Source organism: Lolium perenne, chromosome 3, assembly GCF_019359855.2.
Source record: "Lolium perenne isolate Kyuss_39 chromosome 3, Kyuss_2.0, whole genome shotgun sequence".
Classification (NCBI taxonomy): Eukaryota; Viridiplantae; Streptophyta; class Magnoliopsida; order Poales; family Poaceae; genus Lolium; species Lolium perenne.
The window spans coordinates 212,023,681-212,095,442 of NC_067246.2; the positions used below are offsets into that span (position 1 = coordinate 212,023,681).

Consider the following 71,762-nt stretch of genomic DNA (forward strand, 5'->3'; position numbering starts at 1 on the left):
ACTCCATCTTCTGAGGACAAGCCCCCCGATCTTTGCCAGAAAGCCCCCTCAGAGAAGTCAATTCCAGGCTATCCGGAGGAGTTCCCCATGGTGGTGATACAAAAGGAGTAGATTCGCGTCCAGGAACGCATAGTGTTTGTCCGGGCATAGCAGATGCCAGCTTCTGATCGTATATCTGAGACGGCGGAGTAGGTCCTTGACACCTGGCCATCTTAGCTCCTGGAAACACATTTCGTTACGAACTAACCATAAAGTCCACAAAGTAGCCGAAGAAAAAATATTAAGCACTGAATTTTTATTATCACTTAACCACCAGCGAGCAACAGATTCAAAAGATTTGCCAATGGAAAGTTTAAGGATATCTGAAACGACCTCCCAAAGGCTCGTTGCCACAACACATTCGAAGAACAATTGTTTGGCAGATTCATGTTCATTGCAAAATAAACATGAATCATCATCCAAAGTTCTTCTCTTACTCAAATTATCTCTGGTTAGGAGCCTATCATTGGATAACAGCCACAGGAAAATATGAATACGATGAGGAACATGAAGTTTCCAAACTGCTGGAGTATGAATAAGAATAACTCCACCATTATTAACAATACCATAAAAAGAGCTAACAGAATAGGTTCCCGAGGAGTGGAAAAGCCAGATCGGGGAGTCCTCCTCATCAGAGAACCCAACTGTCTTAATGAGCTCAACCAACTCGATCCACATGTTGAACAAAACGGGAGAAACCGATCGCCTTAAGGAGAATTTTAACTCAACCCCATCCCAGACCTTAGCGATTGTTTTTAAATGCTCATTCACAATAACATAGAGATCCCAGAATAAAATCACAAGTGAACATTGGCCAAGCCAAATATCTTCCCAAAAAAACACTTTACGCCCATTACCCACTTTCCGTTTATAACCCACACGAGCAGCAGATGTTGTCCACATCACTCCCTTCCAAAAGGGAGAACAATGTGTAGGGTTAGCACGAAGAATATTTGGAGACAGATTATATTTATAATCTACATTATTTTTCCAAATCTTATTATTATCAAGATGGTAACTTTTGATCCAAGATGCAAGCAAGCACAAGTTGAACTCTCTAATATTTTGGATACCTAAGCCACCAAAGTCTTTTTTTGGGGAAACCAAGTCCCAGGAAGCCAGATGGTATTTATGAGAGTCACCCATGTTATTCCAAAAGAAATGAGCCATCTGGGAATTAATGATTTTGATAGCCCATTTAGGGAATTTTAAAAAAGAGAGTAAGTACATAGGGATACTAGCAATACAAGATTGGAGAAGGATGAGTCTACCTTTATAAGATAGTAACTTACCCATCCAACCTGCAATACGCTTCATAATCTTATCTAAGATAGGCTGCAAGTCCTCCCTTGGCAACTTAGAAAAGTGAAGGGGGACCCCTAGGTAAGTAAAAGGGAAGTCTGAAATTTTGCAACCAAAGATCTGTGCAAACAGATTGGCCTCCTCCTCAACTACATTAATAGTGAGAAGGTCACTTTTATGATAATCAATATGCATGCCAGACATCTATTCGAAACAAGTCAAAAGACATTTCAACTGCCTAGCCATATCTACATTCTTCTCGAGGAAGAGGATAGTATTATCAGCATATTGAAGACTAATAACCCCCAGGAATAGCATTCGACATAAGCCCACAAATCATGTTTTTAGAAGCACTTTTATATAAAAAAATTGTGAACACATCGGGAATAAAGTTGAAAAGGATGGGGGACAGGGGATCACCCTATTTTAAACCCTTCCCAGCAACAAAGTACTTACCATTGACATCATTGATACGAACGCAGAAAGAACCTTTAACAAGGATAGACTTGATCAGGTTACGGAATTTTAAACGAAAGAGCCTAGATTTCAACATATCATCGAGGAAACCCCAATCAACGCGATCGTATGCTTTTTCATAATCTAGTTTTAAAACTAGACAAGATTTTTTTTTTGAATGCACGTCATGGATAACCTCATGAGCGGCAACAACACTCTCTAAAATGTAACGGCTTTTGATAAAAGCAATTTGATTCTTTGCAATAATTCTATTACCAATAGAACAAAATCTATTCGTAATAGCTTTAGTTATGATCTTTAAACTACAATTACCAAGACTAATAGGACGGAATTTCTTCATGTCACGAGCATCCTGCTCTTTAGGGATTAAAGTAATAATAGCAAAATTGAGACGTGAAACATCAAGTGTTCCTTTTTCAAAATCTCTAACTAAAGCCATGAAATCAGATTTTATAAGGGCCCAAAAATTCTGATAGAGCAAGAATGAGAATCCGTCAGGTCCGAGGGCACCTGCAACATAAGATCTCATCACAGGGGCATAGATTCCTCTTCATAAAAGGGGGAATCAAGGAGGGCAATTTCCTCATCATTGAGTAAATCAGCCTCATCCCAAAAATCATCACCCAGGGAGAAATCAGAACGAGTTTCTTTAGCAAAGAGATTTTTGTAAAAAGTAGAAGCAATCTAAAGCATCTCCCCAGTAGATTCAACCGTTCCATCTGAACCATCCAGGATAGCAAGAGTTTTCTTACGTTTTCTTTGATTAGCTAAAGCGTGGAAATAGGTCGTATTACGATCTCCTTCGACTAATTTCCTATCCCTAGAGCGCTGCCAAGTCTTAGTGTCCTCCTGAACCCACAGGTTATCCAACTCCACTTAATCTCTTTCATACGAACACTATCAGCATCGTTCAAACAATTTTTCTTAGAAAAAACATCTAAGATATCAAACTCTTGCGTAAGAGCTTTTTTTCTGAGCAGCCTCAATATTAATACCCCACCCTTTAGCCGCTTTACGTAGCGACCGCAATTTAAATTGCCAAATGCCAATAGCTGATGAAAAGCCGCACGGTGAATTCCACACTTTATGAACTAAAGTAGAGAATTCATCATGCTGGAGCCACCATTTTTGAAAGCGAAAAAGCTTAGGAGGGGGAGGGAGATTAAGACCAGCATCAAGCACCAGAGGAGTGTGATCACTCACAACTCGTGGTAAGGCCCTAACAGTGATAAGCGGGAAATGTTGTTCCCATTCAGTAGATGCAAAAAATCTGTCGAGAGTCGCTAAAACGGGATTATCCTGATTATTAGACTACATGGAAAACGGTTATAAACTTTAAACTCAATGAAATTCCACTTATTTAACCAATCATTAAACATAAAATCCCTCAGAGCATTAAAGTTATCACTGTTTTTCTCTTGCGGGTTACGAATTAAATTGAAGTCCCCACCAATAAGGATGGGGAGAGAATTATCTTCCATAAGATCATGAAGCTCAGAAAAGAAATCCAACTTATGATCAGCATAAGCCGTACCATAAACACCCACAAAACGCCATTTGAATTTATCAAACTTATTAATAATAACATCAGAGACATAAGATGGGCCGGAAGAAAAAGAAACTACATTGAATTTTTCCTCCTTAAACCCCATCAAAATCCCTCCCGCAGATTTCTTAGCTGGTAAAAAATCCCATTTAAATGTGTTATGACCAGTGATAACACTAAGGAATTTTTCACTAATTTTTACTGTTTAGTCTCTAGCAAAGTAATAAAATCAAGCTTATTATCTGAAATTAAGTCAGATAAAGCCTGCACATGACCAGCTCTACTAATACTCCTAATGTTCCATGTAGCACCAATCATGATATAGCTATTGTATATATATTATTAACTAGATGAGTCCTAGCACCTGATCTAATATGATTAGGCCCACCAGGTAGCTGGTTTCTCACATCATTACCGGAACTAGGTAGAACGTTAATAGAAGATTTAGAACGATGGTCAAGCAATTGACCATGATCAATATCTATACCTATAGATCCAGGTAAAACCATAGTAGGATTATTTCTAGCATATTCAAGACTATTGAACAATTCATTTTTAACTAAATCATGAACAATAACATTACCCAAAGCAGCATCTCTACCAATAGAAATATCTACTCCATTAGCTAAAGCAAGAAGATTATCAGTAGGCAAGATAGCAAATGAATTACCTTTAAAACTTGGAGGAATCTCCAAATTTTTCCGCTTCAGATATTCTTTTGCCTTCTCAATGCCATTTAACTCACCATGGAAACGAGTATTCATTCTCGCAGTTTTTAGAATAGGTCCCATTTAGCTTTAGATTGAATAAGAGTACTTTCCTTTACCACAGATTTTCCAGCGCCTTTAGCCAACTCTTCAAGAACAGGGAAGAGATTTTTGCGAATAGAGCCAAATTTATCAACAACAACATCTTCATCCACTGAGTCCTCATCTTCTGAATGTGTGGCATTGAAATACTCCATAACTTGAGAGCAGTACCTAGAACCGAGACTGTTCCACCTGTAATATGGCCTCTGCTTCAATGCAGCCATAATCAATCGGCTCGAAGTCCCAAACTGCATCATCCACATTAGAATAGTTCAACCTATCAGGAAGAGAGTTAGGACTCTTCAAAGAGCACTCCCAATCATCCTCTATCTCAGGTTCACCACAGCTTTTTATTTCAGAGTCCAGCACACGCAAGTGTATGATCCAATTTAATATCTTCCCAAGATTCAGGGATATTCGCATACGATCTGTGGTTAATAGTAATATCACCCATAGTAGTTGAACCACCAGCGCCAAGACCATCATCATTCAGATTATTTTGCGGCATTTCATTAGGGTCTTCGAGCTCGCCAAAACCTTCTTCTTCCACACCATCATCAGTTGGATCATTAAAGTCTTCCTCTTCATCATTTTGTTCCACTCCTTCAACACTGAATCGCGGTAGATAAAACTTCTGATCAATTTCGGCAATCCTTTCCTTAGGAACTCTGACAGGGTCACGACAAGCAACTTGTAATCAAACTTCTACATAAAAGGACTTAAAGAAAATATTCCAGTCCACATCCATAAGCACCCCCACGCTAGTAACAGCTTGGGCGAACGTCTTCCATGCAGCTTTTTTAGGATGAATACCACGCACAAACATCCAAACCACTGGTAGTTCGTCCAGGGAAGGACAATCTCCATCACAGAGCCCAATTTTAACTGTTACACCTTCTGTTTCCAAATCAAAAGCTGGGAACTCCACCAATTCCGCAATGCTCTTCCAAGGAGGAAAATGGACCAGGAACTCCTTATCAGCAAGCTGACGAATCTGCAACGGCCACTTCTTGTGTTTGCAGAAAATGATGGGTTTGTTGCATGGAAAACAAAAAAATCTACCGCAAAGACGAATGAATCCAAGATCTAATCTATGTAAAAGCCAAGATCTAATCTACCAAGATCGAAGCAACGAGATGTATGCGAGACTAACCCTCGAAGATTTCCAAAGCCTACGAGATTAGATCTCGTTGTTGATGTAGTAGATCATCCTGTGCTGCAATCCGACAGCACTTCCTTACTCGGTCGTGCGTACGGTGTCGATGAAGCCCGTCCTCTCCCCGTTCCAGCGGGGCAGCGGAGGTGTGGTAGATCCCCTCGGAATCCCAGCAGCACGACGGCGTGGTGGTGGAGGTGGAGGAGAAATTCCTGCAGGGCTTCGCCAAGCCTGCGCAGGAAGAAGGAGGAGGGAGAGAGGGGCGGCTAGGGCTTGGGGGATGATTTGCTGCGCCCCAGCCCTCCCCTCCCTCTTATATAGGCGTGGGGGGCTGCCTTGGCCCCTCCTCCAAGCCCTTGGGTCGGCCAAAACAAGGGGGGCAACTTCCCCCCAAGTTAAGTCCCTATTTTCAAGGGATTTGATCTTATCCACTTTATCCAGCCACATGGGCCTTGGGGGGCTGGTGTGCCTGGCCCATGTGGGCCTATGTGACCCCTCCGGTCCATGTTGGTCGTCCGGGATAGGTGGGCCCCACTATGGTACCCTCCGGAACCTTCTAGAACCTCCGGTACAATACAGAAAAATCCTGAACTTTTCCGGTAACCCTGAAAATGACTTCCCATATATGAATCTTATTCTCCGGACCATTCCGGACCTCCTCGTGATGTCCTGGATCCCATTCGAGACTCCGAGCAAACTTCGTCTCCATCTCATATTCCGAATCTACTTATGCGACATCGAACCTTAAGCGCGTCACCCTACGGTTCGTGAACTATGCAGACATGGTCGAGACTCCTCTCCGACCAATAACCAATAGCGGGACCTGGAGATCCATAATGGCTCCCACACATTCAACGATAACTTATTGATCGATTGAACCATTTACATACGATACCGATTCCCTTTGTCACGCGATACTTTACTTGTCCGAGATTCGATCATTGGTATCTCCATACCTAGTTCAACCTCGTTACCGACAAGTACTCTTTACTTGTTACCGTGGTATGTCATCTCTTGTGACCTTGTCACATGCTTGCAAGCTAATTAGATGTCATTCCACCGAGAGGCCCCAGAGTATATCTATCCGTCATCGGGATGGACAAATCCCACTCTTGATCCATATGCCTCAACTCATACTTTCCGAATACTTAATCCCATCTTTATAACCACCCATTTATGCAGTGGCGTTTGATGTAATCAAAGTACCCTTCCGGTATAAGTGATTTACATGATCTCATGGTCAAAGGACTAGGTTACTATGTATCTAAAAGCTTATAGCAAATTGAACTTGATGACTTGATCTCATGCTATGCTTACTATGGGTGTGTCCATCACATCATTCACCGAATGATATGATCTTGTTATTAATAACATTCGATGTTCATGATCAGGAAACCATGATCATCTATTAATCAACAAGCTAGTTAAATGAGAGGCTTACTAGGGACTCTGGTTGTTTACACAACACACATGTATTAATGTTTCCGGTTAATACAATTATAGCATGGGGTGTAAACATTTATCATGAACACTATGAACACTAAGATATAACAATAACTAATTTATTATTGCCTCTCGGGCATATCTCCAACAGAAAATAGAGTTGAAATTCTTCTCAAGGTTGGCTGCTGTAATGTCACCTTTCCGAATATGCACTACTGCACAATTCTCAAAATTAATCCAGCTTGTTTCTTCTTCACTTTGTGCATCAATATGATAGAATCCCAACCCATGGTTAGCATTACCAAAATATTTTGCACATGGATGTTCACTTAACCAAACTGGGCATTGATGGGCAGGGTGGGCAGGAGAATTGCATATGAAACACTTTTTAGGCTTGATGCAGTTGCCAATAAAATGACCTGGATCTCCACAATTGAAACAAATCATCTTGAAATCCCTGGCTTCCATCGGTTGCTCAACAATCAAGGTGAGGCTGGAGGAGGAAGAACTTCAGAGTTCCCTACATCAACAGCTTGACCACCTTGGCCGACAGATGAGGCAAGAAGTTGGTTTTGATTGACAAAATTCTAACGCTGAATAGCTTGAGTCAGAATCTGAGTATTTCCCCCAATGACATGCTGATTCTGGAAGTTGTTTGACCTCTGAGCTTGGAACTGCTGTTGTATGGAAGGTACTTGAAACTGAGAAAATTGGAGAGGTTGAGACTTGGATTGGAACTGTTGCTGCAAGCCTTGATACTGCTGAGGTTGAAACTGATTTTGGAATTGTGTCCTATATTGAGGATTCACCCTCCTCGGCGGAGGGTGCATAGCTGCAGGGCGCTGAGGCTGCGGAGCCGCAGGGCGCTGAGGCTACAGGGCAGGAGGGGGCACGGCCTATTGAGGTTGTGGAGGAGGTCGCACCAACGCGAATCCGCGACCCCGACCGCGCGACGGAGCACCACGCGCCATCGGAGCCCGCACAACTTCAGCAAAGGAAGGACAGAAAATCTTCCCCAGCTGAGGAGCCCGGATTACCTTGGGGTTGCGGCGGATCAAATCCGATGGAGCGGCCACATAACAATCAGAAATCGAGAAGCAATTCGCCTCCACCAACTCCTTCCGCACCCAACACACCAGCGAACCCGCAACTCCCGGGAGATAGCGGCAAGGAGGGGGAGGAACCAACCAGAGCTGCCCGAAGAATTCCTCAACTGCTTCGTCCTGGAGCTGTAGATGGCTGCGCGTGAACCCTAGGTCACCACCAACCTCGGATCCATCGGCCGCAAATCCGCCAGGTGGAGCAAATCCAACCGCTGGGCCATCAAAGGAAGCCACCCTGACATGTAGGGACCTCACACTCAAATCCGATTTCCCCGCCATGGAAATAGCATCAGGGAGGGGAGGAAAAGCAGAGCAATCCCCAGGCCATGGTGGAGATGGCAGACGCGGAGAAGACGATCGTCGCTCAGGAGAGGTTCTCGTGGCTTCCAAGGTCGTACAACCACAGTTGGACAAGCCACTATGCGAGATCCATCCACCGCTGCCGCTTCCCCATGAAATCCGCCGCGAGGGACGCAGCAGCCACCCACCCGAGGTAAAGGAACTCTCGATCGGGGGTGGGGTGGCGAGGTCGCGCCCATGGCGGACGGGGAGAGGGGCGAAGAGGAGAGACGCATCGAACTGGAATTGTATGTATCCAGTGCGGGCTCATTCAGTGGTTCATATCCATTTCGTGACCAGTATTATTAGTATTATTATCTACTCCCTCCGTTCCGTAACAATAATGATCATAACTCAGGATAGCTACATACTGCTTTGAGCATCTGCTCGTGCGAAGGGTCACCGAGAATCTGCACTATACGGCTTTTGACTTGTGATCTTGGCTGCCTCCTCAGGTCATTAAGAGATAAACAGGGTGATCAACTGCTCATTCCGTGTAAGTTCCCTCCAGCTTTTCCATTTTTTTCTTAGGCATGAAACTAGCAGAAGTGCCCGTGCGTTGCTACGGTGCGTCATGACGTTAATAAAAAAATCTAAACTTTACAAAGAGATTTAAAAACTCTACTAAAAAACTGATAATTTACGAAAAACCTAAACATAAAGGATGTGTGTGTACCTTCGTGCGTCTTGCCTACCGGTGCGACTCATACATGGTTTATAGGGGTTTTGGTGGCGAGACCTGACAACTTGCCAACATGACAATTATTTTATATAAAAAATGCCAATTCTCACATAATTTTTAGTAAAAAAAATAGCTTGCAAAACAATCTCTAATAAAATAGCACATACATCCAATTAAAAAATTGAAATTTGCATCCACACTGTTGTTTTATTTAACTGTAAATTAAGTTGTCTTCAAAATAGAAAATGAACTGACTCCCAATCTTGTCCGAAGACCATGAAATGAAAGATCCAACGTCAAATTGTTTTTCTTTTTTCTTAACCATATCCTTGCATGGGACACTGAACAAAAGGATTGCCATTTTCCACTGGTAAGTTCAGAAAAAGTTCACAATACCACATCGAGGCATTATCGATTTGTTTCACAGCTCTGTAGTCGATTTGAAAACAACACCAGTCAACACTGTACCTCTCCACAAAAATAAAATACATGAATTGCTGCTACTTTATTGTCAACTTAGTTAAGTCTGATTTTCCATCGTCAAATAGCTGTAAGCTAATCAGGATCTTCTAGATAAGAAGGCAGTCCTTGCTCAACCTCAGTACTCTAATAAACATGGCACATTCAGTTAGCACATTACAGTTAGATATCAGAGCATTGAGTGCTTTAGTGCTTCCTCCCTATACACATGATCGATTTACGCAAATAATAAGAAGTATAAGCTGCCAAGCTCCATGTTATCTAGAACGTTTGTCAAGCAAATACATTGATCTTGAGCGTTGAGGTTTGCCAATTACCACAAGATTTCCAGGCCACTGCTTGTTTTCATCAACGGCAAGAGTGGGAGCCGAAATTGGCCTTCTCTAAGAAGAAGACTGACTCCGCTCATCTCCTCTAGTCATACCTATTTTTTTGGTTCAAGTCCAAGATTTCGGAAAGATCACAACAATAGTAAAATTTATAGTGGAATGCACTCTCCTGAATTCAAGCATAGTTAGCATAGTTCTGCATCAAATAAAAATATTAACTTTTGAGTTTCCCCTCCTAGAAACACATCAAGATGGAAGTATTCAACACTGTACCTCCCAGCAAAAATAAAAACCATGAAGTGCTGCTCCTTTGTTATCAACTTTAGTTATCTGCAAGTGTGGTTTTCCATTGTCAAATAGCTGTAAGCTAATCAGGATCATAATCATGCAGTCCTTACTCAACCTCAGTATACTAATCAACGTTGCATATTCAGTCAGCAAATTAAGCATTCAAATCTTGCAGTCTGCGCACCAATATAGCAAACTACAACAAGAGCTTCAAGCATTGATAAAATTCAGCAATGGACACCAGGTACGGTAAACTATGAGGTTTTATCTGATGAATGATGATAGAAGATGGAGGGCCTCTAGGTTTATGCCTTGCAGGTATTTTGCAGATTCAAGCTTGTTATATGATATCAAATTCCTTCCAAAACTTGTTATGCTGCATCAAAAGTTTCCAGGTCAATTATAATGATACCTGGATTGGAATAAAATAGTATAGATCGTGTCAGACTCCAGGTCACTTTCAATAATGCCTGGATTTGAAATAAGTCTTCAAACTCTGAAAATCCAGAAAGAAATCAAGTATAATAATTTCCTCTCCGTCAGTAGTCTGATAGCTTCATATTTACACTGCAGCATCTGTTTTCGCGGTTCTAATTGTTCATAGATAAATCATATGAAAGAAGCCAATATATCCATCATAATAATGATGAATTCACGGACAAAGAGTCAGCAATGATAATCTGACAAAAACAAGTTGTAGGGGGCAAATATTAGATCTATATTTGCTGCCCAGATGCCAAAAGCAGGACCACAAGACCTGTACTAATATATGCCTGCAAAAAGGTCAAGGAAATAATCCAGTCCTTCATTTAATTCAGAAAGAAATTGGTCACCCCAAGAAAAGCAGGCAAACGAAGAGATCCTCAATTGTCCAGAACCTCAAACACTACCTTCCTGTGAATTTCCGGCATTGCCTAGACTGGCAAATTTGGTGCATAGAGAGAGGCGCGGTTAGCCCTGGTCCTGGACGAATAGCATTGCACAACATCCAGCAGGCATGGCCAGAGCACCGGACTCCAATTCCTTGCGCGTCGTATGTTACTGACCAATTCGACTGGCAAATTTGGTGCAGAGAGAGAGAGGCGCAATTAGTCCTTTCAAGCAGAGCTCCTTGGCCTCATGAATCGAGTTGACTTCTCGTCGTTACCTGCAGAGGACACCGGGTTGTGGACCAACTCCAGTCTCCAGGATGGCCTTGTCAGAGGGAGGTGAGGACGACGGGCAATAGCCTCGGTCGCGAGGCGCTCTGGCTTCAGACGACGAAATCCACGGCGCGCCGAGTCTCCTTCACCAGCCGACGGTGCAGCGCGTCTCCAGCCTTCGGCGCCATCTCAGCCGGGTGTGCCAGCACCACCTGCCTGAAGCCGAAGAAGGCCCCGAAAGACAGATGCCGTCGCCCATCGATCTGGACGGACACCGCGGCCATCGATCTGCCCCCAAACAGGGCGGTGACGCAAGACGGCGGGAGGCCAGAGACGGAAGATCAGGGGATGGCCCCAAAGACCAGATCAGAGTTTGAAAGAAATCGGGAAGGATTTGATTTGATCTGCTCGAGTGCTCGTTTGATTGGACGCGTCTTGATCGCGACGTGCTCTTGTGATCTTCCGCCGTGGCCGAGCTTCCACAGCTCGCCGCCCCGATTTCAGGAGCCGATTCCAATCGAATCGACAACAAGAAAGGGAGGGATAAATTGACGGGACTGTGTATAAGTAGAGGAGAGGTAGGGTGTGGCACGAGAGGAGATTGGGTCGAATCAGGGCTGGATCGAATTAGGGTTGAGCATGAACACGGGGTGGTTTGGAAGGGCGGAAATAAACGAACCGGTAGGATGGCAATTACAGTATTATGTATTTTGGTGGGAGGGCAAAACGGTCCAAAAAATTGTTGGACGAAAATTTTGGCAGAAACCTTAGCTCCTTATTAGGTATAGATTACCATTGGTCTCACACATTTGACTTCGCTAAGCAGCCGGCTAGCCGGCGTCGACTCCGTTCCCCCGTGTGAAACGGAACCAACCGGCTATGGAAAGAGGCCCAGTGGCCCGTACCCAGCCCAATGCCCACTTTCCTCGCTCCGGCACATGAATCAACACCGCAGAGGTCGCCGCCGCCTTTCCGCTTCCGAACTCCGGGCCCTCCTCCGCGGTTGCCGCTGGCGGCGCCCTCATGAGCCATTCCCGCTCTGCCAGATTCACCTTCGGCCAACGTTGGCTGTTGCCATTATGGCACAATCCCGTCAATTTTCGCAGTGTCTCCCAGTGTATGTAATATTCCCGTCATTTTTTTATTGTCCAGTTAAATTTATCTCCTGTTTGCTATGAATAAATCTGGAACAAGCAAGCCATTTCTTGAAGAATCTAGCGTGACTAAAGCCAAGTAACAAACAAGCTCTGCATCAGGATTGCTTGTGCAGACTAATTTCCATCAGAAGGTGCTGGCTTATGGCTACTTTTATTACATCAATCTCCACCACATATATTCTTTTGCTTTGCGTATCGAGTGGTTCTTTGATGGGGAGACAAAGCACATTACATTGTTGCTGGATCATCATCCCCGATTCCATTGATAAACATAACGAAACCTTACCCGCAAAAAAAAACATAACGAAACCTGACGGTAGGCAAGTCTATAACATTGCTGCTATGAGAACACTTGATGCTGGTATGTAAGGAAATACCAGTGAGAAATCCATCATACTGTTTATTTGTTGCATTTAAAACACAAAATCTGGCACATTTTACAATAAGTACTAGCAAATTCGCACAACAATTTGCTCTTTCGCACTTGTTACCTTATGCATATTAGCATATAACATCAACATAGTTTACAAATTTCAAGCTACATGCACTAGCCAATGCAACCAAAAGTATGAACTAATGGAAAGCCTGTGTACATGGACAGAGCGGCACCAACAATTTTAGGATAAATTACACCACAGGACTCAAACTCGACGCCTTGGCTCGGATACCTTGTCAAGCCAACTGATAAAAGGGCTGGTGCAATCCACTTATATACATCAACAACAAACAGTGTGCATATCCCAGTCTTTGCATCCCTTCATGTCAATACTCAATACAAATAGGCAGGATGGTCGTCTTCATCATCATATGCCATAAGAGCCTTCATGATTTTGTCCATTGTTGGCCTCTTGCTTCTGTCTCCAAGGCACGAAATAGCTATTCTCACCATTGCAATAGCCTGCTCTGGATCAAAACACCCCTTCAGTTTGCCGTCCACTAGATCAGTGATACGCTCGGTAGCCAGGATCTGTTTAGCCTTCTCGATAAAGTCTGGAAACTCAACTTGTGTTTCATCGACAATTATGCCACTTGAAACCCTAGTTCCAGTCACAATCTCTAGAAGCACAACGCCATAGCTGTAAACATCGACCTTCGCATTGATCGGCATATTCAGCGCCCATTCTGGTGCCATGTAGCCCATTGTGCCTCTCATGTGGGTGAAATTGAAGCTAGAACCATCTCGCTTTGCAAGCTTGGCTAATCCAAAGTCTGCTATTTTGGCATCGGAATTTCGAGTTAGGAGTATGTTCTCTGGCTTCACGTCACAATGGACAATCCACTCAAGGCATTCGTGATGAAGATAAGCAAGACCCCTTGCTGTGCCCAAGGCAATCTTGTATCTTTGCCTCCAGCCGAGCATACTTTCAGTAATTGTCTCACCAAAGAGGTACTTGTCTAGTGACCCATTCTCCACATACTCGTATACTAATAGCCTGTTTTTCCCTTCTGAGCAAAATCCCATCATCCTGACCAAATTCATGTGATTGATCCTTCCAATTAGAGTCACTTCTGCCCAGAATTCCTCCTCTCCCTGCTGAACATCTGAAAGTTTCTTTACTGCCACTAATCTCTTATCTTCAAGTACTCCTCTATAAACAATTCCAGTGCCTCCTCTCCCAATCTCTTCTTTGAACTTTCCAGTTGCTTCCCTCAATTCTCTGTATGTAAACCGCCTGAAATGGCTTGTTATCATCTTGTATCCATCCTCCATTGACTTGGGCATGTTACTATTTCTGAAAAAAAGACACCACCCTGTCACAATAACAAGAATCTCTAGAGCTCCCAATATTGCAGTAAAGACATAGAAGTATATCCACTTTATGTTGTCCCTCTTTATGCCATACATATTTTCTGATCCTAGCATGATCTCAGAACCGTTGGGTCTGCAGGTCAGGCTTTCTTGTTTGGAGATTGAGAATGCTGAACTGTTAAAATTCTTCGGTACTTTCATGTAGTTGTCTCCAAGGAAATATGGGTATACTTGACCATTGTAGAGTATGTCTTTAGTGTAACACCAACCATCCCCGCCAATGTATGTGAAAGATATGCATGAGTTGATGTTCAGACAAATGTTCCAACATGCTTCAAACGAGATGGATTTGTTAGAGCCTAGATCAAAGCCATAGAAGTCTGCATGAGGTTGCTTAACAAATGTGAAGTCCTCAGGTGGTTGCTTGCTACTAATTGTGAATGTCGGTTTGCATCCCTTGTTCCAATCTGTTGGATCAACCATTACATGTTCTGGAGGACATCTACATTTAAGGCCTTCTGAGTAGTCACAAAGACCATTCTTACCGCATAATCCGTGCACATAGCACATCTGTATTACAGCCTGCCCCGTGATCACCCAACTCCATGTCGATGCATCCAAGCTGTACATTCTGAAATTTCCATCTTTATCAATTGTAATCCTCCTCTTGACGCCGGGGCCTGAATCTGAAGCCACTATCTTAAACCCATCACTTGACACAAAATTACCCTCGTCATCGAGAAATGCTACCCTGGTGCTGTTATATCTATTGCGTCCGTTTGCCAGTGCATTGTAATCTAACCTTGGCCAGTAGATGCTTGTGATCTCTTGGCCATCATACAATAGGCGCAAGACATTGTCGTTGTCAAAATAGAGGTAATGGTAACCAGAGACTAACCTTGTGTCTTTCTTCAAGTTCTGCCTAGGGAGCAGGGTGTCTGTTGGTGAGTCAAAGCTCTGCCACACAGTTTTGTTGCCAGAATCAATGATCACAAGGTTGCCAGTGTTGAGGAGGGAAACAATTGTGTGCTTGCCTGAAGATGTCTTGCTTTCCCATACTGTCGAGCCATTGGTATCTGTCAGGACCAGGTTTCCATCCTTGTTCAGTGATATCCTGGAGCCGTAAAGGTTCACTGGGGAACTGTAGCCATTCACAGTGGAGTAGGGATTTGCCGTCCAGACAACCGTTTTCACGGTGGTGTACCAGATGGCGAAATTGAAAGCATTAGTTCCAACTCGATGGAAGCCACAAGAGAAGGTGCTATCTGGTGAGAGAAGGAAGATTCTTTCATGATCTTCTGGTGTCATGTATGATCCAGTGGTCATAGTCTGCCATCCGGAATCGCAAGAGCAAAACTGGAAGGGGAGTGATGAAAGAAGGCTTAGAAAGAGCAGCACAGCCATTTCCCCCTGTCCAGCAAACTCTACTTGGCTATGGAGGCGTAGAGACTAGATAGCTTTGGGTTATGCTTCAACGCCGTGCTGCATAATTATACGACGATGTGCATTACGACATAGACGCCCTCTTTAACTATTGAAATTTTGGGTGTACACATTGTATTGCGGTAATTAAGTATGATGTCAACTGATGGGTTTTTTCTTTGTCGGTGTGCAGAGGGGGATTGCACGGTACTATAACTATATCTGTTCTACTTTTTGTTCTGTGCAAACCAGTTGGTTATTATTTGTATTTCTCTTGCATGTAAAAACTATATAAAAAAATACATAAAAGAAGTCTATGCCGTGTTTAGATTGAATGCATAGGGTATACATCATCCAGAATGAGTTTTTTTTAAGCATCCAGAATCAGTATTTTTGTTTAAATAAGCATCCAGAATCAGTATTGAACTACTAGTGGAATGCGAGTCAATTCTAAGAAAGATGCTAGATGCTTCTAATTTAGTATTGACTTCTCATCAAATAAACACTACTAACTCCTTACCGGTTTACAGGGCAATTACGTATTTCGAGAAAAAGTTTGACTACAAATTTGGTCAACAAAACATGAGATATATGCCACAAAAATTATACCGTTAGATTCATATTCAAAAGAAGTTTCCAATAGTATAATTTTTGTGATATATATTTTATAATTTATTGACCAAATTAGTAGTTGAAGTTTTTTCTCGAAATACGTAATAGCCCCGGTATGGAGGGAGTACCTACTCATAGGACCTCATTAAGAATGCGGGTCAATTCTAAGAAAGATGCTAGATACTTCTAATTTAATACTGACTTCTCATCAAATAAATACTACCTACTCATAGGACCTCATTAAGTTCTATTTTTTCGACGATCTTATCTGGTTCATGTGATCATAAGATCTTTGTTCTTTCCAGGTTATTTTCTTCATTGTAGTGCTGGGTATCTTGGAGATAAACCAGCATTTTTTCTTGCATGAAACTGCTCTTGCTGATGGCGTTGCAGAAGTTTTTGGACCCAGATCACATGTGCAGCTGGATAAAATGACAGAAGTATACCCAGTTCATGCAAATGTGCTACAGTGTCAGATTGCCCGACTTATGTATCCAGTATATTCAACTTATGTTTATATATCTACGCACAATATAATTGTGTACCCTGTTTTAGTTATTTAAACGTATGGCAATTTTTTTTTCTTTTGATCGATTAGCTTTCCTTAATAAAACCAGCCACATATTTTGTTTCTGTTGAACCTTTCCTGCGGTTTTCCTATGAAGTTGGTTGTTTCAATTCTTCCTTTGGCAGCTGAATAAAAGACTAGAGATCAGTCCTGCTAGAGATAGTAGTTATTGACAACTCTGTGCATGACTTGGCCTATTAGCTACTACGTACTAGTTTGATCTTTTCTGAAGTACTCAACCACACCCTTTCCATATCCCTCATTACCTTTACACTAGTGGGTTATCAAAACAAGAACCAGCGGCTCTGGTTTTGACCTGGTCTGTTTCTGCAGGAGCAACCAAGCAACTGAAATACTGGATGATCTACATATATTTGTCAAAGCTGCTGAAGATCACCGTCAGGCAAGGCAATGCATATTTCCCAATGTTACTCCTTCAGAAACATACAGTGAGTAATCTGCAATAAGTGATGTTGTATGCATTTTGTAGTACCCCGGATCTTTGCATGCGGAAATAGTAATAACATGTGAAATAATTCAGCACCTCTTTTCTGCGAATGGAGGAAATCAAGTGGATTCGCTCACAGTTGTATTTCTCCGCGCCATTCTTGCACAGGGGTTCATTCTCCTCTCTGGCGGCGAGCACTGAGCAAGGCGCACTCGGATCACCGAAATTATATGCTTCTCCTTTTATATTTACACATAACGGCTGGTCCAATACAGGGTCCGCACGCGTGACCTCCTGCTGCAAAAGACGATCATCACTATTGAGGAAGTTAGCTGCCCTGTTGACTAGTGGGCATCTTATCAAAACAAGAACCAGCAGCTCTGGTTTTGACCTGGTCTGTTTCTGCAGGAGCAACCAAGCAACTGAAACACTGGATTCAATCCATGCATTGAGAACAAGCAAGTGCGTGGGTGTTTGCCCTATGCCTGGGCGCTCCACGATAGTCACCTGGCGCGCGTCGACTGGGCCTCGCTTGGTCTCCACCGTCTGGCGAAAGGTGGGCCCCGTCTGGCGGAAAACGTGTAGCTCTTGTTTCTCTCACACAGCCCCCGCATCCTCCGAAACCCTACCCTCTCGCGTCACATTTTTTGGCGGCGGCGGCGGCGGCTCCCCAGGCGCTCCTCTTCCCCGCGTTCTCACCAAGCCTCTCCAGGCCACAAGCGGATCGGAGTCTCTCCAATACATGGCGTCTCTCCCCGCGAAGAAACCCTAGATGTGGCGGCGGTCTGATGCGGGAGGTGCTACGCCCGCCATGGTCATTGGCGGACGGAGCTCTAGAGGCAGCGGTAGCTCGACATCAACGGCGACGGCGGCCGGACATGTAGGCACTCTCTCCTCTCCCTCTCTCCAGCTACTCAAACCCTAGCGTCGCCCCTCTTGGTCGTCTCCTCCGGCGCCGGTGACCGGGAATCGGTCAACGCCGTCCGTCTCCTCCCACTGGTGACCTCTCCCTGCTCCTTCTCCCCTCATAGATTTTTCTTGAACAGGGAAGAAGGACGCGACCGAACTTAGAGAACGACCGGCGGAGAGAACATGCTCCATCCCATGACCCGCGCCGCTGCTCTAACCACTGCTTCGGCAGCTGCTGCTGGTTCATCTACTTGACCGGGCCGCTGCAGCTCCAACCCATGAAAACAAGGTACATTTCTGCCCTCCTTTCCGTTCTTTGCTGTTTTTTCCTCATTAGCTATCGAATACAGCTAACTGAAGTTAATTTCTAGAAAAGGTTAAGATGGTCTACATGACAATCAGGCCTTCCAGTTCAACTTATTTTGTTATGCACTTTTTTTTGTCTTCTCTCACTGTTTTAGTTCCAGTTTAATTTGGTTCAGACCAAAGTAATAGTGACTCTTCTACATATATAGGTTAAAGTTATTATTTCTTGCTTCAAAAAAGTACTTTTTGCTGAAGGGAACAGAGCTTCTTCAGAGTCCATGAACTTGACGCTGGTTGGCTTCTGAAGGTGCATCAAATTTTAAATGTACTGCGGTTCATGGAAGTTAATAGCAAAGAAAAATGTTTTTGACATTATAAGCAATACAAATTCACCCTTGCTCACCAACGTCAGATCTTAATGCTCACATTAATCTATGCAATATGCACATAATTTAGAGTTCAGAAACTTATTAGACATTATTTTGAACACAAGGTATAATTTCTAACAATTACAGTGAACTATTATGAAGTTACGGTGAAGTCAAAGAATAAGGAGAAAGAAAAATCAGAGAAGGAGGCATCATTGCAGTTAAAATTATGTCATGTGTTTATTTTCTTCTTTTCAGAGATATTTTTTCTTGTCTGAGTCGACTATTCAGCAAGGTCAAATTACATAATACTATCTGAATTTTTAACATGTGGTATGGTGTTTGCCTGTGCATAACATCGTATATAATAATAAAGCTACTAAACTGATAAACAGATGTATGTTTTATCTTCTCCTTTTCCTTCTGTCACTGATCTTTAGTTACTGCAGGTGGAGCAAGGAGGAACAATCAGTAGATCTAGCATTTATTTTTCTGAAGCTACAGGTTATTGTTATAATAAACAGTGTGCCTTCATTCAACAGGCTATCATGGAGCTCTTATTGGGCATGGTACAGTAGCCTATTTAGCATTCAGTTATCTGGGTTGATGCATTTGAAAATTGGTATCCAAAACTGGCTTCATGTATTTGCAGTTGCAGCTAGATGATGACAAATTGGATCCTCAACAACACCCCATTGTATAGAGGTTTATTCACGGCAAGAGCATTTGTGTATTTTGAAATGCTTGGTCATGACCTATAAGCAATTTCCATCAGGCATGTATTCACTAATACTTCTACAACTATTCCCTTTGTTAGTTGAATAATGAATAATGTGGTAATTTAAACTCCCACTTTATAGGTATGTGCTAGAGAAAGAATGGCTTTACAAGTTTACGACAAAACTTTGACAGGTTAGGTCTCATTTCCAAATGATGTTAAATTTTGTATGTATATGTCACCAACTTACGATATTATATCCATGGCGCACTCTGTTTAGATATTAGTGTATTGGTTGTCCATGAAGATTTTGGCATTGTTCACAGAAGCTAAAACCAAAATTATCCCGTGATTCCAAAGTGAGTTTCCTCCCCTCAAAATAAGCACTTGCTATGATTACTATTAGTATGCTATTACTTCTGGCCATGGTTATGCTTGATGGGTGAGGTGCTCATCATTTATTTGGTTTTAATTGGTTGTAACAATCAGTCGATGGCATTATGCATCACCATCATGTTTATGGCTTATTGAAATATGCTTCATGTAGTTATCATTGTTCCTATAATTGCTCTTGATTTCTTGAACCATCATGTACTGGTGTGGTACTGGTATGTTCGTGTTTGCCCATAACACATAGTTTCCTTCGTGCGGGATTTTTCTCTATTACCACTTGCCATTTCTCATAGAAAGAAATTCAAGGTTGATGCATTTCGTGTCAATTAAGCACCATCTTTTCCTCTTTTTGAGATAATTGGCTTGTTTGGTAGTTCTACTCTTGAGCGCTACTGATGGTTAGAAGTGATCTGTACATACAGAATGGTTCGAATGGTTAGGTAAATATCGTGTTGTTGGTTAGAATCATGGGCATATGAATCAAAATTTTTGTTTCGGAAATGATACTTCATTTTATCCTATATGGTGATCCATTTTACGAGATTATGTTGATCATTTGGTTGGGGTAGTTTCTTCGGTTCCCTGTGGTTCAGCCAGTTTGCAATAGTGTTGACCATGGCTACAATAGCTGAAGGGTCTTATTATCTAAAGATGGCTTTCAAAAAAATCCAGTGAACTTCTTGGGCAGATACTTTTTTGGCAGCTTGAGTTGTTCCAGGCTGCGGGGTTTCTCATGGCTTACTTGTAGCTACAATTTTACTCCATCGTGTTGTATGGCTCAAGTTGGACGCTTAGCCTGGTTACCATTTTGTTTGTGCACCAAATTGTAGCTCCATTTTGGTCTTGTATCTTGAATGACTGACAAACTTATACCCGGCAGATATATGCACTTGACAGTGTAAGCTGAGATCTTACCAGTCGCTATAGTCTGGGTCCTAGAAGTTGTACATGTGTTCTAATTTATTTTGGATTATTAGTTTTTTGAGTGCTAAGATTACGTACTAAATAGCGTTTTCTCTTCTCAAGTTACATATATAGTTGAATATAGAGGTGGTTATTCTGCAGATCAGCAATATAGTGGTTCTTCATGAATATGAGTTTCTCACAAGCAGTGTGAATTAACTACTGGTGTCGTAGCATTTTGTGTAGGATTATAGGTACAATGGTTCATGTTCTACATAAATTAGCATTTTGTGTAGCATTTTTTCATATTGTTCATGAATATGAGTTTCTCACAAGCAGGGTGAGTTCCTCACAATGCCCACTGGTTCATACTTCGTATTTCCTGTCTCCATCAAATTTATGTATATCTTTCTCTGAATTCAATCTCTGTTTGCCTATATTGTTGACTCTATAGATACAATATACATACATGATTGTGCAGTTTTACCTATTTAATATATTATTGGAAATCAAGGATCTAAATAAAGGTTACATTGGTGATTGATCATTTGTAGAATGCTTCCATTGAGATATGTGACTAGATATTTACTTGTGGTTTTGTTGTTAATGCTAAGTAATCGATATAACAAACTTGCATTCATTCTTCAGTTGGATAGGCTGGAAGGTTGGAAAGTGTGATTGGATGGTATCACTCACACCTTGGTTATGGATGATGGTTGGCATACATGCTGGACGAGAGTCAGAGCGAGGCAAACTGCATACTGGAAAACAGCCGGAGCAAGGCCTCGAGGACTAGGCCAACTGCCATGGACTACAATCAGGACAGCACCGCCGCCAAGCAGCCACTGACACACGCTGAAGCATATATGCAGTACACTGCAATTGCCTGCGAAGCATGAGATATTTAAGCTAACAAATGGTTAATTGGTTTCAGTGCATAGGGTGGCCATTGGTGAGGGCATACAGGAGGAACACCTTCCATGCAGCAGTAGCAGCCAAGAAGGCTGTGAAGCTATTTCTAAAGGTGAGGATTGATGGGGTGCCATACATTAGTAAGGTCACCCTCCGGATGTAAAAGGGGTATAGGGAGCTTAGAGAGGCGCTAGATTTGCTCCTCTCTGCCCAGTCCTTCTGACCAGCTCGCCGTTGCTTGCTTGTGGAAAATGTGCCATGTGAGTAAGTACCATATCTTCCCCATCTTGTCCTGCTTGAGTGCTCAGTGATATTTCCGTTTATTAGTCTTGAATGGGTGTATTATTTTCACCTGATCTCAGATTGTTCATGCACTTCTTTGGAGAGAGGAAACTGTTGCTTTTGTTGCTTAATTTATAAGCTTTACATCTTTCATGTTGGTCGTTTTATAGCTTTTGCCAAGTTGATGAGATTTGGAGACATGAGCTCTATAAGAACTTTGTAGGAACTCAAAGTCCATGCATGTAAGGAACAGTGCCTGAATAATTTGAAGCATGCCACTTCTTTTGATATCCATTTTAAAATTTACTGTTATATTGGTTCTTTTGCTGTGCAGGGTTAAGCTGAACATGCTTCCAGAAATCTTCAATCAATTCAAAAATCACATTCGAAGCAAAGCACCAAGGTCACTTGATGACTCCCATCAGATAAAGTCAAGGTAAACATCCTACTTTAGGTGATATATATATTCTCTTATAGTTGGCAGAAAGTTTTGATATAAAGGAGATTAACTTGACAGTTTCCCTTGCAATTAACTAATTCAAATATGTGATGTGATATATATTCTCTCACTGCCATCATTCTCAGAATATATATGTAGCTCCTGCTAATCAGGTTAATGTATATATCAATGATCTGTGAAGATATATGTAACTCTTGCTAATCAGAATATTGTATATAACAAGAAGATAACCTTTCCTGCTTAGACTGAGTCAATTGAATTTCCTTTATAGACAACATACTGTATATTCCTATGCTACAAAATCTATTATTTTTCTAGGGCATGTAAAAACAAGTTAGGTATGTATTTTCGAAGTTCTCACTGAGGTTAGTTTACCCACTGTTTTTTGGTTTACAGATATTGAGCGAAGGATCGAACCATGCACTGGTCAAAATCCCTAATATTTGTTCAGATTGTATGATTGTAGGGATCTACCATTTGTAATAGTGTATTATATTCCACATCGGTGGGACTACCTTCTTACAAGTATGCGAGATGCATGTATCCGTGCTCTGATGTAATCTTGGATCCTATATAAATGCAATTACAACTATTTTTATGTCCCCATGTTTCATTTATCCAAGTGACCAACACGATAGTACTATATTTTACTATAAGTTTGTTTTAGTTGACCATCACAATATTCAGATTGGGTTGCCCCTGACCAGCGAGGAGGCGCCCCATGGGGCGCCCCAACCATTAGTACTTGTCAAAACTGTTAGCTGAAGATCACCGTCAGGCAATGCATGCGAGAGTGGTTGTTCTTAGGACAACCGCCCATACAATGAGTAATAATCTGCAACAGGTGATGTTGTATGCACTTTGTAAGATTGCATTAGTTTTACAGTATGTAGTGCCCCTCATATTTGCATGAGGAAATAGTAATAACATGTCAAATAATCTCGGGCTTCTTTTCTGTTGAAACATCACGCAAAATGGTGCGTACGTACATGTGCATTTCATTGCGCAAAGTTTTAAGTTTTTCCCATGTGACAGGTCCCCCATCGATCAGAACACGTTGCTTATTTCTCTGTCAGCTGAGAATGGAGGAGATCAAGTGGATTCGCTCACAGTTGTATTTCTCCACGCCATTCTTGCACGGGGGTTCATTCTCCTCTCTGGCGGAGAGCATACTGAGCAAGGCTGAGCAGGGGTACAACCAACGAAATTATAAGCTTCTCGTTTTATATTTACACATAACTTATGGTCCAATGCAGGGTTCACACGCTTAACCTCCTACTGCGAAAGACGATCATCACTGCTGAGGAAGCTGGCTGCCCCTGTTGCCCGTGCCCGCTGGAAACCGTCAGCCGTCTTTCCAGATGCCCCCATCACGGATATTTTCTGTCCTCACACCTCCAGGGTCCAGGCTCTGGGCCGCTGTGTGCGTCGACGTCTCTCTAGACGCCCGCATCACCTGCCGCCCCCATCCACGATCGCTGCAACCGCTGATAGCGTGTCGGCATTCATCCTCATGTGCTGTTGGCGCCTGTGGAAGCAAGGAAATGCTGCCGTGCCGGCCTCTCCTATAAAAGTCGGGTGACTAGTTTTCAGTAGACTAGAATAACTCCGTTCCGAGCAGAATTACTTCATTGCAACTCATCATTAGCACGGATCACAAAACAAATTTAATGGTTTGGTGTTATTTTTTGTAGTTGCAACATCACTTGCAACTAAAAAATTGCAGTTGCAACCCCTTTTTCAGTTGCAACTCAAATACATGAATCACGTTGCAAATCTAGCATTGCGGAAGTCTACTGAGCACTAGCTTCGTTCTTAGTCCGCTGATAACTAGCAATTCCGTTAAAACTCTGTTCATGGTGACAAAGTATGTTCACTAAGTTCAAAATTTTTGTTCACGTGGCTTCAAAATGTTGTTTTCACTAACTTCAAACTAATTGTGTTTACCGGGGTTCGAGAACTTGGTTCTCCAAGCGGGTAAATCTAACTCCTGCGAATAGGCGGGGGCTCACATGAGCGCACAGTCACGTGCTTCCACATCACATGCGGCGTTACCAAGGGTGTGTTTGGTTTGTAACAAAGATTTCCCTAGCAAGTACCAACACTTTTGGCTAGTTAATATTTTGGTTGAGCTATTTTTTGGTCACAAATTGGTCAATACTGGGTAAAAAAAACTAGAGTTGATAGTGGAGCATTCGCAAGCTAAAAATGTTAACAACTAAACAAAAACCAATCTTTTAACCATGGTTGGAAAATTGGTATGCTTTTGGTAGCAATTCAAACACACGGCAAGAGCTCCCCTCTGATGGCTCTGCTCGACATCTCCTCTCCCTCGATCGCTTGACCTGCCCTGCGCGAGACTATCTTCGGCCTCGATTCGCTGCAGATGCAAGCAGGAGACCGCAAATCGATAGGATATGGACCTATGGTTGGGTAGTGGGGGGTTGGCCTAGTCAGTGGGTTTCTTTTTTCTAATCATCGGAAATCTGTCGTTAGTAGGAGCACATGCAGCATGTTCACGCTCGCATACTCCCTCCGTCCACAAATAAGTGTACTTCTAGGTTTTGTACTAAGTCAAACATTTTGAGTTTTGGCCAACCGTGAAAAAAAAGTATTAACATATATAATGAGATTTTGCTATAATTTGAAACTACATTTCAAAACAAATCTCGGGATACTAAATTAGTATCATTATATATGTGGTCAAAGTTTAAAGAGTTTGACTAAACACAAAATCTAAATGTACACTTATTTACGCATGGAGGGAGTATGCAAGCATTACATCATCCAGCTAGCTACCTATTCACACTTCTAAACCAGCGGAAAGAAGCGGACTGCGGGAGGAGATAGTTACGCGCTAATTAAACGAAAATTAATGCTACGTGCCTAAACTTGGGGCGAAGAGAAACTGGATGGTTTGCAAATGGTGCTAGTTAACCTGATCCGGAGATAGTATTCATCTTCGCAGCATATATCCTTCTGAGCCAAAATGTTAGGCCATCTCCAACGACCCGCACACGGGTCGATTGTATCCATCGCGGTCCGCGGAGGTCAAATACGAGATCTAGAGCGTATTTGGTGGCGTGCATGCTCCTTGGTTTCACATCAGGTTAGCAATTTTCGTTTCGTTTGGTCTCTGTGCCAAGCTGCGTTGTTGCATCACACAATTCTCAAAACAGCTTTTTCTTGCATCTGGAGGAATCGACCGTTTTGCTTCACCGATGCAACCTGTGCATGTGGCCGTGCTTAGGCTCCACATACACTCTCCTAAAATCAACACAAACATAGTTCGAATCGAAATAAGATATACATGAAAAAGATGCGTGTTGATGATGGGAATCAATTCCCACAATCGGTTTCAAGTTTCGTCAGTCATAAATCGTTAATTTCGTGTATAAAGTTTTAAGCGAATTTTGCCAAATTTATCGCACACGCTCAACCGTTTGAAAATTCCTTTGAGGAATGGGTTCAACTCACCATTCCGCATCACTTTCATGTTGAAAGATTTTCGTTTTGATGGACATAGACGGATAAATAAATGACTCGCTAGTATACTGTAATGTGTACGTACGCGTGAGTATAGTTTGCAGTACTTTTGCTCAACTTGTCGCTTGCCATCTTCATAGACGGCGGCATGGTAATGATATGTGAGAAGTGAGAGGTGATAATCCATGGTGGTGGTGACATGGTAATGTTCATCTTCATTGTCGATGACGTGGTGATGCTTGTGACCGGCGTGACCGACGGTGTCATGGTGGTATTCAGCTTCGTCATCGGCGACATGGTTATGCTTGTGACGGGCGTGAACGGTGGTGTCATGGTAGTGTTTGTCTTTGTAGTCAGCGATGTGGTGATGCTTGTGACCGGTGTGACCGGCGGTGTCATGGTGGTCTCGTCTTCGTGGTCGACGACATGGTGATGATTGTGGCCAGCGTCACCGACTGCATCATGGTTGTCTTTGTCCTCATGGTCGGCGAGGTGGTGATGCTTCTGGCCGGCGTGAACGACGGTGCCATGGTGGTCTTCATCTACGTGATCGACGACGTGCCCATGCTTGTGACCGGTGTTACCGATAATGTCATGGTGATCTTCATCTTCGTGGTTGGTGACGTGTCCATGCTTGTGACCGGCGTGACCGGCGGTGTTATGGTGCTCTTCTTCTTCGTGGTCGACGACGTGGTAATGGTTTTGAGTAGCGTGACGATGGTGCCATGGTGGTATCTGCCTTCGCGATCGTCGACGTGCCAAAGAGGTGAGAGGAAAGGTCACCATGGAGATAAATAGTAAGGCTAGAACTGGGCTCATATGTAACCAAACGATGGGGTCTAGGTTTCTTCTCCGGCGCGCAAAAGGCCGCACAGCCTACCAAACGACCCAACTTTTATGGTTCATGGCTCGTTCGCAACACGCTGGTGAGCCCATCTCGCTGATACAGTGAGCCATGATTTCGATACGGGCAACTAAACGCGTCCCTAACGTGCTGCCGCAAACGGATAGCGCGATCGTTTGTGTCCATATGAGTCCCATTTCAGACGCATAGATGCGCTCAGTTTACGGTGACCAGGACGGCACACGCATCCATGCGCGTCCTCGTGAGAAAGGAAACAGCCCACGCATCACCGCAAGGTGGCACACGCGTCGGCAACAAGGACTAGGAGGGGGCCGATAACATCCCAGTAGCGGGGATTATCCTTATTTTTTCTTTTTTACATGTAAAACTAGGGGCTTTCGAGCCCAAATATAATAAAACCATGACCTATCCGTTAGCATGGCCATGGTATTGATTAATCCCTACAGACGTAGAGACAGCGACAAGCCATGATAACGCCAAAAGCTGTCCCGGTCAGCAGTCCATGGTTTGCTAAACATCGTTATCAGCATAACGCTGAGGGCATTAGGCAGGCGGCCTGACCACTTGTGGGTGGGCTGTGGCTTGTCCAACTCTGCAACTGGGTAATAACAAACATATCATGCCAACAGACGCCATATAATAATAAACAAAATGGAAAGCAAGCGCAGGCTTCCTAAATAATTATCAAGATTCCCTAATAAAAGGTTTTAATGATGTAAGCTTGTCACTAAAGAACTTCCGATGTGAAGGTTTTAATAATTATCATCAAAGATTGGTATCTCTTAAATAGCTCAGTGGTACCAAACATCAATGTGGATATCAAGATATAGTGTAAAGATAAATTACCCAAAAAAAATCATGTTTATTAGATCGTCGTGTAAAACCATGAGGATGGAAACTAATTCTTGCCATGCAGCTCAGAACAAATTAGCCTTCAAACCTCGTAAAAGGGCAACCGTCAACAGGATAAGATATCGTCACGTTCCTCTCTTTATAAGCCGCCAAGACTGACTGGGATGAGTCAACATTGTGAAGAAGCTCCACTACAAGTACCTTCACCCACAGAACTCCCAGAGCACCAAGAACAATGGCCAAATTCCTACTCCTAATTATTCTTCCATTGCTCACCGTTCTACCATGCTCCTATGCTTTGCCCCAGTCGATGCTAACCACTGGCTCATCCTTGTCTGTAGAAGAGCATAGCGAAACCTTTCTTGTCTCGCCAAAAGCTGATTTCTCTTGTGGATTCTATGAAGTTGGAAGGAACGCATTCTCCTTCTCTATTTGGTTCACTAACACCATAGAGAAAACTGTTGTATGGTCTGCCAACCCCAATTCTCCGGTGAATGGCCGTGGTTCCATGATGTCGCTGAACCAGGATGGAAACTTTGTCCTCACTGATGTCAATGGCAGCATCACTTGGGACAGCAAGACAAGTTCTGGAGAAGGCACAACGGTTTCCCTTCTTGACACCGGCAACCTCATCGTCAAAGACTCAACAGGTAAAATGTTGTGGGAAAGTTTCTCTTCACCGACAGATACACTGCTGCCTTTACAGACCTTCAAAAAAGGTACAAGACTAGCCTCCAGTTATTTCAGCCTCTATTTCGACAACGACAATGTGCTACGCCTTATGTATGATGGTCCAGAGATATCAAGTCTCTATTGGCCAAGTGCAGACTTTAGTGTGTTTGGAAATGGACGGACTAACTACAACAGCTCCAGGATTGCAGTCCTCGACACTGAAGGACTTTTCCAATCAAGTGATAGGCTGAATGTCCAGTCTTCTGATTGGGGCGCTGGAGTCAAGAGAAGGCTGACAATTGGCTATGATGGAAACCTCAGAATGTACAGTCTGAATGAGTCGACTGGGAGCTGGATAGTATCATGGGAGGCCATAGCAGAAATGTGCAATGTTCACGGGATATGCGGACAAAATGGGATATGTGAGTACTTGCCAAGCCTCAGGTGTTCATGTCCCCCAGGATATGAGATAACTGATCCGCATAACTGGAACAGCGGTTGCCGTCCAAAATTCAATAAAAGCTGCAGCAAACCAGAAGAGTTTGACTTCATCAAAGTCCCTCAAAGTGACTGTTATGGCTTTGATCTGGACTACAACGCGTCCGTGTCACTTGCTCAATGTAAGAAGGCATGCTTGGACACCTGTTCCTGCTCGGCATTCGTGTACAAGACAGGATTTGCACTTTGCTACACCAAATCTGTACTCTTCAATTGTTATACATCAGCAAATTTTGCTGGAGATATGTATATCAAAGTACCAAAGACTATGGGTACCTCCAAACAGTCTGGTCTCACATGTAATCTGGGTATTCCTGTGGTTATACAAGGCTCTGCAAGTATGTATGGAATGAATGATGTCAACAGAAGTTATACAACTTACTATATATTTGCAGCAATACTGGGAGCCCTGGTGCTGCTCTTTATAGGTACAAGCTGGTCGTTTCTTTACAGCAAGCAGAACATACCCAAATCAATGGAGGCAGGTTACAGGATGGTGATGAGCCAATTTAGGATGTTTACGTACCGAGAGCTAAAGGAAGCGACTGGAAAGTTTAAGGAAGAGATTGGAAGAGGGGCCTCTGGAATTGTTTACAGAGGAGTATTTGAAGATAAGAGAGTAGTTGCGGTGAAGAAGCTAATAAACATTTCACATAGTGAGGAGGAATTCTGGGCAGAAATGAATATAATCGGAAGGATCAACCATATGAATTTAGTGAGAATGTGGGGGTTTTGCTCTGAGGGTCAACACAAACTACTGGTGTATGAGTATGTCGAGAATGAATCACTCGACAAGTTTATATTTGGTGACGTAAGTACTGAGAGACTACTTTCTTGGAGCCAACGATTCAAAATAGCATTGGGAACTGCAAGAGGCTTGGCATACCTCCATCATGAGTGCCTTGAGTGGGTAATCCATTGTGATATAAAGCCGGAGAACATACTCCTGAACCGAGACTTTGAAGCCAAGATAGCAGACTTTGGACTAGCCAAACTCTCAAAGAGAGACAGTTCCAGTTTCAACCTCACCCACATGAGAGGAACAATGGGCTACATGGCACCAGAGTGGGCGCTGAATTTGCCAATCAACGCAAAGGTCGACGTATACAGTTACGGTGTTGTCCTTCTCGAGTTAGTTACTGGAAGTAGGATCTCCAGTGGAATAACAGTGGATGGTAAAGAGGTAGAAATCAGACAGTTTGCAGGGGCAGTGAAGGAATTGCTGGTGGGTGGAGATGTCAAGGAAATAATTGATACTAGACTGCATGGCCATTTCAATCCTGAGCAACTGGTGGTAATGGTGAAATTGGCTTTATCTTGTCTAGAAGAAAGAAACAGCAGGCCTACGATGAATGAAATAGTAAAAGCTCTGCTACCATGTGATGAACATGACAATCACCCAGCCTACTCCTGGTGACCTGCGATAAGCTTAATATCTCAATCTGCAAGAAGAAATAGTTTGTACTGCGTGATATTTGAAAATAAAATAAATCATGACTGGAAAAAATGTATGTTGTTGTGTTCCATACATCCTTGTGAAGGTAATAGGTGTAAAACTAAGTGCAATTGTATCGAAAATATTCAGTGCCATACAAATGCATGCATGAAATGTGGCGGGCTTGTTTTTTCACAGGCAGCATGAGTCACTTTAGGTTCGTACGACATACATAAGTTGCCATGCGTACAGGAAGAGTCTAGTTTTTCCTTGCAAGTAAAGGGGAAGATTTAGTTTGCATACTCTTAGATCTTTTGGAACATATAACAACTTTCGAAGATGCTCACTGTTTCTTGAAAAATAATGTCCCCCAACAGAGACTTATTGAGTGAAGCCATGAGAGACTACTTAGCATTTCTATCCTAGCAAATAACGAAATTAGCAACTTACAGCATTCAGTCGAGAAGAGTCCAGGAGGCTCCATCACAAGTGTAATGTATTTGGGATATCTCTGGAGTGCTGAACGTGGAAGGAATCATATAATTTTTGCACTTCATAGATCTAATAACCAACTGCAGACTGCGCCTAGATATCGAGGATAAGTTAATCTGGCCCTGGAGTCCATGGGGACAGTATTCGGCTCGTTGTGCTCACTGGGCCATCATGGATGGCAAGGTCGATTGCCTCCTTTGGCAGTCTATCCCGGGTTGCTAAGAGCCAATTAAGTGCAAGACATTCGCTTGCTGCCTTTGGCGGATCATCTGACACGTCGTGATCTGGACCAACCCAATGCATTTCCTCTTTGTTACCAGGAAGACAAGACAGTATCACAGCTTTTGAGAAAGCACGTCTTTGCTAGGTAAGTCTTGCACAAGGGCCTTCGAGGTTTGGCTTGCAGGCAATCACACTGCAGCCAGGCGAGTAGTTATAAATAGGTTCATACACCCTGCTGAGTTCTTGGGTGATGGAAAAAATCAACAGAACCCATTCCCTGATCAGCCCGAGGATGTGGAGAATTTGGCGACCATGGAATGCCTCTGTGTACGGTGACTCAGCCCTGAGATACCAGGAGATGGGTGAGTTCATCCACAACGAAGCCGAGTTGTGGCAAATGGCTGGAGCCATTTTCCGCTCCACAGCATGCAGGCACCATGACTGTGCCTAGCTTTAGCATTTTGGCTAGTTTGCTTGCTTGTAGCTTTCAAGCTTTTGGTTTTGGAGTCTGCTTGTACCTTTTCATCATTTTGATGCTCTCTGCAAAACAAATGTGCGACAGCTACTCAAAATCTTGCACGAATTTAAGATTCAGACTAATGTGTTCCAGAGTTGAAATGAAATTTGCTAACCTAAATACCAGAACACACTTTGTACTAAGTTGGAAACAATTAACCATAGTCATCCTTGAAATAAATTAACAGTCACAGTGGTAGAAAGGAAAACAAATCGAGCACAATAATCACTGCCCCCAAGGTGTTCGGCGGATTGCCGCCTAGGTATTACGACTAATAACAGCGTAAAAAGCAGAGCGGACAGAAACCTTACCTGCTCCTCGAGCGCACGCGGATTCACCAATGGCAAAGCCGAAGTCATGGATGCCCAGATGGCTCGGACGGGAGACGGGTGTGCTCGGACGGGAGACGGTGGCGGTGGGAAACAGATCTGCACAACGACTGGACAGTGCCCACCACGGCGGACCGAGTCGGGGACGCGGCCTGGGGCCTAAACTTTCTTCGACCGTTTTGGCCCACGACAGCCGCAAAAACAAGAGAGGCTGCCGAGTTTGGGAGCTCGTTTCTAAAAAAAACATAGTAATCGAAAACCATATGTTTTAATACTGAAAAATATGAAATAATACGCATGTACACATACATGTCTAGTATATGTACATGGAGCTCGTTTATAAAAAGCGAAAACCTTATTTTTACAACTCAAACAAATCTGAAAAATCTACACATGTACATCGACATGTCTAGTATGTGCGTACAAGTTTTATTAACATATATTCTCAGTCTCAGATGTGTTCTACATTAAAAAAAACATGGAGAGCAAAGTTAAGTTTTTTCCCTTTCTGGAACCATAATTTTGTCTTCTTAATGTAGCCCAAAAATATATTACTATTTAACAAACAATTACAGATATCATTTGTATGTATCCACATTAAAACTAAAACTTTTTAAACTCGTAAGTAGCATTTTGAAAAAAAAATTAAAAGCCGATCATTGAGTTGCTCGGTAGCCAGATCGGCGCACTCAGCTCTCTCGGCTTCTATTTGCATGCGCCCAAAACTTTCATTATGTATGTATTATACACGAGACATTGACAAACATATTTTTGTTATATAAATATTAAATTAAATAATTTAAAAATAAAAAGGAATATTTTACGGGAAAGTATTCAAAAAACAAGTTTTTATATATTTAGCTTAAGATTTTCTGTACACTCATGCGTATGGAATAAAAATGTTGACTTATTTGTGAGTTAATGTTCAGATAAATAAAAAAAGGATGTTCATAAACATCAAATAATATGTTCATATACATCAAAATAATATATTCATATAGTTAAAAAACATATATTTTAGGAAAAAGCAAGGAAAGAAAAGGAAATTACATAAATATGATGTGTTTATGTGTAATAAGGAAATATTATTATTTATTTAAAATGTGTTCATGTATTTGCTGAAAGAGTAAATTTGGAAAGAAAAGATTCATTTATTTTATAGAGTAAAAAAGGGAATAAGAGAAATAAAGGAAAGCTCAGGAAAAGAAAGAAAAAGGAACCTTACTTTGTTGGGCATGTCCAAGTGGGCAGCAGTCCATGGGGTGGCCCCTTTGGTCGTGTTTGGTAACCTAGGCCTTTTTGGCGCTGCCGGGGTAGGCTCTGGGTCTTAGCCCGTCCAAACGACCTTCGGGCCACATGTGGACTTTGTTTGGTGCCATGGTGCACCGGGTGGGGAACTAACCCCATGTTTGTTTGGTGGGCCACAATCCATTTTGGCTCTATTGATTCACACTGTTGGTGTTTGGTTGCTGAAAGGACAAGATGTCACCTAGAGAGGGGTGAATAGTGTTTTAAAAACTATTGCAGATTTAGCTGGTAAGAATGTGAAATTAAACTAACGGTTATCTTACACAGCACAAAACCTAAATAATCTAGGCACAACTAAGTGCACAAATAACAATTCAAGCTAAGCAAGATAGGCACAAGATATATGTAACATACGTGATAGTAAGATATAAGTACTTCAAGCACGATGGATATCACAAGTAAAGTAAACTCGCGTATAGAGAAAACCGAGATATGCAGAGACGATGATGTATTCCCGTGTTCCTTCACACAAAGTGAGGTACGTCACGCTGGAGAGATGCGGGATACCACGAAGATCTCCCGAACGCCATGAAGGCTCATCTTTTTCTCCAAGCCAATACCATGAAGGACAAGGACTTTCCCTTATGGCTACTTTTTTCTCCATTCCGGAGATGGCAAGATCCACAACCACTTCACGAGCTCCACGAAGGAGAAACCCGGGCATCTTCACAATCTTCCACGAAGAGGTCACCGGAGCACCAACTGCCAAGCCAACTAGAAAGTCCCCCCTCCAAGAGTAACAAGCTCACGGTCTCTCACTCGAACACATTGTAATGGAGAGCTCAATACTATGCAAGGATGCAAAGAAAGAACACCAAGGTGGTAAAAATCCTTGACACTCAAATCCCACCAAAGCAACATGTGCTAGGGAGGAATTACAGAGAAAGAACAAAGGTGGAAATCAGCAAATGACTCCAAGATCTAAACCTATCCCCCTCACTTAGAGTAGGAATTTATTGGTGGAGATTGTAGATCTAGATCTCCTCTTCTAAGTCTCTCAAAAAGATGCAATAATCATAAGAGGAAAGGAGAGAGGAAGCAAGCTTTTGAGGTTTAACAATGGAGTATGAGAGAGAAAGAGAACAAATAGAATGGTTGACCTTACCTCCTCAAGGAGGAAGAAAGGCTATTTATAGTCCAAGGGGGAACTAGCCGCTAGGGGGAATTCATGAGACCCGAACCGGTGGCGCCGGTTCTCTAGCCGAACTGGATCGGCGCACAAACCGACAAGCCAGGATCTGCGCCGGATTTTTGTCAGCACAAAAGGTTAGGCTGGTTTCAAAGCAGCCCACCAGAATTATTTTGTTTTGCCGAAACAACTCTTAGTAATGCCTTTCGGCACATACCAAAGCAATATGGCAACATGAGACAATTCCGGAGGGAAACCGGCACCTCATGTTTCTGCACAGATTTTGCCATAACCCCTCTGATGCATGTAAAATGCATACATGAACTTTGTTCTTTATCATATTGAATTCAGACATATTTGAAACATATATGATGATAATACCATGTTTTATATTGATTTATGCGGATTTAAAAATGATCCTCTTTATTTGGTTTATAACTCTGCAGAACATGAAAACCCTTTTTTGTGTATTTTTCACTTTCAAACACCTATACGGAGTCAAATTGACCTAAGATTTTTTTAGCATCATTTTTTCATCGGGAGAAGCACCTTGGGCAGTGGAACCTCACCTGGAAGGGCCTGAGGCCCAAAAGAGCCCAGGTGGCGCATCCAAAAATGTAGGGCGCGCCACCTGCACTCTTTCGGCCACCGACGTATTTTAACCTAAAAATGACTATATATATGGCCCCGAAGAGTTCTCGGGAGGGGGCGCCGTAGAAAGACAGAAACATGAAAATGGAGGCTGCAGCGGAGAAGATTGGAGGGGGAAACTCCGCCGGGATCACCGCCGGAGGGATCTCCCCCTTCTCCAACGTCTTGACCATCATCACCATGATCAAGGGGGAGTAGTCCACCTCTGGACTACGGGTTTGTGGTAGTATCTTGATATATTTCTCTCATGTTCTTCATAGTTCTTAGTGCCATATGAGCTGCCTCACATGATTAAGGCCATATTTGCAATACTTATGTGGTGGATCCTTATTCTATGATATTGTGCTATGAGATCTGATCGTATTATGTGTAAGATGTATTTATAGATGCATATTATGTACCCCGTTCTTAAGTATTTGTTCTGATCCAACATCTATGCAAGAGCGTGTGTGGGGTGGTGTGTGTATTAGATGGAGTAGCATGGTTTTAGTGATTGAATAGTGACAACAATTCATGTTGTATTATGGTTTTACTTTTCTTTTGCTTCTCACTAGGGATAAAGTGAATGCATGTGCTATGTTCGTCACGTGATAAAAGTGATGATCTTGTTTGGTCAAGGTAGCATATTTGATATTCAAACATCATCTCAAAGTACTTAAAGCTATACTCTGTTGATTCTTAATTCAAGATTGCATGGAGTTTCCCCTTTCTTGTGGAGTATAAGAGAGATGTGTTTCATCATCTCTATGTTAGGACGTGATGCCCATATGAATGTGTATCTTACTCATGCTATTATTTTGCATCATCATATCTCATTGATGAATTACTATTTGTCCACTACAACTTAAAAGAGAGAATAGTCAAGTGAACCCATGAACCCCGGTTCACTTTTTATCATGCGAAACACCTTTATATTACTTTTATCTTGTTTTCTACTTGCAGCACTATTTAAATCCGAAAATACAAAAATATTTACTTTTTTATTTTCTCCAAAACACCAAAAATAATCAACCCCTTTACAGTTTTTACTTAGTTATTTTATTTTATCTAGCTTTACTACCTTTATTTTTTACTTGTGTTTATTTACTTACACGAAACCTTGTGCTTGACAACCACACGGTGGAGTTGGGGAACAAGGCTTTTATTTTACTTGCAGGATTGCTAGAAGAAGAGAGAAGAGAATACTCTTTGTCCAGTTCCCTGAGAGTTCGATATAAACCCTTGAGTCACCCTTGTGGGAAAACTACTCTGCTAACACAACACTCTGCACTTTGAGTTCAACGCCATCACCCTCAAACTGCAGATTGCTCGAAAGAACTAAACTTTTACATAGTTCCCAAACTCTGATTAATATGAAACCTATTTCTTTTGGAAAGATAACGATGAAAAGAACCGTAACACTTCTGTTGGAAAGATAGCAATGAAACCAATTTTGTTGGAAAGAAAACGATTAAACAAGTTGACGAATTCTTATACGTCTTGAAGTCTTGTTAAGTACGAACCCGTACTTATTGCTGCTTTGGGACATAACCGGGCATGTATGAAGACATGTTCGATGAAGACGATGTTAGCAAGGTTACCCTTCCGGCTTGGCCTGAGCAGGGTTATGGAATATCTTCAGGACTCTTAGTCCAATTTGTATCTTGTCTGTACTCGGACGTATTCGGTCTTCTGTAGGATTTGGATCTTTGTATTGTATATTTGTATCTTGACTCGTTGGAGTCGTTGTTGCAATATATGTCTCTTGTGGGCTCTATTGTAATCTTGTTGTAATATTACCGCTTGTGTTAATTCCTCTGGCATCACGTGTGTGATTTGTCGCGCACATCGTGTCGGAGGGCGTCTCATAATCGATATCGTGCGGATTTCGGCGGGTTCGTTGGGATCCTCATGGTGCCGGTTTTGAGGCGTCACAACCACCTGGTCTCTTGGGTCTCAAGTCCCTCTAGGTGTGCTTCCAGGTCCCAGGTTGTTTCTCCCGATGAAAAAATGACCCTCCAAAAATCCTAGCTCAATTTGACTTCGTATAGGTCTTTGAAAGTGAAAAGTACACAAAACAGGGAATTCATGTTCTGCAGAGTTATAAACCAAATAAAGTGGACCATTGGTAAATCCCCATAAATCAATGTAAAACATGGTATTATCATCATATATGTTGCAAATATGTGGGAATTAATTCTAATAAAGGACAAAGTTCATGTACGGATTTTACATGCATCAATCATGAACTAAGAGAAGCATGAAAGATCACTACCAAAAGTGGATCACATGTTCATCGTACCACTACAACTACGGTCTCAACCTACCACCATAACAAAAGTGGGTTTCACCCTAACATTGTCAGGTCATCATCACATGAGAGGTTAGTATATACCACCTCACCAAAATATGAAGAGAAAATTCCTTGTTTGACACTACCTTAAAATTTCCTTCCCAATTTGGTCCTAGGAAAAAATTCTTCCCAATTTGACATCTTAACTTAATGTCTTTCCTCTAATGACACTCTAGTGCATTTTGAGCATTAACGGTGTTAAATAAGAAGGCAAAATCTCTTCTGTCCCTGATATATTATGTGACCAAAAATATCTCCAAGTTTCTTCCTTCCCCAACTTGTATGGCCAGAATAAATTCGTTTTGGGGTTACCGAAGGGTTTTGGGAGCATTTTGGGCTTTTTCGTAAGTTGGTCGATACTACTGGACACCGGTAGTACCGCCCTACTTCTGCCCAACACTTCCATCTTTTTTATTGTTGGGATGTTTTTCTTTGTGGCCGGTAATACCGGCCCAAAGGAGCGGAAGTTTCGGTCCTACGTTTTCTGCGCCTAACAGTTGGAACTAGGCACCTATTTAAGAGGCTTTCTTCCCTAATGGTACCCAATCCTGCACAACTCGTTCTTGTCCCCATGGTTAACCAACCTTTATTGAGCTTTCTATATCTCTATTCCCTCAATTATTCTTGCTCCCATTTTAGGAAAAGAGAGATGAGATCTAGATCTACTATCCTACCAATCAAAATCCTCTATTTTTAGGGAATCCTCTAGATCAAGATCTTGGAGAAATTTTATGTTCTCCTCCTTTGTTCTTCCTCTCTTATTCTCCCAATAACTTATGTAGCTTTGGTGGAATTTGAGAGTGAGGGACTTGTCATTACATAAGGTGCATCGATTTGAATTCTCCCCGGTGATACGTGGAATTGAGAGTTAGGGTGTTGACTTTCTTCGGGTGCTTGTACCCGTAGCTTGTTCCTATTGGATTCTTGGAACCCTACAAGGTTTGTGGCCTTTTGTGGCATTGTGGCTTTAGTGAATATTACTTGGGAGCCTCCAATTGTTGTGGAGTTTGCATCAAGCTTGTGACCATTGTGGAGATTACTTTGGAGCTTCCAAATAAATTGTGGAGCTCGCCCCAAGCTTGTACATGATTGGTGACCACACTCAAGTGTCCCATAGTGGATCGAGGATTTCCCTTTTGGTGGGAAAGCTCGAGGAGAATATGATGCACCATTGTGGCATTTGGAGTGTCTTGTGCATCCATGCTGCTCCAATAGAGAGTAGCACCCGCAATGGTGTGAACTTCAGGATACACCGTCATCTCCGCGTGCCTCGATTATTCCTTAACCCTAGCTCATTTACTTATGCGCTTTACTTTGTTATAACCTTCATGCTTGAAGTTCTATATCTTGCTACCACCTTGTTATTTGTCTTGCTTAACATATGTTGTTGGTGCACATAGGTAAATCATAGTTTGTAGGTTTTATGGTTGACAAGTTAAACGTTAGTTTTATTCTACACTTCCTCAAGCTCCCAACACAAAAAGTTTCAAACGCGTATTCACCCCTCTAGGCGGCATCCTTTGTCTTTTAGACGCATTGTGGCCATAGTGCTCGGAGGCGGCAACCGTGCCAGATCCCAGGTATTATTTTGAGTTCCAGATCGAGTTCATGTCGGAGGCATTTTAGTTCGACATGGACGAGGTGCCGGCAAGGTTCGCCTTTTCCAGGGCAACGCCTTGGACCCTGGCCCCTGGCCGCCCTCCACAGCCACGCCTTGACCGCCAACTGTTGCGCCGAGTCAGGGTCTATAGCCTTGCCTATGCCACCCACTACCATAGTGGCGGCATCGGAAAACACGGTCGTGCGCGCCACCATACGTAGTTGTGTTGCGCTTCTTGTCGTCGGTCCCTTGGCCGCCATATACAACCACTCTTTGGCCCATCCCCTCAGCTTATGTCGCCGCCGTCGCTCCGAGCCACCGCGCCACCGTTGCTAGGGTTCAGTGAAATGGGGACTCGGAGAATGGGATGGTTGGGTGAAGATAACGGGTTCATTCGGTTGGGCTAGCTAGGCCAGTCTTAGTTCGGTCGTCCGTCTAGTGTTAGAGAGGGGTATTTTGGACCAACAAAATAATAACTGACAAAATAACGTAACACCATGAACAATAGTGTCATTGGAGATAATAAATTAATTTAAGATGTCAAATTGGGAAGAATTTTTTCCTGGGGCCAAATAGGGGAGGCAACTTTAGGGTAGTGTCAAATAAAAAAATTTCTCAAGTATAAAGGCTATCAGAAGTTTGTAAGCCATAGCTACAACCAATATGTACATCATGTCATCACCATCACCTCCATGCATGCTTCCCTGCCCCCAGGCCCCAAGGCCACCATAGGTCTACATGGTGTAGTAGTACTTGCCCAGGTAGGTCCTGGGAGAAAGGATCCTATGTGGTGATACCGTGATACCAAGTCGACAAAGTTGGTACCCTAGGCATTGTGGTCGACAAGGTGGCTGAGCACTGCCATGAGAGCCTCCTCGGGAAGTCAACATTGTCCATGACTGTCTGGTAGAGGTCAGGGTGCATGTCAGTGGGCTTGTTGTCCTAGATGGCATGTGCAACGTCCTTGACGGGGTCGGTCATGTGGATGAAGACCACGATCTCGTCCCGGAGAGGGCAACCCTTTTACTCTTACCTGAAGAGTCCCAGTCATTTGTTCAGCAGGCTTGTCAGGGGCGCCATCGAGGACAACCATCTCGGACTCCTGGGTCTCATCATCCTCGGGAGAAGGGAAAGTGGAGGTGTATCAAGGGCCTCACTTGGGCCCATGCGTACTTGCAGGTGGCAATGCCAAACGAGAAGATGGACTGCATCTCATCGTAGTTAGCGATGGGAGTGTTCATGAACTCGGTGTCGGGGTTTTTGATTCCCGGTCGTAAAATTTTATATTGGTGGGGGTTGTGACCACAATTCGATGGGGTAACAATCTCAGGCACACAAGAGATATACAAGTTCAAGCCCCGAGAATATATCGCCGGTAACAACCCTACTTCCTGGTGGAGTTGACTGGATTAATATGTGTGAGGTGCTGGTGTGTAGCTAGGGTGAGCCGACTTCCGGTGGAAAGAGCAACCATAAATGGAAGCACATCTGTTCAATTAGCTCCTGGGCTCTAGGTAGGAAAAAAAACTTCAATTATAAATCTCCAAAAAATGGAAAAACTATTATTACATATCAAAAACTTCAATTCTAAATCTCAAAAAAAATGGAAAAATATATTATTACATACATGCACATGCAGTATGTGCGAGTAAATGCCTAACGAAATATCTTTCATGGGCGATCTACATGAAAACAAGGGGGGTAAAATTGAGTTTTTTTTCCTTTTAGAGCTACAATTTTGCTGCTTTTTTTAAGCACAAAATATGATGTATTATTTTAGCAAAACTTTGCGGACATGTAGAAAACATAAGTATATATCCATGAAAAATATCGGATTTTCATAACTTAAAAATATAGTTCCGAATTTTTCAAACTTCAAAATATAGTTTCTGAAATTTGCAAAATGTCGAGCTCCCTGAATCAGGGGAGGCAAAATGCTGCACTCCGCTCGAGCCTCCGGGGGACTTCGCGCTTGTTCCAATTCAAGTCACTTGCTTGCTGCTATGTCCACCAGTGCTTGGTTGCTCCGGATTGATTGCCGCTGCATCGGATTTATCTGTCCACTAGCACTTGGTCCTTGGACCCTCCCGTACGTGCTGTTAGCTACCACTGAATTTCAATCGATTTGCCACTAGATCACTTGGTCCTGCTTCTGATCGCTGTGGTGCGTGCAGTTTACCCAGTGCCAGTTCTTTCTTCTTGCTTCAAGGGGAAGCGGCATTGTTTCCTGGAATGAAAAGACGTTTTCGTGATGTCAGCTTGTGATGACGATTCGTTCGAGGATTGGCTTCTCCTAAATAATACTAGCTCAGTATAAGATTAAGTGGCAGCATGATGAAGGTCCATAAGAAAATAGTGCTGATAAAAGAAGGCCAATACGAAAATAAAGAAGGAATTAAATAATCTAATTGAGCAGAGGGGGCAAACTTATTAATTTGCAGCATGCAGCTTACGTCGATTTAGCCTGCAAAGTTCAAACCTCCTAAAAAAACCAGGATACATTATCCAAAAATGTTCCATCTTCTTAGAAAAGTGGATTCGTTCCAAAAAAGTTCCTGAAGCTGCTAATGGTAAGCAAGAAGATTGTTTACGAAGAAACAACAAGAAAAATTCATATTCTGATACATAAGAGTTATATAGGAAATGGAGAACCTCTAAAGAAAGAATTAATTCCATCGCATTCATCTCTATCTAGAAGCTGCCTCGACTGACTAGGATAAGAGTGTCATCTTGTGGAGAAATACCAACGTATTCCTGGTTAGACGTAGAAGTTACAGCAAGAGTTCAAACTGGACACAACGGAAGGGCTGCCGTGTCAAGCAGGGAAAAACTTAGGACCATACACGCAGCAAGTGGGAAATAGATTAGTACCATGTGTATGGAGACATGAGGAGAAGAGCAACCATAAATGGAAGCACATACCTTCGACCATACAACTCCATCAACACCAAGAAAAATGGGCACGTTCTTCTTCCTAATCATCCTTGCATTGATCACCATTCCACCATGCTCATATGCTTCGGCCCAGTCGACGCTAAGCACTGGCTCGTCCTTCTCTGTAGAAGAGTATAGGCAGACCTTCCTTACCTCGCCAAATGCTGATTTCTCTTGTGGCTTCTATGAAGTTGGAGGCAATGCATTCTCCTTCTCTATCTGGTTCACCGCCACCGTGGAAAAGACTGTTGTATGGTCTGCCAACCCCAAGTCCCCGGTGAATGGCCATGGTTCCAAGGTGTTGCTGAACCATAATGGAAACTTGGTTCTCACTGATGTCAATGGCACCGTTACTTGGGACAGCGGGACCAGCTCTGGTGAGGGTACAACGGTTTCCCTTCTCGACACCGGCAACCTCATCGTCAAAGACTCCACTAGTAAAATCTTGTGGGAAAGCTTCTCTTCACCGACAGATACACTCCTGCCCTTACAGCTTCTCAGAAAAGGTACACGGCTAGTCTCCAGTTATTACAGCCTCTATTTTGACAACGACAACGTGCTACGCCTTATGTATGATGGTCCGGATATATCAAGTATCTACTGGCCAAGTGCAGACTATAGTGTGTTTGCAAATGGACGGACTACCTACAACAGCTCCAGGATTGCAGTCCTCGACACTGAAGGATTTTTCCTTTCAAGTGATGGGCTGAATGCCAAGGCTTCTGATTGGGGTGCTGGAGTCAAGAGAAGGCTCACAATTGGTTATGATGGAAACATCAGAATATACAGTCTGAATGCTTTGACTGGGAGCTGGATTGTATCATGGGAGGCTATAACAGAAATGTGCAGCGTGCACGGGATATGCGGACAAAATGGGTTATGTGAGTACATGCCAAACCTCAGGTGTTCATGTTCCCCAGGATATGAGATGACTGATCCTCATAACTGGAACAGAGGTTGCCGGCCACAATTCAACAAAAGCTGCAGCGAAACAGAACAGTTTGACTTCATCAAGGTCCCTCAAAGTGACTGTTATGGCTTTGATCTGACCTACAACCAGTCCGTCTCGCTTGCTCAATGTAAGAAGATATGCTTGGACATCTGTACCTGCTCAGCATTCACATACAAGATAGGATCTGCACTTTGCTACACCAAATCTATACTCTTCAATTGTTATAGATCCGCAAATTTTCCTGGAGATAACTATATCAAAGTACCCAAGAATCTGGGTACCTTCAAACAGTCTGGTCTCACGTGTAATCTGGGAAATCCTGTGGTTGTTCAAGAGTCTGCAAGTATGTATGGAATGAACTATAGCAACAAAAGTTATACTACTTACTATGTATTTGCAACAATACTGGCAGCCCTAGTGTTGCTCTTTATAGGTACAAGCTGGTCGTTTCTTTACAGCAAGCAAAACATACCCAAGTCAATGGAAGCAGGATACAGGACAGTGATGAGCCAATTCAGGATCTTCACGTACCGAGAGTTAAGGGAAGCTACTGGAAAGTTTAAAGAAGAGATTGGAAGAGGAGCCTCTGGAATTGTTTACAGAGGAGTACTTGAAGATAAGAGAGTAACTGCGGTGAAGAAGCTAACAAACATTTCACATAGTGAGGAGGAATTCTGGGCAGAAATGAATATAATCGGAAGGATCAACCATATGAATTTAGTGAGAATGTGGGGGTTTTGCTCTGAGGGTCAACACTGTTAGAGTAGATATGTGTGTATTATATTTTGCCCATATGTTAGGGGCCCTTTTGCATATTGCACCTGTACATTGTACTATATATTGTGGCCTTTTGGCCCCCAGTAATACAACACAGATTATTCTCCTATCATGGTATCAGAGCCGTAAGGCTTCTTTTTTCGCATCGCAGCCGCCGCCGCCGCCCGCCTTGGCATCTCGCCGCCGCGCCCGGTCGCCGCCGCCGCCTCTCCTTCACCAGCTCCGGCCGCCCGCCCTCCGGGCCGCCGCCTCCGAGCCGCCCGTCCGCTGTTTCCTGGCCTCCCGCCGGCTGTTCTCGCCGTTCCCGGCCGCCTCCCGTCGGCCGCCCGCTTCCAGCGCCCTGCTCGCCGCCGGCCGCTCGGCCGCCCGCCGGCCTGCTCGCCGGCCGCTGCTCCGGCCGCCCGCCCTCCAGGCCGCCCGTCCGCCTCCAGGCCGCCCGGCCGTCCGTCCGCCTCCAGGCCGCCCGGCTGCTCGTCCTCCAGGCCGCCCGTATGAGCTTCTGCTCCCGATCGATTTGGAGATCGATCTGATCTCCTGATCGGCTCGGCTCGGCTCGGCTCCTTCGGCTCGGCTCCTGATCGGCTCGATCTGAGCTTCGGCTCGGCTCGGCTCGGCTCGGCTCCGTCAGTTAGTAAAAAAAAAAAAAAAAAAAAAAAAAAACGACAGAGCTATGTCTTCCTCGTCGGGTTATGTTGCGATTCCTCGCTGCCCGGTGACTTTTGATGGCGCGAATTATCCTGATTTCGCTGCCTTTATGCGCGTCCACATGCGCGGTCTTCGTCTTTGGGGTGTGCTTTCTGGCGAGGTCCCTTGTCCGTCGCGCCCCGTTGCTCCTACGGCGCCTACTGCACCGACGCCCGTTTCCCTTGCCCCCGATGCTTCTCAGGAGGACAAGGATGCAGCCAAGAGTGCCGCTGATACTGCTCTGGCTGATTATGACCGGAAGGTTGAGGAGTATTCTACTGCTGTTGCGACCTACCGGCTGGATCTGACTGACTACACTCAGTGGATCGATGATGATGCTCGTGCTGCTGCTGTTCTCACTTCCAGTGTTCTGCCTCAGTATGCTGCCGAGTTCATGAGTCTTCCCACTGCTGCTGCTCAGTGGGCTTTTCTTCGTCAGCGCTATCAGCCGTCTGGGGATGCTCTTTATCTGTCTGTGGTTCGTCAGGAGCATGATCTTCAGCAGGGTGATTCTACTATTGACGAGTTCTATACTCAGAGTGCTGCTATTTGGCGTCAGCTTGATTCTCTTCGTACAGCTGTGTGTGGCACCTGTCCCTGCTGTCTGACTGTGCGCGCGGATCTGGAGTTTCAGCGCGTTTTTGAGTTCTTGTCGCGGCTCCGCACGGAGTTTGAGCCGCGTCGTGCCCAGCTGCTTGCCCGTGGTCGTGTTCCGCTCTCTGAGGTACTCGCTGAGCTGCGCGCAGAGGAGACTCGTCTTCGTACTGCTGGTTCTGTGTCTGGCTCTTCTGGCACCGCGCGACCACCACCTTCTACACAGTCAGGTACGTCATCCCCGTGGTATCTGGATTCTGGAGCTTCTTTTCATATGACTTCTGCGTCTTCTATCCTTTCCGCTCTTCGCTCTCTTCTTTCTCCTGTCCGTGTTATCACGGCTGATGGTTCCTCTCTTCCTGTTTCCAGTCGAGGCACCCTTTCTACTTCATCTTTCTCTGTTCCTGATGTTTCTCATGTTCCTAGCCTTAAGATGAACCTGTTTTCTGCTAGTCAGCCCATCGATTCTGGTTGTCGCGTCATTCTTGACGCTGATTCTTGTGCTGTTCAGGACCGCCGTACACAGGCCCTGGTTGGAGCTGGCCCTCGCAGCCTTGAGTCCCCGGGCCTCTGGGAGTTAGACTGGCTTCGCGTTCCTTCCGCCGACACTTCATCTGCCAGCTCTCCTGCAGATTCTTGCTTCATCCGGGTTCTTTTCAGCGGTGGCATCATCGGCTGGGTCACCTTTGTGGCTCCCGTTTATCGTCATTAGTTCGTCGTGGTCTTCTGGGGTCTGTCTCAGGAGATGTGTCTTTACATTCGTGTCAGGGTTGTAGGTTAGGCAAACAGATTCAGCTTCCCTATCCTACCAGTGCGTCTGTATCTCAGCGACCTTTTGATTTAGTTCATTCTGATGTTTGGGGTCCGGCTCCCTTTGCTTCCAAAGGGGGCCATCGATACTATATTTTGTTTATTGATGACTTTTCCCGGTACACCTGGTTGTTTTTTATGCGCTCTCGCAGTGAGGTGCTTTCTATTTATCAGCGCTTTGTGGCCATGGTTCGTACTCAGTATTCCACTCCCATTCGTGTGTTTCGTGCTGACTCTGCAGGAGAGTATATCTCCCAGCACCTGCGTGGTGTCCTTGCTGAGCAGGGCACGCTTGCCCAGTTCTCGTGTCCCGGCGCTCATGCTCAAAATGGTGTCGCCGAGCGTAAGCATCGTCATATTCTTGAGACTACCCGTGCTATGATGATTGCTTCCTCTCTTCCGCCGCATTTCTGGGCGGACGCTATCTCTACGTCCACTTATCTTATTAACATTCAGCCTTCTGCTGCTCTTCAAGGTGGCATTCCTCTCGAGCGTCTCTCTGGCAGCTTGCCAGACTACTCGACTCTTCGTTTATTTGGTTGCGTTTGCTATGTTCTTCTCCCTCCTCGCGAACGCACCAAACTGACTGCTCAGTCTGTTGAGTGTGTTTTTCTCGGATACAGTGATGAGCATAAGGGCTATCGCTGTTGGGACCCCGTTGGTCGTCGGATGCGCATCTCTCGTGACGTCACGTTTGATGAGACGCGTCCTTTCTATCCTCGTCCCACCTCTGGTACATACCCGGTGGATGATCTCTCTTTTCTTCTCCTTCCTGATGCACCACCCTCTGTCCCTCCTGTTTCTCCTCCTGATGCGCCCCCTCCGACTCCGGTGCCATCGTCGCCTCCTAGTTCTCCTTCCTCTTCTTCTTCTGATTCCACTGGTCCTCCTTCTCCCTTGTCTCCTTTTCCCTTCCACTATTCTCGGCGTTCTACAGTTCCGGACTCTTCGCCTGATGATCCTTCTCCCTCCTCTTCCGATGAGTTGTCTTCTCGACGCTGGTCTGTCTCTCAGCTTGATGTTCAGAACGCTTTTCTTAATGGCGAGTTGAGTGAGGAGGTTTACATGCAACCTCCTCCTGGGTATTCTGTTCCCGATGGGATGGTTTGTCGTCTTCGACGTTCTCTTTATGGCCTGAAACAGGCCCCTCGTGCCTGGTTTGAGCGCTTTGCCTCTGTGGTGACTGCTGCTGGTTTCTCTCCTAGTTTTCATGATCCAGCGCTATTTGTTCACACTTCTCCTCGTGGACGCACTCTTCTCCTTCTCTATGTTGATGATATGATCATTACTGGTGATGATCCTGAGTATATTGCCTTTGTCAAGGCTCGTCTTCGCGATCAGTTTCTTATGACCGATCTTGGTCCTCTTCGCTATTTTCTTGGGATTGAGATTTCCTCCACTTCTGATGGTTTTTATATCTCCCAGGAAAAGTATATTCACGATCTCCTTACTCGTGCTGCTCTTGTGGATGAGCGCACTGTTGAGACTCCTATGGAGCTTAATGTTAAGCTTCGTCCTACTGATGGTGATCCTCTTCTCGATCCCACACGCTATCGCCATCTTGTTGGGAGTCTTGTTTATCTTGCTGTCACTCGTCCTGATATCTCTTATCCTGTTCATATTCTGAGTCAGTTTGTCTCAGCTCCTACCACCGTTCACTACAGTCATCTCCTTCGTGTCCTCCGTTATCTCCGTGGCACGATTACTCGTCGCCTTTTCTTTCCTAGTTCCAGTTCTCTCCAGCTCCAGTGCTACTCGGATGCTACTTGGGCGAGTGATCCTACGGATCGTCGTTCACTTTCTGCTTACTGTGTGTTTCTTGGTGGTTCGCTTGTTGCTTGGAAGACGAAGAAACAGGTAGCGGTTTCCCGTTCGAGTGTTGAGGCTGAGCTGCGGGCTATGGCTTCGTTGATTGCTGAGGTGACCTGGTTACGGTGGTTGCTTGCAGATTTTGGGGTCTCTGTTACGACACCCACTCCACTTTTGTGTGACAGTACAGGTGCTATCAGTATTGCACGTGATCCGGTCAAGCATGAGCTGACCAAGCATATTGGTGTTGATGCCTTTTATACACGTGCTCAGGTGCATGATCAGGTTGTTGCGCTTCATTATGTGCCTTCAGATTTACAGTTGGCGGATTTCTTTACAAAGGCACAGACTCGCGCGCAACATGACTTCTTACTCTCCAAACTCAGTGTTGTGGATCCACCCTGAGTTTGAGGGGGGGTGTTAGAGTAGATATGTGTGTATTATATTTTGCCCATATGTTAGGGGCCCTTTTGCATATTGCACCTGTACATTGTACTATATATTGTGGCCTTTTGGCCCCCAGTAATACAACACAGATTATTCTCCTATCAAACACAAACTACTGGTGTATGAGTATGTCGAGAATGAATCACTCGACAAGTTTATATTTGGTGATATAAGTACTGAGAGATTATTTTCTTGGAGCCAACGATTCAAAATAGCATTGGGAACTGCAAGAGGTTTGGCCTACCTCCATCATGAGTGCCTGGAGTGGATAATCCATTGTGATGTAAAGCCAGAGAACATACTCCTGAGCCGAGATTTTGAAGCCAAGATAGCAGATTTCGGACTAGCCAAACTCTCAAAGAGAGACAGTTCCAGTTTCAGCCTCGCCTACATGAGAGGAACAATGGGCTACATGGCACCCGAGTGGGCGCTGAATTTGCCAATCAATGCAAAGGTCGACGTATACAGTTATGGTGTTGTCCTTCTCGAGTTAGTTACTGGAAGTAGGATCTCAAGTGGGATAGCAATGGATGGTGAAGAGGTAGAGCTTAGTCGGTTTGTGCACACATTGAAAGATTTGCTGGTGAGTGGAGATGTTAAGGATATAGTTGATACTAGATTGAATGGCTATTTTGATCCGGACCAAGTGGCAGTGATGGTGAAACTGGCTTTATCTTGTCTTGAAGAAAGAAACCGCAGGCCTACAATGAATGAAATTGTAAGAGCTCTGCTAGCATGTGATGACCATGATAATCATCCAGCCTACTCATGGTTGACTTGTGATAACTTATTAGATCTCGATTTGTAAGAATAAACTGTTTGCATATGGTGCGTGGTATTTGATAGTAAGATAAAGCCATTCTCGATAGAAGTAGTAAAATAAATAATGACTAGACAAATCCTACCTTTCAGAGTCCTACCTTTCAGGGTGAAAATCCAAGGTCTGGCCTTAACTGGTTGTGCCTGGCAATGACCTTGTTGGAGGCATTGTTTTGAGAGCGGGGACTATTTTCAGGGCTGAAAACCTAAGATCTTTGATCAGGCGACGATGGTGTTAGCACACTGTTCCCTTCTTGGAGGCGTCGTCTTTGGAGAGTCTGTATTTCAGGTGTTGTCTTGACGGTGGATGTATTGTTGTTGTTAGGCCCGAGATACTGTAGCCGAACTTTTGTTTCTTAGTTTTTTCTTTTCCTTTTTTTGGTTGTGTGCATCCGTAGTGCCATTAGGGTGGTGCGTTGTTGCAGAGGCTGGGTGTAATTGGTATCGTTTTGATATTAATATATTCCCTTTATCGAAAAAAAGACAAATGACAGTTATTATGTTGCATTCCAGTTTAATAGGTGTAACACCAAGTGCAATTGTATATATATTGTGTTGAAATTTTCATAGCCATGTGAACTCGAAATATGGTGGGTTATTTTTTTCACAGGCTGCATAAGTCACTTTAGGTTCGTTTGCCATGCTTACAGGAAGACTGGGAGACAAGTTTTTCATTGCAATTAAAAGGGGAAAATTTAATTTGCACACTCTTAGATCTTTTGGAGCACATAACAGCTTCTGAAGATGCCCACTCTGCTCTTTCAAAAATAATTTCCTCCGACGGAGATTATGGAGTGCAACCATGAGAGACCGCTTAGCATGACTTAGCTAGCAAATAACGAATTAAGGACTCACAAAATTCAGTCGAGAATAATCCAGGACGCTCCGTCACAAGGATATTGGATTTGGGATATCTCTAGAGCGCTGACTTCCCAGATCTCGTCACTCAAAGCATCCCCAGTTTTTTGGATACGCCGAACATTTAACCGGTTTTAGTTGCGCGCTCCAAAGGCTCTTTTCGTCTGGCGCGGTCCAATACGATGTCCGGCACCCCGAGGCCGTCCCCGCTCCACAGGGGACGCTTCGGGCGCCGAACAGAGCGCGAAGCGAGGTAGGGAGTGGCGGGCCCGACGCGTCATTGACACACGAAAGGCGTGCAACCGTCGCTTACCTCGCGACAGAAGTTTATGCCGCGCAGCGACGACGCGGTTTCCACAATGGCGCAACGACACATCTCGTAGCGCCTAGCTCTACGTGTCGGCGTTAATGCACGCCACCGCTCCCTCGCCTCCCTCCGGCGTATAAAAAGGGTGCTCACGCATCGCCCCTCAGACAAACCCTAGCGCCTCAATCCCCAACCCTAGTTGCCACCATCTCAGGAGTCGAGGGCCATTCCATGGCTGGTAGAGGTCGAGGTAGCGGCCGTGCTCGAGCAACAACAACTGCACGGTCGCCGTCACCTGCGCCGTCGTCGTCTTCCGAGGGGGAGTGGAAGTTTGAGTTCATCGTCGTTCTCAATGGCGACCCACTCGGCATCCAGAGGCTGCTAGACAAGTTACTGAGTTCGTCACCGGCAACGAGCCGGCCGTGTTGTCTTTGTGGGAGGCTAGCTGCGGCTTTTGCCGGTGCCGGTGGACGTGCTCCTCGACGGGCGCGGCAAGATGTACCTTCACATCGGCTGGGAGAAGTTGGCGCGCTCCCACGACTTTCAAGCCGTCTGCGTGCTCACATTCTGCTACCAAGGCGGCGAGGAGATGAGTATGAAGGTGTTCGACGACACGTCTTGTCACCAACACTACCAAGCGACGACAAAGAGAACGATGATGGAACATGACGAGTGTTCTTTCTTTGCAGCGAAGATGGACGCGAGCCAATTGAAGCCACCAGTGTAGGTTTCTAGATGTTCTGTCTCGAGGCAAACTAGATTTTCCATTTTGGGTGACTAAAAGTGGCTGAGAGTGTTCTTTCTTGGCAGCGAACACACGAAATCTACGAGGCCAACACTAGTTAGGTTTTCTCATTTGTAATGTTTGTTGGCGTCCGAAACTCACCGGCGAGCTACGGCTGGCAACACGAAGAGCCGGGAACAACCTTAGGGCTGCGGCTGGCCCTGGTCCCTCCGAGCGACGGCCCGCAAAGCTCCTGGTACACACGTCCCGATGCTGGTGCAAGGGCGTGCCACCTGATCTATACCTAATCAGGAAGGTGATGGATTTGCTTAGCTAAGTTTCCTGCATGGCATACACGTAAACATTAAATACGAGCCTCGATCGGCTCTCAGGTTGTCCCGTGAATCGGCTCGAGGAGCCGATCCACCCATGGTTCGTATGAGGTCTACGATCACATGGTGGTCCTGCTTGATCAACATAAAGCTAAAACGATCTACAACGATCTAGGGTTTTCACCGCATAATCGGAACATCCTACTCGTGGTTGAGCCTAGCAGCCACGCACGGTGACGATGAACCAACCCTAGATAAGGCCTAAAAACCAACATGAAGTTGATCCCCGGAACATCTTATCTAGGGCTAGCAAACCACACCCTACGTGCTACCGGATCCTTCAACCCGTTTGCAAGGCCTAACTATGCAGATATTAAACTAATCCTTGAAGAACAAGGAGCGATCATAACGGATCGGATCTACTAAACAATGATCAAGCAAGGTGCCGCCCTTACACCTAAGAAAGGTGTAAGGACGGCTAGACGTCTAAGGATAGCATGGACGAAAGCATGTAGCACGGTAGAACAATGCTAACCCTAACACATCTATGATAACTACGTTGCTCGCCATCAAGAAGGCTTCAGCACGAGCAACGCATGAACAACGAATAAACGTATACTGCCTAGATCGCAAGATGCGATCTAGGCAGCATGATGCTTACCCGGAAGAAACCCTCGAAACAAGGGGTCGGCGATGCGCCAAGATTGGTTTGTGATGAACGTGATTGTTGTTTATTTCAGAAACCCTAGATACATATTTATAGTCCGTAGACTTTCTAACGTGGGAATAATCCCAACCGTGCACGAGCCAAACTCTAACTAACCGACACGTATCCTATTATATTTACAGATACAAGGGCAAACTAGCCCAAACTTCGCGTACAAGGCCGGTTCACATATTCTTCCATGTATATTTCTTCAAGCCCAATCTTGATCGCGGCCCACCTCTGACTCGGTCAAATTCTGGTGATAACACATGCCCCCCTGGTTTTGGAATTGATAATTCCAAAATCACTCTGCTTTTTCTTCGTCGGGTCATGTCGTGGCAGAGCAAAACCGTCGCAGTATCCTTCATCATGATGCCCTGCCTTCTCAACTTCTCCGCGTGATTTGACCGTTGTTTTTTTTTTCTCTGGGCATCACCTCCTCGGAAACTGCTGTGGCATTGAATCTCCACTATATCCCCTTTATTTAACTGCGCCGAACAGTTCGCTTCTTCATCCCCTTCGCATTAGCACTCCAAAAGCCCTCCTCTGCCACCATGTCTTCTTCCTCCTCTGCCTCGTCGGGTCTTTCCACCCAGTCCTCCCGCGAGCCGACGCCGGAGTGGGACCCAGAGGAGGCCCACGAGGCCCACATTCACCGCGCCATAGAAGACGGGGACGAGTCCAGTCACGACTTCTCCGTCTGGTCTGAGGACGACAAGTCCTCGACCGACGGGGAAAGTGACCTCCGCTTCCTTGCCGATGGGGAAACGGAGGAGGAGAGCGATGACGATCGCTTCTCCTGGGACGACTTCACCTCCTTCGAGGAGGAGGAGGAGGAGGAGGAGGACACCTCCTCCGATGAACCGCCGGCCAAGCGTTTCTGCCCCTGGCCGGGGAACCTCAGCGACTTCGACAGTGACGACGACGCTGACGAGGAGGACGAGGACAACGAGGGCCCTGCCGGCGGCCGCGGCAGCAGCGACGACGAGTCAGCCGGGAGTAGCGCCAATAGCGGCGACGACGGCGACGATGAGGGCAGCGACGGCCCATAGATAGGACCCTTAGTATAGGATCAGCAGTAGTAGATGGGGCAATGTATCCCCTGGTACTTCCTTTTGAGAGCAATCAGCTTTTTATGTAAGGAATCCCGTTATCAATGAAGAATTTCCCTTAATTTGATTTTGCCGATTTCCTTTATGTTAATTTAGCCGATTTCCCCTCATACTGACTTTGCCGATTGTCAACTTAATCAACGCTCAATGAGCCGATGGCAACGCATCGGTCCCTCACAATCTATCCTTCATCTCTTCGACTGACGACTTTGAGATCTGGTGTATAATGTGGAAGACCCATGCCTTCAGGAGAGCCTTAGGACCGTTGCTGAAACAACTTGACGCTGAAGCTGATACTTCTGCAGAACAGGTGCCACTTGCTTGCAAATCTCCTCGCGATAGTTTCCAGTGATGCTTTATAACCCTGCTCTGTTTCTTTGCAGCAACAAGGTGGCCCAGAGCCTGTCAATGATGCTGGATCCCCTTTCAGATTCCTTTCAGCAGCTCTGGTGGTCTTCTCCTGCAACAATTCACCGCTTCTGAAGAAGGTTATGATGCAGGGCCAGCCGACGACACTCCAATCGGCTCCAAAAACAGAGTGTCTACCAGATCAGCTGCCCCCCGAGCCTCAGTTAAGGCGAGAACAGCGGCGAGGACACACAGTTCAGTCGAAGGGCCTCGAACTCAGGCAATTCTGAGACAGTCACCACGCAGAGCCAGCCAGACTTGCCACCGCCGGCTTCCAAGAAAAGGTCAGCCCCTGAACCTGCAGTTTCCCAAACTCCCACCAAAAAAGGGCAGGGCAGCTCCATTCTCTCCTCGGCTCATGTTGCATGCTGACCCCTTGTCGTTCTTATCGGCTAACCTCTTCCTCCGCAAACTGATGACGCCGCTAGTGGGGATGTCGAGGAGGCACCCACGCCATCTGCCACTCTGGCCTTAGCAACTTCTATGAATGCAGTTGAGAAGGTGGCCAACTTGGCCAAACCGACAGCAGAAACACCAGAGCCGATCACCTCTTCTTCCGTTGAAAGCCGATATTGCAGACGAAATGCCAACGGCTTGATGAGCACAAGGCTGCCTTGTACGCCCCAACTGACACCTCTAACAGCACTGCTGAACTGGCGACCTTGCATAAAGGGTTGGAGGTCCTCGAAGAGAAGGTTCGGGCAACAAAACAGCTCATTGAAGCTGAGGAAGCTCTCATCGTTCACTCCCTCGAGGAAGCAGAAGGCCTCGGGGCTGAACTGAAGACCGACTTGGTCGAAAATCCGCGTCTTGAACACGCGGCTGGTAGATCCTGTGTAATTTATACTAGAGTCGATGTCTGTGCATCGGCTTTGTTTCCTAGTTCTAAAGTCGATGTCTGTGCATCGGCTGTTCATCATGAATTTTTTTTACTGGCCGATTTTTCTATCGGCCCCTCACATTTCACTGCCCATGTATCTCACATGTTCCTCTGATTATGTGCCCCCCGAGCCGAATCTGTCAGGTTACTGCAGATATCGGCTATGCAGTTATCCAAAGAACTAGTCCTGAACATCGGTTCTGCAGACATGACCAATGCCGATTTCTTTGCACTCACAAGCCGATGTAAACCCGTACCGCAGCTTTCCGTCACCTGTTAGATCGATACTGATCACAGGGAAAACGTGTGGCAAGGATAATATGGGCCGATTGCTGGAATCGGCCCCCATCTTGATTGCATTGCTTAAAAGAGGTTTACATCTTGTTCGTGCTTCACTATGACTACGTGACATGCTTGAGACAAGATCATTACTTTCTATTTTTTGGGGCCGATCACAAGGATCGGCCTTCCTATGTACGCTCATAGACTTTGCTCCTGTTACACGGTTAGGCCAGTGGATAAGACCAGCCTCACCCCGTTTTTTGACACGTCGATGTACTCGCAGTCGTCCAAAGTGATGCCTGAGAGTGGCTCTTGGCCTTCCATCTCCCAAACGTTCATGCCAGCCGTTGAAATCTCGGCTGTATCGTCTGCCTGGACGACTTCTACCTCATCTCCATCCCACTGTATTAGGCATTGGTGCATCGTAGATGGAATGCAACAGTTGGCGTGGATCCAATCTCTCCCTAGCAGGACAGCGTAAGTGCTCTTGCTATCGACAATGAAGAATGTCGTAGGGATGGTCTTCCTCCCTACGGTCAGATCCACGTTCAGAACACCTTGTGCATCAGATGCTTGGCCGTTGAAATCGCTCAGTGTAATGTTGGTCTTGATCAGATCCGAGCTAGAGCGTCCCAACAGACGTAGCATGGAGTATGGCATGATGTTGACCGCCGCTCCGGTGTCCACTAGCATCCTATTGACAGGCTGTCCATTGATATAACCTCGTAAGTACAGGGCCTTCAGGTGTCTGTAGCTTCTTTCACGTGGCTTCTCAAAGATAACAGGCCGTGGGCCGTAGTCAAGTTGTGCCACAGGTGCTTCGTCTAATCCTGGAGCACAAAACTCCGCTGGAAGGATGAACACCATGTTTGTACTAGCCCAGGGGCGGATTTACCGTATGGGCACCCTAGGCACGTGCCCAGGCTCGACGCCGGTGCTTGCAGGCACTCCGGCTAGGTCCCACTGCGACGTACCAAGATGGAACTGCAAAATTCTGCTGAAAAATACAGCATAGGCCTGTTCGCATGTTCCTGGCACCTCAAGGCCCATTTCATTCCATATTCCATATTTAGGACATTTCTGTTTCTCAAATTCACAAAAAATTAGGCCATCTCTGAACGTTCATGAAGGTAGACCGAACTGGAATCAATTGATCGATTCCTCAACTCGCGATAGGAGTCTGGCTACACTGGACGACGGCTAGCCAGCGATAGCACGCATGCCTAGCTCGACCAAAGTGAAGACTTTTATTTGCAGTGTGCCCAGGCTGTGAAAAATTGCTAGGTCCGCCACTGTACTAGCCGATGCCTCATCATCGGCTTTCCTTTGCTTGGGGCGCCACTCCATCTTTTGTGGTCGACCCTCTTCATCTAGGGTTCATTGAATTTTCGCGGCCAGATCGGGCCGCGCCTTCCTTAGCGTGTGCAGGTATAACCTTTCGGCTTCCTCCAAGCCACGCAGTCGCTGAACCCTACGCTTTTGGGAACGGCTGAGTCCATCAGGGCACCACCTTGGCCGGTGGTACTTGTCCTCTTCTTCTTCATAGTCATCTTCCAACTCCTCGAGGTCTTCTTCCCGAGAGGACTCAGTTCGCTTGTTCCTAGATGGGAGAGGCCCTAGACGTTTGAACACTGACACGTCTGTTGCACCCTTCTTCTTCTGCCTGCATTCTGGGCAGTTGCCGATTCTGGGCAATCGGCTCATTCCTGAATCCCAGCAGTGTTTGAAGAAAGGACAGTCCCAGTGCTTGTCCACGTTATCTTGTTCTCTTGACCTTTCCTTGGCACGGTGCTCGTACTTCTCCTCATCGCGATCATGCCGACGATGTCTCCTGGCGTCCCTGCTAGCTAGACGATCCCTTTCATCGTCGCTGTTGTACCGCCGGCGCTGGTCGTACTGACTTACATACTTGTTGAGGAGATGATCAGAGAGAGGTCGTTGATATCGCACATTCTTTACTTCTCCCTCTGTGATGTAGCGTTTGCCATCGTGCCGGAGCCGATCGCGTGGAGCGGCTTCCTCTTTGTCCTTGCTGCGAGGGCGGCTGCCCTCGCCTTTGTCCTTACCAGAGTGGTGCCCAGGCTCGACCATGTTAATGCTCAACGACAAACCTGGCTAGCACCCTTCCGGGTAAGCGTACTCCACCGTGTTAATGGCGGGGAAGGGGTGTGTGTCGACTGATGACCCACAAGTATAGGGGATCGCAACAGTCTTCGAGGGAAGTAAAACCCAATTTATTGATTCGACACAAGGGGAGACAAAGAACACTTGGAAGCCTTAACAGCGGAGTTGTCAATTCAGCTGCACCTGGAAACAGACTTGCTCGCAAGAGTTTATCAGTAGTAACAGTTTTATAGCGATAGCGATAGTGAAATAACAGCAGCAGAGTAACAAAGACAGCAGTAGTGATTATAGTAAACAGCAGGATTAAAATACTGTAGGCACGGGGACGGATGAACGGGCGTTGCATGGATGAGAGAAACTCATGTAACAATCATAGCAGGGCATTTGCAGATAATAATAAAACGGTGTCCAAGTACAAAGCAATCAATAGGCATGTGTTCCATATATAGTCGTGCGTGCTCGCAATGAGAAACTTGCACAACATCTTTTGTCCTACCAGCCGGTGGCAGCCGGGCCTCAAGGGAAACTACTGGATATTAAGGTACTCCTTTTAATAGAGTACCGGAGCAAAGCATTAACACTCCTTGAACACATGTGATCCTCACATCGCTACCATTCCCTCCGGTTGTCCCAATTCTTGTCACTTCGGGGCCATTGGTTCCGGACAGCGACATGTGTATACAACTTATAGGTAAGACCATAAACAATGATTATCTTGATGAAACAATAACATGTTCAGATCTGAGATCATGGCACTCGGGCCCTAGTGACAAGCATTAAGCATAACAAGTTGCAACAATATCATCAAAGTACCAATTACGGACACTAGGCACTATGCCCTAACAATCTTATGCTATTACATGACCAATCTCATCCAATCCCTACCATCCCCTTCGGCCTACAGCGGGGGAATTACTCACACATGGATGGGGGAAACATGGCTGGTTGATGTAGAGGCGTTGGCGGTGATGGCGGCGATGATCTCCTCCAATTCCCGTCCGGCGGAGTGCCGAACGGAGACCCGGCTCCCGCGACGGAGTTTCGCGATGTGGCGGCGTTCTGGAGGGTTTCTGGTGACTTCGACTTCTCCCCGTGCGTTTTTAGGTCGAGGCCGATAAATAGTCCGAAGGAGGGCGTCGGAGGCCGGCCGAGGGGGCCACACCACATGGCCGCGTGGGCCCCCCCGGGCCGCGCCGCCCTATGGTGTGGGGCCCTCGGGCCTCCACCTGGTTTGTCCTTCTGGCTCCGTCAGTTCTCTGGGAAAATAGGGCCTTCTGCATAAATTCCGAGGATTTTCCCGAAAGTTGGATTTCTGCACAAAAACGAGACACCAGAGCAGTTCTGCTGAAAACAGCGTTAGTCCGTGTTAGTTGCATCCAAAATACACAAATTAGAAGCAAAACAATAGCAAAAGTGTTCGGGAAAGTAGATACGTTTTGGATGTATCAACTCCCCCCAAGCTTAGCTTATTGCTTGCCCTCAAGCAATTCAGTTAACAACTGAGCGATAAAAGAACTTTCACGAACACATTTGCTCATATGATGTATATATTCTCATGCTATGGCTAATACTTAAGCAGTTCATAATGAGATACATGTAAATAAGATCATCTAACAGCTATGTCAATCATGGAGAGGTACCAACAATTAATAATAAGCATCATGAATCATGTATATAAGCAGGATTGCAATGTTCATAAGAGAGTATGATAAAGTGGTATCTCGCTTGCCTGTATTTGATTGGCAAAACATAAATGCCCGGGCACCTCTGGAGTTCATAGAAAGACTAGAAGTAGTGATTGTCAAAGATAAAAGCATCAAAGTTATACCACAATCAATCATATTTTGAGACAAGCATATTATACTAAGAATGACAGTTGTGCTCTCAAGATAATACTCAAAGAAATAATGGAGACACAACATAAAAGTAAAAGATTGACCCTTCGCAGAGGGAAGCAGGGATTAACATGCGCTAGAGCTTTTCATTTTTGAAATCAGGAGTAAAATCATTTTGAGAGGTGTTTGTTGTTGTCAACGAATGGTAATGGGTACACCAACTACCTCGCCAACCAGACTTCCAAGAGCGGCTCCCATGAATTATTGCATATTTATTTGGCACTCCTTCCAACATTTCTTACACAAACCATGGCTAACCGAATCCTCGGGTGCCTGCCAACAATCTCATACCATGAAGGAGTGCCCTTTTTATTTTATTTTTATTATGATGATGACACTCCCCCCAACCTTTGCTTACACAAGCCATGGCTAACCGAATCCTTCGGGTGCCGTCCAACAATCACAAACCATGGAGGAGTGTCTATTTAAGTTAATTAATTCGGGACTGGGAATCCCATTGCCAGCTCTTTTTGCAAAATTATTGGATAAGCGGATGTGCCACTAGTCCATATGAGAATCCGTCAAAAGTAAATGACAAGGTTGAAAGCTAAACACCACATACTTTCTCATGAGCTATGAAACATAAACACAAATTGAGAAGCATTTTGAAGGTTTTAAAGGTAGCGCATGAGAATTTACTTGGAATGGTTTGAAATGCCATGCATAGGTATTTATGGTGGACACTCTGGAATAACTTGGTTTTCATGTGTTTGGAAGCATGAGCAGCGTTCCCGCTCAGTACAAGTGAAGGCTAGCAATAGACTAGGGAGCGACAAATCAAGAGAGCAGTAACTGTCATAATCATGCTTGCGGCAAAGTAAATTAACGGAGGCATAAAAGTGATACAAGAACTCTGAAGCAATATAGAGCATCGAGGCTTTATTGACTTTTTGTTCAGTCATATGCATGCGTGAGCATGTGCCAAGTCGATATAAATGAATTATTCAGAGGAGGATACCACAATGCCATACTTACTTATGAATAAAACAATGCAAGCAAACATCCATGACATGCTACTCATATTAATAAATTGGAGCTAAACATGAGAGATCATAAACTACTAGACTTTCTCAAATAACATATACCTCACATGAACCAACTAAGCATGCTCACATGGATGAGTATATGTACAAAAATGAAAACAAATAGAGTTCATACCAGCCTCTCACCACAATCAGATTGTCGTAGATCGTCATTATTGCCTTTTCACTTGTATAGCTTGGATAATATGAAATGAAAACCACGCTCCAGCCACCGAAGACCATTGAACTCAAGATGAACTTTACAAACCAAAAAAGAACAGCAAATATTTTTGGTGTTTTTGAATTAGAAACAAGAACAAAAGGAAACAAGCAAACAAAGCAAAATCTTTTTGGGTTTTCTTGTAGCAAACTAGCAATAGCAAATAAAGCGAAACAAATGCAAGAAACCAAAGCAAACAAATGGTGAAGAGAAACAACAGAAATATTTTTGGTCTTTTGTGTTTTGGAAAAGAAACAAAGCAAAAACAAGAAATAGCAAACCAAAAGAAACACAGAAAAGCGAGATGGCAGAAATCTGCCAAAACCTGACAGCAGTACAGAAATCTATTTTTACAAAAATCTTACGTTGCTCAGCTCGAAAAGTGTTCAACTAATGAAAGTTAGATAACAACTTGGGGAACCTGCACAAAAATTGGCAGCTCAAAATAACGCTCTGGCTGTGCGCACGATTTTTTCTAGTAACAGTCCAGAATCTGTTTTCAGGCAGCACTTCCCCAAATATCATCTTCCTCTCATTAGAAAATCACTCAAACGAACAAAACAAATATGTACAAGTATCCAGCAACCATAATATGCAAAGAATGAGTGATACCGGTATACCTCCCCCCAAGCTTAGGCTTTTGGCCTAAGTGGAGTTCAACCCCAACGAGGATCATTGTTCCTCGCCGGTGGGTAATTCATGGAGTAGTCATAGTAAAGTTCCTGTGCAGAAGAAAAGCGTGGAGGCTCCACATGTCCAACATGTTGATGCGAGGAACTTGCTACATCGGATGATGAGTCGAGGTGCTCCTCGACCTCCGTGTCGTCTCTTGCATGTTGCCCTCCTCTCTCTATGTGTGCATCCAGTGCACCTTCTGTGACCGACCAATCTCCCCTGGAATCAAGGTTAGACAAAACAGGCGCAGGCAATTTTACTAGTTTCTCAGTTTTCTTAGTTATTCTCCAGACTTTCTTATAAAATGTCATCTTGTAAAACAGGTTACCCAAGTTGGAGGAATCTGAAACAAATTCATGTTTAATCATAGAGGCTATGTCAAGTTTTTCTATGGGGAATGGAATATCAAAATGATGAGGTTCTACATTATGAAAAGCTAGTAAACGAGAGGCGATGAGACCTCCACAAATTCCACCTTTCTCACGGTTAGTAGCAAGTCTATAAGCTATCAATGCCCCCAAATTATAAGTCCTACTACTTTGCAGTGCCGCAGCTAGAAAAGCTAAATCCGGGATAGAAAGTTTACCGCCAATCTTTTTAGCAAGAACGCATTTGGTAATAAAATAAGCAAAATAGCGGGTAGCCGGGAGCTGAATGCTAGTGATTTTACCACTATCCTCTGAGAAACTCCTTCCATAGCAAATCATCTTGAAGAGGTTCAAGAGTTCTTGCGGCGATCCCCTTATCTTCTCGCATGATCCCCATTGCGGTACTCTAATTGCTGCACAAAAATCACTGAATGGCAAGTTGTGACTTTATTGTAAATTTTATACTGGACCGTAGGGTTAGATCGCGACCAATTGAACTTAAAGTCCTACACAAAAGACATAGTTAATTTTGCATATTGTCTTGGCTCTCCTTCAACAAAATCACTCAGCCCTGCACGAGAAATTAGACTTTGAACATCTTCAAATATTCCCGCGCTTCTCATGAAATCCGCGCACGGGTAGTAAGAGGGGTATACTCCCTCTTCACGATTGACTCTCATAACTTGTTGGACTTCCAATTCTTGTTGGTTCAATTGATATCTATTCCACTCCATTTTCTGAAATTTCAACAAACAATATAAAAATTTGATTTGGTGACATATAATTGAGGGAAACTACCATAGGAACTTGCTAGAGTACTAATCATGCATCAAAACTAGTTTCTACCACTTAGAACAAGCATGCAAGCTCACTAAACATGTTACCTACAGCAGCAAAATATTCAAGATATACTCAACCAAACAAAATTCTACTTGGATGGGTGGAGGAGTCACATACCAAGGAGCAAATGTGCCAAATTTCAGCAAGAAATCTGGGCTGAACAAAGAGATCGAGAAATCTAGAGCTCTTGAGCAAAAACGCGAGTGAGAGGAACCTGGTACGAGTTTTTTCGGGAGAGAGAAGGTGCTGGGAGAAAGAGATGAGATAGTGGGGCAAGGAGGGGCCCACACCACAGGGTGGCGCGCCCACCTCCTTGGCCGCGCTGGCCTATGGTGTGGCACCCTCTGGTGCCCCACAGGTCATCCTCTGGTGCTCCCAGGTGCCTCGTCGAAAAATAGGACCAACGGTATAATTTTTGTGAATTTTTGAAAACTTTGAAAAATGCACATTTCTGAGTATTTAATTTATTAATACTGGCCAGGAAAATTTTTGAAATCTCCAAATAACTAAGGAACCTTGCAAATTAAAAATGCTACAGCAACTAGAGCAAGTGGAGGAAGAAAGAGATGTTGTTTACCTCCTCTATGCATATAAAAAGTATTCGTTAACAAGGTTGATCAAGTCTTGCCACCAAATAAATTTTACATAGCATAAGAAGAAATAAACCTCAAATCAATCATGTTACCTTGAATTGTATTGATATGGATCCAATCACGAGAGTTTGATATTCTTCTTTAGGCTCATATATAGGACAATCAATAGTTCCCACTTTGATAGTTCTCACATTAGAAATAGTATTAACTCCACATGCTTTCTCAATCCTCTTGGGAAAATAAACAGTATGCTCCCTATCATCAACATTGAAAGTAACCTTTCCTTTATTGCAATCAATAACAGCCCCTGCGGTGTTAAGAAAAGGTCTCCCAAGAATAATAGACATATTATCATCTTCAGGCATTTCCAACACAACAAAATCAGTTAATATCAAGCAGTTAGTAGTAACTTGAACAGGAACATCCTCACATATACCAACAGGAATAGCAGTAGATTTATCAGCCATTTGCAAAGATATATCAGTAGGTATCAACTTATCTAAGTAAAGTCTCTTATAAAGAGAAAAATGCATAACACTAACACCGGCTCCCAAGTCACATAGAGCAGTCTTAACATAATTATTCTTAATAGAACAAGGAATAGTAGGTATACCTGGGTGGCCCAACTTCTTTGGAACTTTGCCATTGAAAGAGTAATTAGCAAGCATAGTGGAAATTTCCTCATTGGGGATTTTCCTTTTGTTAGTAACAATATCTTTCATATACTTTGAATAAGGAGGCAATTTAATAGCATCAGTCAAAGGGATTTGCAAGAATAAAGGTTTCATCCAATCGCAAAATTTATTATAGTGTTCTTCTTCCTTTGATTTTAGTTTCTTAGCAGGAAAAGGCATTTGCTTTTGCACCCAAGGTTCTCTTTCATTACCATGTTTCTCAGCAATAAAATCTTCTTTAGTGTACTTTTTATTTTTAGCATGCTTTTCAGGTTCTTCTTCAACCTCTTCTTTATCAGGAGCATCCTTCTTATCATTATCTTTATCATGTTCATTACCACTTTCAGTTTCAGCATCAGAAATAGAAATACTATTAGGATCATTAGCAGATTCAGAGGATTCTACAACATTTTTATGTTTCTTCTTCTTTTACTTCTTAGAAGGAGCACTAGGTTCAATGCGTTGAGAATCTTGTTCAATTCTTTTAGGATGTCCCTCGGGATATAAAGGATCCTGAGTAGAAATACCGCCTCTAGTCGTTACTTCATAAGCATGTTTTTCTTTAGAACTATTCCCCAACAAGTCATTTTGCACTTTAGTGAGTTGATCAATTTGAGTTTGAATCATATGAAAATGTTTAACAAGCATCTTAACATCATTGGAGGTTCTTTCTACAATATCATGCAATTCACTAATAGCTCGAGAATTTTCCATTAAATGATTCTCTACTCTCATATTAAAATTTTCTTGCTTAACAATATAATTATCAAACTCATCTAAGCATTGTGCAGGAGGCTTCGAATACGGAATATCCTCCCTAGTAAAGCGTTGAAGGGAGTTTACCTCAATCATGGATGAAGGGGGAATTATCTCACATATATCTTCTATGGGAGGAAGATTCTTCACATCTTCAGATTTAATACCTTTCTCCTTGAGAGACTTCTTGGCTTCCCTCATATCCTCATCATTTAATTTAATTAAACCCCTCTTCTTCAATATTGGCGTTGGAGTTGGTTCAGGCGTAGTCCAATCATCATGATTCCGGCCTATTTTAGCCAATAATTCTTCAGCGTCGTCTGGAGTTCTTTTCCTGAAAACACAACCAGCACAACTATCCATGTATGCCCTAGACTCAATGGTTAGTCCACTATAAAATATATCAAGTAAATCATGCTTTTCCAAATCATGGTCAGGCCGAGCTCTAATAAGAGAGCAAAATCTCGCCCAAGCCTCAGGCAATTTCTCTCCATCTTCCTGGTCAAAATTATAAATTCTCTGCAAAGCAATATGTTGAGCACTAGCAGGAAAGTATTTACGGAAGAAAACATCAAGCAATTCTTTTGGACTTTTAATAGAATTAGGTGGTAAACTATTATACCAAGTTTTAGCGTCATCCTTTAATGAGAATGGAAAGATTTTAGCAACAAAGTAAGTACGCATCTTGACATCATCGTAAAAACAAGCTACTTAGAGTAGATAACTCAGTCATGTGTTCAACAGCGCTTTCTTTTTCAGTACCACAAAAGGGTGTTTTCTCAACAATAGCTATATGAGATAGATCAAGAGAAAAATCATAATCTTTATCCTTAATGTTTATGGGAGATGTGGCAAATTTAGGATCAGGAGACAGTTTATATCTAACAGCATGTTCTGCAAGTAACTTTTTAATTTTTCTTGCATCAGTAGTAGCATTGCATTTTTCAATAAAATCATCATTAAGCTCCACATAATCTTCATCAGGATCATCACTAAAATAATCAAGTTTAGGTGAATTAACAGGTGTAGTAGCATTAGGAGTTTCAGTATTTTCAATTTGTCTAGACCTAGCAATCGTAGCATCTAGAAAAGATCCCAATGAACCACTATCATCAAGCACAGCAGAAATATTATCAATATTATGAGAGTTTTCAGATTCAGCAGAAGTACCCGCATGTGAAGCATGTGGCGGTGAAACAAGTTTATCAATCACAGATGGTGAATCAAGTGTAGCGGAGGTATTCAGAATTGTACCTTTTCTTGTAGTGGATGGTAATATGGCGATCTTAGTATCGCGAGGTTTACCCATGATGGAGAATTTGCAGCGAACAATATTAATCCAAGTGAACTTCCAAATAAAGCTATGCTCCCCGGCAACGGCGCCAGAAAATAGTCTTGATGACCCACAAGTATAGGGGATCGCAACAGTCTTCGAGGGAAGTAAAACCCAATTTATTGATTCGACACAAGGGGAGACAAAGAACACTTGGAAGCCTTAACAGCGGAGTTGTCAATTCAGCTGCACTGAAACAGACTTGCTCGCAAGAGTTTATCAGTAGTAACAGTTTTATAGCAGTAGCAGTAGTGAAATAACAGCAGCAGAGTAACAAAGACAGCAGTAGTGATTATAGTAAACAGCAGGATTAAAATACTGTAGGCACGGGGACGGATGAACGGGCGTTGCATGGATGAGAGAAACTCATGTAACAATCATAGCAGGGCATTTGCAGATAATAATAAAACGGTGTCCAAGTACAAAGCAATCAATAGGCATGTGTTCCATATATAGTCGTGCGTGCTCGCAATGAGAAACTTGCACAACATCTTTTGTCCTACCAGCCGGTGGCAGCCGGGCCTCAAGGGAAACTACTGGATATTAAGGTACTCCTTTTAATAGAGTACCGGAGCAAAGCATTAACACTCCTTGAACACATGTGATCCTCACATCGCTACCATTCCCTCCGGTTGTCCCAATTCTTGTCACTTCGGGGCCATTGGTTCCGGACAGCGACATGTGTATACAACTTATAGGTAAGACCATAAACAATGATTATCTTGATGAAACAATAACATGTTCAGATCTGAGATCATGGCACTCGGGCCCTAGTGACAAGCATTAAGCATAACAAGTTGCAACAATATCATCAAAGTACCAATTACGGACACTAGGCACTATGCCCTAACAATCTTATGCTATTACATGACCAATCTCATCCAATCCCTACCATCCCCTTCGGCCTACAGCGGGGGAATTACTCACACATGGATGGGGGAAACATGGCTGGTTGATGTAGAGGCGTTGGCGGTGATGGCGGCGATGATCTCCTCCAATTCCCCGTCCCGGCGGAGTGCCAGAACGGAGACTTCTGGCTCCCGCGACGGAGTTTCGCGATGTGGCGGCGTTCTGGAGGGTTTCTGGCGACTTCGACTTCTCCCCGTGCGTTTTTAGGTCGAGGCCGATAAATAGTCCGAAGGAGGGCGTCGGAGGCCGGCCGAGGGGGCCACACCACATGGCCGCGCGGGCCCCCCTGGGCCGCGCCGCCCTATGGTGTGGGGCCCTCGGGCCTCCACCTGGTTTGTCCTTCTAGCTCCGTCAGTTCTCTGGGAAAATAGGGCCTTCTGCATAAATTCCGAGGATTTTCCCGAAAGTTGGATTTCTGCACAAAAACGAGACACCAGAGCAGTTCTGCTGAAAACAGCGTTAGTCCGTGTTAGTTGCATCCAAAATACACAAATTAGAAGCAAAACAATAGCAAAAGTGTTCGGGAAAGTAGATACGTTTTGGACGTATCATCGACTTTCATGGCGTACTAGTTGAAAATTAGACGTCCTTGTTCTATCGCCATTTGGATCTGCTGACGCCACACCCTGCAGTCGTTGGTGGTATGGGAGAACGTGTTATGCCATTTGCAGTATGGCTTTCCGTTCAGCTCCTGTACCGTGGGGATTTTGAGGCCTTCAGGTAACTTCAGCTGCTTCTCCTTAAGTAAGAGGTCAAAAATTTGCTCAGTTTTAGTTACGTCAAAATCAAACCCTCTGGGCGGACCTGGTGGCTTAACCCATTTGCAGGATACGGGGGTTGCCCCCCGAGTCCATTCAGCCACTGCTACCTCTTGATCTCCCGCAGACCCTTCATCTTCTTCTGTCTCAACCAGGACTACTGCACGTTTGAATTTGTCCTGGTACAACTCTGGGTGGCGCTGCTCATATAATGACAGTTTCTGAACCATGTGCGCCAGTGAAGGGTAGTCTGCTTGGGAAGCCATATCCTTGATCGGTGATGCGAGACCCGCCACCGCCAACTCGACTGCTTCCGTTTCGGTCAAACGAGCCGAATAACATCGGTTCCTCACGGTCCTGAAGCGCTGGATGTACTCTGACACTGTTTCTCCGCGCTTCTGACGTACTTGTGCTAGATCGGCAATGCCAGCCCCGGAAGCTTCTGAGTGATACTGCATGTGGAATTGCTCTTCCAACTGCTTCCAAGTCCGGATCGAATCTGGTGGCAGCGATGTGTACCACCCAAAAGCCGATCCTGTGAGGGACTGTGCGAAGAACCTCACGCGTAGTGCATCTGCAGCTGAGATCGTGCCCAGCTGCGACAAGTATCGGCTTATATGCTCGATAGAGCTGGAGCCATCCGACCCACTAAACTTGGAGAATTCAGGGAGCCGATACTTGGGTGGTAGTGGGATCAAATCGTAGTCGTTGGGATACGGCTTGGAATAGCCGATTGCCCTCCTTTTCGGCACCATGCCGAATTAGTCTCTCAAGATCGTGCTGATCTGATCCGCGGTGCTAGCTGCAGGAGTGGAGCTCTGAAGATTCGCTGGCGTGGCGTATTTAGCTAGCCACGCTTGCTTCTCAAGATCTGAGCTAGCTACAGGAGTTGAGCTCTGGACGTTCGTCGGAGTGGCGTACTTAGCTAGCCACGTTTGCTTCTCAAGATCCGATCCAGAAGCTCCTCCCGTTGTTCCGGAAGTCCCTGTTGTTGCAGTCTGGTTCGTGAGTGCCCAGTTACTGCTGTCCGGCACGTATGTGCACGTGTATCCGGTAGTCGCTAGGATCGCCACCGATCTTGTAGACAACGAACGCCGGTGTACTCGGCACCTCTGGTGCTGCCAGCGCGAACGGCAGCGGTGGTCGGCTCTAGAGTGGTAGCTCTCCTTGGTGAGTCCCTAGAGCAGGTCCTGACGGAGAGTACTGATGCCTCAAGATTTCATGGAGCACCCGAAGGGCGACACGCTCCAAAGTGTTCACCAGGCTCTCAGAATGGCGGTGTAGCGAATGAGCTACCATGAAATTGATCTCCTGACGCAAGGACCTGGTGCGTTCTTCTGAAGGGGTGGACCGGTCAATTCCGTCGAGCGCGCCTTCAGGTGTGAACCCTCTCCACCTGATGCCATGCGAGCGAGTCCTGTGGAAAGAGCCGATGAGGTCGGCCTCGAGGGTAGCTTTGACGTCGTCATACTTCTTCTTGAGCTCCTCGGGCAGATCCTCGTACGTGACTGGAGTACCTTCCGCCATCTCAGATGTAGATGGCGATGCAGTTGATGTCGAAGACGGTCCCACCGGGCGTGCCAGAATGTGTTGGCGTCCGAAACTCACCGGCGAGCTACGGCTGGCAACACGAAGAGCCGGGAACAACCTTAGGGCTGCGGCTGGCCCTGGTCCCTCCGAGCGACGGCCCGCAAAGCTCCTGGTACACACGTCCCGATGCTGGTGCAAGGGCGTGCCACCTGATCTATACCTGATCAGGAAGGTGATGGATTTGCTTAGCTAAGTTTCCTGCATGGCATACACGTAAACATTAAATACGAGCCTCGATCGGCTCTCAGGTTGTCCCGTGAATCGGCTCGAGGAGCCGATCCACCCATGGTTCGTATGAGGTCTACGATCATATGGTGGTCCTGCTTGATCAACATAAAGCTAAAACGATCTACAACGATCTAGGGTTTTCACCGCATAATCGGAACATCCTACTCGTGGTTGAGCCTAGCAGCCACGCACGGTGACGATGAACCAACCCTAGATAAGGCCTAAAAACCAACATGAAGTTGATCCCCGGAACATCTTATCTAGGGCTAGCAAACCAGACCCTACGTGCTACCGGATCCTTCAACCTGTTTGCAAGACCTAACTATGCAGATATTAAACTAATCCTTGAAGAACAAGGAGCGATCATAACGGATCGGATCTACTAAACAATGATCAAGCAAGGTGCCGCCCTTACACCTAAGAAAGGTGTAAGGACGGCTAGACGTCTAAGGGTAGCATGGACGAAAGCATGTAGCACGGTAGAACAATGCTAACCCTAACACATCTATGATAACTATGTTGCTCGTCATCAAGAAGGCTTCAGCACGAGCAACGCATGAACAACGAATAAACGTATACTGCCTAGATCGCAAGGCAGCATGATGCTTACCCGGAAGAAACCCTCGAAACAAGGGGTCGACGATGCGCCAAGATTGGTTTGTGATGAACGTGATTGTTGTTTATTTCAGAAACCCTAGATACATATTTATAGTCCGTAGATTTTCTAACGTGGGAATAATCCCAACCGTGCACGAGCCAAACTCTAACTAACCGACACGTATCCTATTATATTTACAGATACAAGGGCAAACTAGCCCAAACTTCGCGTACAAGGCCGGTTCACGTATTCTTCCATGTATATTTCTTCAAGCCCAATCTTGATCGCGGCCCACCTCTGACTCGGTGAAATTCTGGTGATAACAATGTTTTAACCATGTCCCAAACTACGTATTAATTTGTATAATGTTCCTTCTCTTTATTGAAATGAAAATACAAACCAAAAAAATTTATTTTAATATAAAAACAAGTTTGAAAATGTGTTTGGAGGCCGCGGCTGGGGAGCGGCGTGGCCCCAAGTGAGACACGAAGCGAAAGCGTCCTCTAACCATTCAATTCGGTGCCGTTTAGTAGGGAACGTTGCTCTAAGTTCATCTGGGATTGGAGTCGATCGCGACAGTATGCGGCTAATTGTGCTTACCGTGCCCTCATGGATGGAGTTGCTGGGAGCCACTGAAGGAGTACAATACATTTGCTTGGCTGGGTGTGGCGGATCTGGCATGTCGCGGTCTGGATCACCCCAATGCTATCGCTTTGCAATCAGGAAGACTAGATCGTATCACAATTCCCTTCTAGGTTTGGCACTTTGGCTTGCAAGACAATCACACTGCAGCCGGGTGAGTAGTTAGAGCATCTTCACTCCTTGGCGCCCCCACGGCGAAATCCGGACAAAACAACCGCCGGATTGGACGAAATAAAGTCGTGGGGAGTACCGTATTTCCAGTCGTCCACCTGAAGTTCGGCGGACATAGTTTAAATTTAAACAAACCATCGTCCCGCGCTATAAATACGGCCAGTTGATCGGCAAAAGGAGCAAAAGGATCAGCCACAGATCGGCGATCGGAGGGAAATTACACGGAAACAGGCTCATCGGCAGTCTCGGCCGGCACGGCGGTGTCCGACGGACCAGTTTCCTCACATGCCGTGGCTGAAGCGGCTGCGGCAGTCGACGACGAAGCAGCGGCAGTGGACGTCGAAGCAGCGGCAGTCAACGAGGTAGACGGTGAGGAAGACGAGGTAGGAGCCGGTGGAGACGACGAAGGACTGGCCGGAGTGGCTCGGAGGATGTCGCTGCGGTGGCCCTGGTACCAATTCCTCGTCTCCTCGTCCATCAGTTTCATGTTGCCGCCGCCCATCAGGAACGCCAAGTCTGTGTTCCTCTTCTTCGCCGCGCCGTCGTCTTCAGCACGGCGATCCGGACGCCTTGGTTGGCGAGCATCTCCCGCCACCTGCCGTCGAACTTGTCGTTCCTCCCGTCGGCGTGCGTCCTCAAGTCGGCCCAGCACTTGTCGATCGACTCCTGCATCCTGTCGGCGGGATTGCCCGTCTTTTTGAGCTCTTTGAGCTTCTTCTGGCCGAGTTCAGGGCGCCCTTCCGCCGCGCTAGCCACCGGAGCGTCGGGGTTGTACTGCTCGGTCTTGCTCTTCGAGAGGGTCTTGCGGGTTTCCTTCCACTTCTCGCAGTTCTCGAGGCGGGCGTAGACGTTCAGGAACTTGAACTGCATGCCGGTACCGTCCATGTACATGTCCAAAGCACGACGAAGCTGGGGAAAAAGAGCACGGCGATACGGGTCAGCTCACGACGATGTACACGGTGCACAGCTAACCTCGGTGAGAGCATCTCTAGTGGGAGGTGTATATGGAGGTGTATGTTAAATGTACACGTTTTGAGTCCAAAATCGCCCAAAAACGCCTCCCAGTGGCTCGTGTATAACGGACTGATACGTCTCCGACGTATCGATAATTTCTTGTGTTCCATGCCACATTATTGATGTTATCTACATGTTTTATGCACACTTTATGTCATATTCGTGCATTTTCTGGAACTAACCTATTAACAAGATGCCGAAGTGCCAGTTCCTGTTTTCTGCTGTTTTTGGTTTCAGAAATCCTAGTAACGAAATATTCTCGGAATCGGACGAAATCAACGCCCAAGTTCCTATTTTCACCGGAAGCATCCAGAACACCCGGGAAGGACCAGAGGGGGGGCACTGGGCCCCCAGACCATAGGCCGGCGCGGCCCAGGCCCTGGCCGCGCCGCCCTATGGTGTCGTCGCCCCTTCGACCCTCCTGCGCCGCCTCTTCGCCTATATAAAGCCCCTGGATCGAAAACCCTGATAAGTTCGACGAAACCCACAGAAACCTTCCAGAGCCGCCGCCATCGCGAAGCCAAGATCTGGGGGACAGGAGTCTCTGTTCCGGCACGCTGCCGGAGCGGGGAAGTGCCCCCGGAAGGCTTCTCCATCGACACCGCTGCCATCTCCACCGCCATCTTCATCACCGCTGCTGCTCCCATGAGGAGGGAGTAGTTCTCCATCGAGGCTCGGGGCTGTACCGGTAGCTATGTGGTTCATCTCTCCCATGTACCTCAATACAATAATCTCATGAGCTGCTTTACATGATTGAGATTCATATGAGTTTTGTATCACTATTATCTATGTGCTACTCTAGCAATATTATTAAAGTAGTTCTATTCCTCCTGCACGATGTAATGGTGACAGTGTGTGCATCCGTGTTAGTACTTGGTTTATGCTATGATCATGATCTCCTGTAGATTATGAAGTTAACTATTGCTATGATAATATTGATGTGATCTATGCCTCCTACATATGCATGAAGGTGACAGTGTGCATGCTATGTTAGTACTTGGTTTAGTCTTTTGATCTATCTTACACTATAAGGTTACTTAAATATGAACAAATTGTGGAGCTTGTTAACTCCGGCATTGAGGGTTCGTGTAATCCTACGCAATGCGTTCATCATCCAACAAAAGTGTAGAGTATGCATTTATCTATTCTGTTATGTGATCAATGTTGAGAGTGTCCACTAGTGAAA

At 44.8% G+C, this 71,762-nt stretch overlaps 3 protein-coding genes and 4 long non-coding RNA genes across 10 annotated transcripts; 4 read left to right on the forward strand and 3 right to left on the reverse strand.

Moving 5' to 3' along the window:
* The first annotated feature begins 8,616 nt into the window (after window positions 1-8,616).
* On the forward strand, window positions 8,617-17,088 carry LOC127343267 (uncharacterized). The gene is made up of 3 exons (XR_007877124.2): window positions 8,617-8,710; window positions 11,962-12,252; window positions 16,382-17,088. It is a non-coding gene; the product is annotated as an uncharacterized lncRNA (long non-coding RNA).
* On the reverse strand, window positions 9,368-11,785 carry LOC127343268 (uncharacterized). The gene is made up of 2 exons (XR_007877127.2): window positions 9,979-11,785; window positions 9,368-9,901 (listed from the first exon to the last, which is right to left on the reverse strand). It is a non-coding gene; the product is annotated as an uncharacterized lncRNA (long non-coding RNA).
* Window positions 12,901-15,448, reverse strand: LOC127343264 (putative receptor protein kinase ZmPK1). Its single transcript, XM_051369388.1, has one exon. The coding sequence runs from the start codon at window positions 15,444-15,446 to the stop codon at window positions 13,062-13,064; it is 2,385 nt and encodes a 794-aa protein (XP_051225348.1). The 5' UTR covers window positions 15,447-15,448; the 3' UTR covers window positions 12,901-13,061.
* A 612-nt stretch (window positions 17,089-17,700) lies between the features above and the next one.
* On the forward strand, window positions 17,701-22,941 carry LOC127343266 (uncharacterized). Of its 4 annotated transcripts, none has more exons than XR_007877121.2 (10): window positions 17,701-17,972; window positions 18,139-18,290; window positions 19,125-19,244; window positions 19,328-19,450; window positions 19,536-19,587; window positions 19,681-19,752; window positions 21,338-21,865; window positions 22,054-22,125; window positions 22,218-22,319; window positions 22,740-22,941. It is a non-coding gene; the product is annotated as an uncharacterized lncRNA (long non-coding RNA). The 4 variants fall into 4 exon arrangements; XR_011755710.1 differs by having other exon boundaries at window positions 17,702-17,972; window positions 19,674-19,752; XR_011755711.1 differs by lacking the exon at window positions 19,681-19,752 and having other exon boundaries at window positions 17,702-17,972.
* A 4,740-nt stretch (window positions 22,942-27,681) lies between these two features.
* On the forward strand, window positions 27,682-30,346 carry LOC127343269 (putative receptor protein kinase ZmPK1). Its single transcript, XM_051369389.2, has one exon. It carries the CDS (start codon window positions 27,782-27,784, stop codon window positions 30,131-30,133), a length of 2,352 nt encoding a protein of 783 aa, XP_051225349.1. The 5' UTR covers window positions 27,682-27,781; the 3' UTR covers window positions 30,134-30,346.
* Window positions 30,347-40,546: 10,200 nt separating this feature from the next.
* Window positions 40,547-41,786, reverse strand: LOC127343272 (uncharacterized). Its single transcript, XR_007877129.1, has 2 exons — window positions 41,654-41,786; window positions 40,547-40,958 (listed from the first exon to the last, which is right to left on the reverse strand). It is a non-coding gene; the product is annotated as an uncharacterized lncRNA (long non-coding RNA).
* On the forward strand, window positions 41,621-48,593 carry LOC127343271 (putative receptor protein kinase ZmPK1). The gene is made up of 2 exons (XM_051369391.2): window positions 41,621-43,374; window positions 47,828-48,593. Exons 1-2 carry the CDS (start codon window positions 41,640-41,642, stop codon window positions 48,544-48,546), a joined length of 2,454 nt encoding a protein of 817 aa, XP_051225351.1. The 5' UTR covers window positions 41,621-41,639; the 3' UTR covers window positions 48,547-48,593.
* Window positions 48,594-71,762: the final 23,169 nt, after the last annotated feature.

Excerpts from the sequence above, each read along its gene's own strand:
- LOC127343271 (XM_051369391.2), top strand. The coding sequence starts at position 41,640 with ATGGAAGCACATACCTTCGACCATACAACTCCATCAACACCAAGAAAA. Across the intron at positions 43,375-47,827 it reads TTGCTCTGAGGGTCAACACT|ATTATTCTCCTATCAAACAC; the intron begins GTTAGAGTAGAT and ends AATACAACACAG.
- LOC127343269 (XM_051369389.2), top strand. The coding sequence starts at position 27,782 with ATGGCCAAATTCCTACTCCTAATTATTCTTCCATTGCTCACCGTTCTA.
- LOC127343264 (XM_051369388.1), bottom strand. The coding sequence starts at position 15,446 with ATGGCTGTGCTGCTCTTTCTAAGCCTTCTTTCATCACTCCCCTTCCAG.